The sequence below is a fragment of the Oryx dammah genome, unplaced genomic scaffold (genome assembly GCF_014754425.2).
Source record: "Oryx dammah isolate SB20612 unplaced genomic scaffold, SCBI_Odam_1.1 HiC_scaffold_9, whole genome shotgun sequence".
NCBI lineage: Eukaryota > Metazoa > Chordata > Mammalia > Artiodactyla > Bovidae > Oryx > Oryx dammah.
Window position 1 is genome coordinate 10,314,799 of NW_024070193.1, and position 67,174 is coordinate 10,381,972.

General features: G+C 58.4%; 3 protein-coding genes and 1 non-coding gene across 8 annotated transcripts; 3 read left to right on the forward strand and 1 right to left on the reverse strand.

Moving 5' to 3' along the window:
• Window positions 1-1,751: 1,751 nt before the first annotated feature.
• Window positions 1,752-30,398, forward strand: SEMA3F (semaphorin 3F). 4 transcript variants are annotated; one of them, XM_040247037.1, is made up of 19 exons: window positions 1,752-2,224; window positions 6,218-6,375; window positions 19,745-19,905; window positions 20,007-20,069; window positions 20,191-20,310; window positions 21,034-21,126; window positions 22,756-22,849; window positions 24,170-24,289; window positions 24,512-24,651; window positions 24,772-24,886; window positions 25,030-25,099; window positions 25,265-25,409; window positions 26,256-26,478; window positions 27,113-27,201; window positions 27,335-27,376; window positions 27,563-27,720; window positions 27,916-27,983; window positions 28,243-28,376; window positions 29,032-30,398. In XM_040247037.1, the coding sequence occupies exons 2-19, from the start codon at window positions 6,264-6,266 to the stop codon at window positions 29,461-29,463; spliced, it is 2,379 nt and encodes a 792-aa protein (XP_040102971.1). In that variant the 5' UTR covers window positions 1,752-2,224; window positions 6,218-6,263; the 3' UTR covers window positions 29,464-30,398. The 4 variants fall into 4 exon arrangements, with proteins under 4 accessions (XP_040102971.1, XP_040102972.1, XP_040102973.1 ...); XM_040247038.1 differs by lacking the exon at window positions 1,752-2,224 and adding an exon at window positions 3,764-3,850; XM_040247039.1 differs by lacking the exon at window positions 1,752-2,224 and adding an exon at window positions 3,870-5,879.
• A 3,864-nt stretch (window positions 30,399-34,262) lies between these two features.
• On the forward strand, window positions 34,263-39,116 carry GNAT1 (G protein subunit alpha transducin 1). Its single transcript, XM_040247282.1, has 8 exons — window positions 34,263-34,368; window positions 35,555-35,597; window positions 35,735-35,876; window positions 35,967-36,124; window positions 36,219-36,347; window positions 36,610-36,739; window positions 37,051-37,204; window positions 37,327-39,116. Exons 1-8 carry the CDS (start codon window positions 34,263-34,265, stop codon window positions 37,515-37,517), a joined length of 1,053 nt encoding a protein of 350 aa, XP_040103216.1. The 3' UTR covers window positions 37,518-39,116.
• Window positions 39,117-44,997: 5,881 nt separating this feature from the next.
• On the forward strand, window positions 44,998-59,821 carry SLC38A3 (solute carrier family 38 member 3). 2 transcript variants are annotated; one of them, XM_040247042.1, is made up of 16 exons: window positions 44,998-45,057; window positions 52,698-52,854; window positions 52,966-53,047; window positions 53,199-53,314; window positions 53,896-53,969; window positions 54,052-54,144; window positions 54,228-54,309; window positions 55,367-55,449; window positions 55,536-55,594; window positions 55,770-55,934; window positions 56,031-56,110; window positions 56,373-56,473; window positions 56,709-56,833; window positions 56,929-57,073; window positions 58,160-58,263; window positions 58,353-59,821. In XM_040247042.1, exons 2-16 carry the CDS (start codon window positions 52,754-52,756, stop codon window positions 58,455-58,457), a joined length of 1,515 nt encoding a protein of 504 aa, XP_040102976.1. In that variant the 5' UTR covers window positions 44,998-45,057; window positions 52,698-52,753; the 3' UTR covers window positions 58,458-59,821. The 2 variants fall into 2 exon arrangements, with proteins under 2 accessions (XP_040102976.1, XP_040102977.1); XM_040247043.1 differs by lacking the exons at window positions 44,998-45,057; window positions 52,966-53,047 and having other exon boundaries at window positions 52,720-52,854; window positions 58,353-59,311.
• Window positions 59,822-65,840: 6,019 nt separating this feature from the next.
• TRNAE-UUC lies at window positions 65,841-65,912 on the reverse strand. The gene has a single exon. It is a non-coding gene; the product is annotated as a tRNA-Glu (tRNA).
• Window positions 65,913-67,174: the final 1,262 nt, after the last annotated feature.

Sequence of the window (67,174 nt, forward strand, 5' to 3'; positions counted from 1 at the left end):
ACAGGTCTGCTTCATTGACCAGGATGATGATCTGGTACTGGTGACAGGGGTGGCCAGGGAGCTCCGGGATGGTGCTGGAAGTGATGGCTTTGGAAACCCTCAGCAGTCACGGTGGCGTGGGCTGCACTGGTAATGGTGGTGCAGTGGCAGTGACCTCAAGAGTGACCCTCGTACAGAGAAGGGGGAAATGAGGAATGATTGACACAGTGTTTTTAAATGAGGCATGACGGCGAGAGATGCACAGGCGCTGACACTGCAGCCACTGTATGTGCAGGCTGGGGTTTGCTCACATCCAGTGGCCAGCCTCCACTTGGAGCATGCGAGCCAGCAGTCCAAGTCTAAGTCCGAGTCAGGAGACCCTCGGCAGGATCGCTAACATACCTAACAACCTACATTTGCAGTCAACCAGCCAGCACGTCAGAGTGAGAGATGTCTTGGGTGGGGGTTAGCCAGGAAGAGAAGGGAGAGGAGGAAGAGAGAAAGGCGAAGAGAGTGAGGAGGAAGCAGACAAGGAAAACTAGGGGGAGAGGAAGGAGGGGAAAACGGACTTCAGATGGTGAAGAATCTGTCTGCCTGCAATGCGGGAGACCTGGGTTCTGGCCCTGGTTCAAGAAGATCCCCTGGAGAAGGGAAAGGCAACCTACTCCAGTATTCTTGCCTGGAGAATCTCATGGACAGAGGAATGTGGTGGGCTATGGGCTACAGTCCATGGGGTCACAAAGAGTGGGACAGGACTAAAACACACACAAGGAGGGGGAAAAGGAGGGGAAAAGAAAGAATAGAAAAGAGAGAAGAGGAGAAAGGGGAGGGAATAGGAGAAGAGGGACAAGGGAGAGGACAAAGAGGCCCATGCCCATTGGGACCTTGGCAAAGTGCATGGGGCAGGGCTGAGACTGTGGTCCTGGCTGGTGAGGCCATGGCCTTGACCATTGCGTTAGGTTGGGTGGAAGGTCCCTTCCTGGGATCAAGGTGGGCCTGAAGCTCAGTTGCAGAACCCTAAAGTCTGCAGCTCTCAGGAATCCACTTGAAAGCAAATGTTGCTTTCAGGAACCCCTATCTGGCTTCTCTGGGATGTGGAAATATAACGGATGGGTCCGTGGAGCTACTGGCTTGAAATAGGGCTGGCTGCTGGGGAGATCGCAGGGAGCCCTAAAGCTGTTTTATGGAGCTGTAAGGCTGACCTGGCCTGGGGTGGAGGTGGAGGACAGGTCCAGCAGTGTCAGCCGTCCCAGGGGCTGCACTGCCACCTGCTGAGCGGCCCTGGCAGTCCTGTGTCCTGAGCTGCGGGGCTCACGCGAGGCCAGGCGTGGCGGGAAGCGAGTGGGAAGGACGGACACGGCAGGGGGTGCGCAGGTGAGCGCAGCCTCTTGCTCTCTGGCGCGCCTGCCCTTCCCGCCAGGGAGTTGAGTGCCCGGGTAAACACCAGGCGCGGAGTGCGCGGTGTATCCACGGAGAGACAAAGCCGGGGCGGGGCGGGGGCGCCGCCCGCGAAGCCAGGGCGGGGGTGCGGGGTGCAGGTTAGGCTTACCGGGCGCGGGCTGCCCCACCGCCTGGGAGCACGGAGCCCACCCCGCGGACAGGTGGAGCGGGGGCGGGACGGCGGCCGGGCGGGTCCCGCCCTGGGGGTGGGGCCGGGCGGGGCGGGCGGGGCGGGGCCGCGCTATGCAAATGTCGCCCACGGGCGGCCAATTGCCGGCGCTCCCCGCGCGGCTCCGAGCGCCCCGTCCCGCCGGCGGCCGCGAGACCAGAGCGAGCGAGCCAGCGAGCGAACGGCCGCGGCCCGGTGAGCCCCGGGCGCAACCCAGCGCGGCCGCCCAGCCCCACTCCAGAGACCAGGCGAGCACAGTGCCTGTGGGCCAAACCGAGCGCAGCGCCCCGAAGCCGAGCGCGCGCTGTCGCCCGCGCCCCGCGCCGGGGAATGCGCCCTCGGCGCGCCGGCCAGGGGGCGCCCGCAGCCCACCCGGGGGGAGGCGGCCCCGAGCGCCCCTGAGCCTTCCCATGGCCCGGGATGGGGTCCGGGGCCTCGACTGCTGACGCGCCCGAAGCCAGTAGACCCCGTTAAGCCGGGGCCGCGGCGCCGACCCCGGCTCAGGCACAGCGGCGAGAGGGCGCGGGCAGGGCCATGGCCCCGGGGGGCCGCTAGCGCGGACCGGCCCAACCGGCAGCCGCTCTGCTGCCGCCGCCGCCGCCACTCGGGAGCCCAGGCCCCGCCGCCGTGGAAGAGGTGAGTGCGGCGGGAACCGGGAGGGAGCGGGCAGGCGGCCGGGCCACCCCGCGATCCCTCTGGGACCCCGCGGCACTGCAACTCTGCGGAAGTGTCTGGGGCGCGGGGCTCGGAGAGGCAGGGGGCTTCCCGCGGACACGAGGACGACAGGACTAGAGTGGGCGCTGTACCTGTCCGGGCTGCCCGGACCCTCAACATCGAAGCGACGTGGAGATGTGTGAAGGATGTGGCCGGCGGGGTCACCAGTGTGCAAAGCAACTTTTTCTCCGAGAGGTTCTGGGTGGGTGGGTGCTCCCATACGCCTCCTTGCTGCTGTAGCTGGAGGCCTGATGCCCCTTCCCCTGGCTGAGCTCTCCCACTAACGCCTCAGGCAGCTCTCTTCCCTACTAGGTATCCCTGCCCTGTCTCACTGTTGGAATCTGGGGATCTTCCGCTGGAAGGGAAGCGCTACCCTGGCAGCCCCCTCGTGGAGGGTCTCCAAGATCAGCCCGGGCAGGACGGCCAGCCCCAAGGCTTTTCTCCCAGCCCTGTGCCAGCCCCCTGACCCAGCCGCTAGTCCGTGTCTGCCTTCCAGCAGGGCGTTTTGCTTGGATTAGGGTCTCTGCTGTATGTGGGTAGTAAGTGATCTGGGAGAGCCTGCAGTCAAGCCCCCACCCCCTCACCCCAATCTGGTCAGGCTGGGGCCTGAGTGGTGGAGTGGGTAGGGGACAGGAGCTTGGTGGACTTGCCTAGAGCAGGTGGGACCAGAGAGTGTCAAGGTGGCCCAGGAGAGCTCAGCTGGAGCTAGGGCTGCAGGCCTGCCTGGATAAATAACTTCTGATTCTTGAGATAACTGTGTTGTGAACACCAGCCCATGAACACCTGGGGGAGGTGGGGTGTGAACCTAAAGCGCTAATGTGTCCGCTCTGGAGCTTGGGGGTTCTTGTCCTCATCAATTCATCCAGAATGTCTCCCAGAAGCCCCTGTTCTAATTGCAGAGACAGAGAAACTGCACCAAGAGGTTGGTAGGCTCACGCCAGTCCCGGGGGGTTGGATAGAGATGGAGCCTTTTTCCAGGCTGCCCAGGGAGTGTGCCCGGACCCTTGGGGTAAGGTGTCCTGGAGGGTGAGGACACTGGGCATGCTTCCCCCCGCTGCTGCCCCTCAGTTCTGAAGGAGCCAGGCCCGGAAGTGCGGGGGTTGGGGAGAGGAGGGAACCCAGCCTCAGCCCCCTGCTGCTCTAGGCATACCTTGAGGGGAAGATGGAGCCAAGCCCAGGTGACCTTGACTAGGAAACTCTGACCACGAAATAGGGGTTTTCAACATCAGCTGTGCTGGGGTGTCTCTGCTTCCTGGTCCATAGGCTGTTGGGGGAGGGGGAAGCCAAGGAGTCAGGAAGGAGCTCTGGCCTGCTGGAGGGGGGTGTCGGAGGAGCTAGATGGGGGGTGGGGTGCTGTTAATAATTTTTCCATCATGTCCGCCCCGCAGCCGTGCCACCCCGGTCCCGGCTCGCAGGGGGCGGCCGTCCTTCCCCGGGGGGGGGCGGCCCCCCCCCCTCCCGGGGCCCCCCCCCCCCCGCCCCTCCAATCCCAAGAAGTCTGGATCAGGCTGGACAATGTGACCTCCCAGCCCCCTGCTCCGCCCCCAGGTGCCTCCGGACCCCTTCGTCTGGCCGCCCCTCCCTGCACCCCTTGCCAGCCCCAGCTCCTCGGTTCTTTGTTTGAACGTCTCTCCTCCGTCCCTCCCTCTCTCCTCCCTTTCTCCTCCTCCCTCCCGCCTGCCTCCCTCCCTTGCTCCCTCCCGCCAGCCTTCTTTCCTTCCTTCTCTGCTCTCCTCCTGGTGGGCTCCCAGGTGGCGGTGGCTGTTCCTTCTCTGTCCACCCACCTGGGCTGGACCCAACTGCTCCAGGAGCTACTCTGGGACTGGGGCTGAGTGGAATGCATCCAGGGAATGGCAGGGGAGAAACAACTGTGGAAATGCCTGCCCCATCCCTATCTCTGTCCTCCTCTTCCTCCTCCTCCTTCTTTCTCCTCCTCTCCTGTATCCCCCAAGCTGCCAAAGAGGGGGCCTAGACTTAGGCCTGAGGCCCCAGCAGATTTGAACATCCCCTGTTCACCCCTTTAAAAGGCCAAAGCATTGTGGGAGGCCCCTATAGGGGCCCAGTGGAGCAGGGCCCTCCAGGTTCCTGGACTCCTTGGGGGGACTCCCAACACTGTCCTTGATGACCCTGACCTTGTCACCATGGAAATGGATGTAGGAGAAATGAGGTCACAGGGAGGAGGGGAGGCAAGTCACCCCAGCCCCCTGATACCTAGGATCAAAGCTCTCCAAGGGACTCAGCCTGCATCTAGCCCTCCCTGAGAGAGCTAGAACAGCGTCTCCCCACTTCCTCGAGCCCCACCCCACTAGCAGGGCGAGTTCTTGAACAAACATATATATATATATTATATATATGCTTGTAAGGACTAGTGCAGGCATGTAAGTTTGGATGTGTGTATATCCACAGCTGTTAGAGGGGGCCTCCCAGGTGCACCCGAGGGTGCTGGTAGCTGCACAGCCCTTTCTCCCACACCACCCCCCACAATCAGGGCCTGCCATTCAGTCAGCTCCAGCTTTGTGCCCCAGCGGACAGGGGGCGTGGCTGGTTCTGATTCTCCCCTCCCTCAGCCAGCCTCCCTAGCACCTGTGATGGGAGGTTCTGATGGAACCTGAGAGGTACCCCGGAGAGGGTGTGCCCACAGAGAGCACCACATGGGGAATGGGTCAGGCCGCTTGAAGCTACACCTCCTGTCCGAGGAATCACCAGTGGTTTGCTTGGCAGGAGAGGCAAGGGCTCGGGGAGGTGGGTCTCCAGGAGGGCATTACGGTCTTGGCGAGTGGGACTGGACAGTCCTGGCGTGGAGCCTTGCCTCAGTGGATGCCAGCCAGGGCAGGGGATTAACAGATCACAATACCCCCCAGCCTCCCCTCCCCACCCCAGAGTCCTAGATATGGGCCTAGGGTCCCTGTCTCCCATGGGAGAAGGAAATAGACCTGGCAGTTCTGGGGGGTGGGGCTCACATTGTCATTGTTGCCCCCACCCACAGTGCATCTGGGTGGGGGGGTGTTGGGAAGTTGGCGCTGATTTTCGCCGGGAGGGAGCAATATGTTCTGACAACTGGTACTGGGCTGCGTTTACCCAACAGCCAGCCTGCCTGGGGAGACAATATTTGAAAAACATTGTGTGGAAACTTGGGCCTGCTGGAGGTTTGTATCAGAGCTCTGCACTGAGGGGACACTGAGGCTGGCTCAGACCCTGCCCCTGGCCTGGTGGCCACCCTAGCTCCCCTTCTTTGGTCTCTGTAGGCAGAGCTGGAAATTTCGCGGGCAGGAAGTCCTTCTGTATGTCTGACCCGGATCCCTCCTGCTGTGATTTCAGTAGAAGTAGGCCCTGCTGTTCTTTGCCTTTCCTGTTCTGGCTGCTGTCTCTCTCTAGGCCATCTATGTGTTTCTCACTTATCCTCCGCTCTCTTCTGCTCCCAGCTCTAATCATCAGGCTCAGGTTTCCCTTTACTGAGAGGAGAGATTTGGCTGGAGCCTGCAGGACTGGACCCATCTCTTCCCCCATTCCCTGAAGTGGGAGAGGAAGGAACAGCCCATTTGGTTGGGAGGTGGATGCATGGAAACTGGAGAAGGGTGTAAGATCACCTCCTTGAGCTGAGCCCTGTGAACAGAAGTCTGGAAGCTGTGGTTGAGGAAGGGTTTGAGTGTCCATTGGCCCCTGTTAGCCCTGTTGACCCTAGGCTGCACCCAGTTGCTTGGTCTTCAGACCCATTGTTAGGGACAGGAAAGTATATGAGATTTTCACGTTATGCTATTCTTGGCCCCAGGCTGAGGATGTGAGCACAGAGGTACCTATCACCCTAGTTGTTCAGATAGGGAAACAGGTACCTTTGGCAGAATTACACAAGAAAATGTTGGTCGGACAGGATACCTTGCTCTGCCTCACATATTTCAATCTTGTTCCTCCTCCCAGGTGTATAGACAGCTGCCTGACTCCTGGGCCCTAGGCCCCTTCCACAATGCCTGTCGCTGGTCTCCTCCTCTGGGCTTCCCTGCTCACTGGGGCCTGGCCAGCCACCCCCACCCAGGACTACCTCCCAGCCATGCCCCGGATCCGGCTCTCATATAAAGGTAAGAGGCTCCGTTGCAGTTCCCTCGCATCCCCCTGTCCAGAGCATTTTGTCCTGTTTCAAAGGAGAGAGAGGAGAGGTCAGAGCAAGAAAGAACAAATTGTACAGCCACGTGGGTCACACTGGGTGGTTTGTAGGGGTTGGGGGAGGTGGTGACTTTCTGGGAAAAGCTAGAGACTGGACTGCTTAGACATTTAGAGAAGGGTCCTGAGCCTGCTTCTGGAGCCAGAATGTATGGTCTCTGGGCTTGAGTCTGCAGGATGTCTGTCCATGTGATAACTGGAGGAGAGAGAGGTGTCACATCTTTCAGACTTGTGCTTGCAGAAGCCCTTCCCTGCCACTGGTCCTGCCCTGCCTGATCGATCAGACAGTCGGACAGACGCTGAGGCCTCCAAAAGCTAGAGGAGCAGGATCTGCTCCTCTGGGGTGTGGGTGTTTGAGGAACCATCCTAGGGGTCTCTAGGTAGGAGGGGCTTCTAAGAATTGGGGAGGGGGCTCTTGTGTTGTGACTGGAGGAGTCTAGGGCCCCTGGTGAGTTCAGGGAGAACACATGCTGTTGTGACAGGCCCGAGATCCCCAGTGAGCACTTTGCCTGAAATCACCGGAAGGTTTTTGGGCTTCCCTGGTGGCTCAGTCGTAAAGAATCCACCTGCAATGCAGGAACCGCAGGAGATGCGAGTTTGATCCCTGGGTTGGGAAGATCCCCTGGGGGAGGACATGGCAACCCACTCCAGTATTCTTGCCTGGAGAATCCCGTGGACCAAGGAGCATGGCGGGCTACAGTCTATAGCGTCTTAGAGAGTCGGACACAACTGAAGCAACTTAGCACGTGTGCACACAGTGGAAGGTTTTAATGATGAGTTGGGGTGTGCAGAGTGAGACGCTGGTCCAGCTCCATCACCTTTGCAGCTAACCAGCTAGACTGGTGAATACATGTGGCCCACATCCTCAGACATACCAGTGGCTCACTCACTAGCCACTAACTCAAAGACATGATCTAAAGAGTCTACCCTTGGCCTGAGAAAAGAGACAGCGACTATGCCTGGGGGACCTGGGGTCACTGCTGAGTTTTCAGCCTTGGCCCTCCTCTGACCCAGAGTAACTTTATTCAGCTGCCTGTCCCGGGTGGGGCCAACTCAGCCCTGGCTGACCAGATTTCCAGGTACACTTACTAGGGTGAGAGGCTGGGTCAGCCTTTCCTTCCTCAGGCTTGATGATGCCCAGCCCCTCCTCACCGTGTTTCCATGTCCCCTAGAAGAACCCCTCTCTTGGCCTCCATATCATTCCTGCAACTTGATGGGGGGAGTAGGGAGTGAATTTCTGAGAGTGCACCTAGGGAGGGAGGAGTCCTACGCAGGGCCTGAAAAATGGGTAAAAAACAACCCCTCTCCTAGGCCTGGGAAGGTGAGATATTCATTCCACTGATACTGCTACCATTCCCTGGTGGAAGTTCTCAGAGCATATTAATAAATATTGAAGGGGTCCCATCCACCTCTTATTCCCTTTCCAACCCAGGGTGCTGGCAGGGAGAATAGAGCACCCCCTCCCCTACCCCTGACAACAGGGGCTTGGAGGATGACTTGGTTTCCAGACCCTTGAATCCTGGAGCCCAGACATCCACTCTGGGTATTTGTCATCATCTTGGAGATCCATGAGAGGAAGTAGAAGGAATGAGACAGAGGGAGGGTCTCTGGATGCTCCTTTTAAACCTTCTTGGACCTGCAGGGGCAAAGGGACAAAAGATTTTGTTCTTGTTTTCCAGAGAGAGAAACTGAGGCTCAGATGAGGGCAGGGCCAAGGTCAGGCAGGAGGCAGAGGCGAGGCCAGAAATAGAACCCTGGTGTCCTGGTGTCCTGGTCTTGCCGACGCCTGACGCTCACATCAGTCAGGTCGATTCCCTCTCAATTAGCTCTGAAGCCGACACCCGCACTGACTAAAAGCCCAGCTCGCTGGCAGCCAGCCTGTGGCGCTGACTGTTGTGGCAGCCTGGGGCGGGGCTGGAGGCTGCCTGGGGCCACCCCATCCCTGGGCCTCTGTGCCTTTGCACACGCAGGTTTCTCTGTCCTGAATGACCTTTCCGTCTCCCACTTGATCTCCTGTCCTGCTTTTATGCATGGATGCCACTTACAGTAGATACTTGAGTCCCTGCCATGTGCCAGGCCCTGTGCTGAGTACTTGGGCTGTGCAGTGAACAGGGTGGGGCGCTCCCAGACAGAGTGTCTGAAAAGACAGTGGACACCCAGTTGGCCCATGCCTCCTGGGAGCCCAGCACTTACTGTGCACCAGGCCCCAGGCACCTTTCTCCCCTGTCATGTTGGATGGTCTCAGCCAGGACATACCTATGGCGCGGCCCTTGGTGGTGGGTAGGCCTTCAGTGAGCATTTGTGGAGTGAGAATGGAGACCGACATCTACGGAACCTGGGGGTCCTGGCCTGGCTGTTTCTAAGGCTGGAGGGACTGCCTCCTGTTGCATATACCCAAGGGGCACAGGGAGGGCTGCCGTTAGGAGCCCTGATGGTCACGGCGGCTCCATGCCTCAGCTTCTCCATCTGTGGATAGATGAAAGCAGCTGGCCTACCAGGCCTCGGGAGTTTGGCCTAGGCATATCCCCTCCCCTCCTTGGGCAGTTGGGAGATGCTAGTTCCAGCCCAGTCAGCCGAGACCCTCTAATAAGCCAGAGGTGCTGGTGTGAGGGGGGCCACGCTGCCCAGGGCAGATAAAAGGAACAAAGGCAGGAACTGGGCCAGGCTTGGGCTTGCTGCCTGCCCATCAGCCTGGGCGCCCCAGCCAGGCCGAAAGCCTGGAGAGGGTGTAAGGAGAAGGGGCCCAGGCGGAGCGGGAGGAATCCTATGGCCCATCTCCTATCCTGTCCCACCAGAAGCACAGCCAGGGTCATGCGGAAATGAGGGTCAAGTGGGGAAGATTTTCTAGAGCAGGAGGGGCATTCTTTGAGTGCTCATGGATGCTTAGAACTAGTGACCTGGCCAGCAGGACCTTCTTTTTTCTATCCATCCTTGCCTGGGCCTGGAGTCCTCTTAACCCCAGAGTCACTGGCCAAGTCTGAGAGGAAAAAATACCCTCCTCCCCCCACCCTGAGACTGTCCAAGCCCTGGGGTACCACCTCCCACTGCAGAGGGAGGTGTGAAGGCCTGGCCAGCTCCTTTGTTCAGCGTAGGGAATGTTTACTTTTTCCCAGGAAGCCACCCCCCACAAGACACAGCTCCTGCCTGGGCTGGCTTTGGCCAGGACTTGAGGTCAAGAGGTGTTTGGAGAGAGGATGGTGTTTGTGATGACATGAGGTGGCTGGGCTACTGAGAAACTGAGGCAGGGGTCGGGAGATGGAGTGGAAGGTCACCTTGCCAGGGGAGGTCAGGAAAGATGAAAATAATAGAAATAACAGTAGGTACCCGTGATGATAACCAAGTGGTAATCCCACCAAGGCCTGGGGAGGAGGGCTGCCTGGGTTTCCTGTGAAGAATCAGACCCAGAGGCTTTCCCGGGTCACTCAGGAGCCAGACTCAGATGGAACGTGACTCCGCCTGATGCCCGAGCCTATCCCAAGACTAGGCTGGAGGGCAGGCTGGGGAGGCAGGCCCAGCCGTCTCCCACGAGCTCAGGCTAAGCCTCGAGGACCCTGCAGTGCTGCCCATAGCCTGTCCAGGCTTACTTCCCAGGGAAAGTGTTGAGTTTGCACTGGGCAGGCTTCTTGTACTCTCTCCCACTGGAGAAACAGCATCTGGGTTTGCTCCTTTCCTATGAATCCAGCTGTCCGTCACCCCAGCCCCTCCACTGTCAGAGTCCCCTGGGAAGCTGTCTCCCTTCAGAGAAGGAAAAACAGAGTCCAGGAAAGGAAAGAGCTCCGACGTCCAGAGCAGCCCTGGGGCTCAGCCTTCTCAGACTGGGCATATCTGGCTTGCCCGGTGGGAAGGACATTCTGTAGGTGGCAGGTGAACAGGTGGGTGCTGGTCACCGCCCCCCAGCCCACATCAGCCCAGCCTCTGAGTCTTTGGGGTAAATGGCCCAGAACAGGGCCACCACTTACATCATTTGTGTGTGGCTGAACGAGAGTCGCCAGGCCTCCTTATTAGGAAATGAGGAGATCGGAGGTTAGGAAGGGTCACAGTCCGTTTACTTCACCCAAGGGAGAGTGAGTATGGGGTGAATACGGACTGAAGTGGAAGAGTCTCTAGCAAACCTCATCTTAGCTGCCCTGACTGAGCATGGGTTGGGGCAGGCCTAGGGAGCTTAAGGACCCTCCCTTGCCCCCTCGGGGCTCCCTGGCCAGCCAAGCAGGCTTAGAGCTTGAGATTGAAAGGGAAGGGTAAGAAGGAGCTTGGAGGCCAGGGGTGGCACTAGAAAGCTGGGTAGATGGCTTTGACAATTACAGTGAAACTTGGCGATCACAAACTGGGGAGGGCTAAGTATTCCAGGATGAGCCAGACAAGGGAGGAAGGAAACCCAAAGCATGAACTTGAGCCCAGATCCCTGCATCTGGGACCTCAGTTTTCCTGGAAATGGGAGCTACCCCCTCTCCTGAGATGGACCTTCAAAGTGGCCGCTTAGGGAGTTGGGAGGTCCTGGGGGGGCTGGTTGGCTGCCCCTCAGCTGGCCACAGATCGCCGTCAGAGAGAGCAGGGCAGGTCCTTGTGCTTGCCGAGAACCTGCCCGAGGCCCCGCCGGGGTCAGCCAGGCCAGGGCCGAGGGCCTCAGCTGTGGTCCTTCCAGGTCCTGCCAAGCTTCAGATGGGACCGCCGCTGGCTGGGCCTCCGCAGCACAGGCCTTGTCTCTGGGTGCCTGGCACGACGCCTGCCCCTCCCTCCCTGGCTCCAGCTTCTCTTGGCACGGAGTGAGGAGCTGGTGCATGCTCAAGGAGTAAATCATGTTCCTTGGCAGCCCCCGCTGCTTCGTAATCGTAAAGAATTTAAAGAGAAACCACCAAGATAAAAATCTCATCCTGGCCCATAAAGGCATCTTTCACCCTGTGGCTTGAGAGGCAGCGGCCTCAGAGTGGGCTCCTGGCTGTCTGCACCTGTGTAAGCGCACCTCCAACCCCGTGGCCCCTCCAGAGGTGGTGGGTACTTGACTCCTGACAACTAGGAGACCTCCAGCTCCTCCCCCAGGTCAGGCAGAGCAGGACACTTACATTTGATTGAATGCAGAGGTGATGCTGTGCTGGTTGAGAGGGCTGGCCTGGAAGGCAGACAGACCCCATCCTACCTTCTCAGCTGTGTGATCTCAGACGGGTAGCCTAAGCTTTTCCACCCCTGGTTTCTCCATGTAAGGTGAGGATGGCAGTGGTCCCGTGGAAGCAGCATCCGGAAGTCTCAAGCTGCCCAGCTTGCATCCTGGCCGAGGGTAGACCTTACGTAGTGAAGTCCCTCTGTGTCCTGCTGCCTCATCTGTAAAATGGGGATAAAAAATGATGCTGACCTCATTGTGTTTTGAGTATTAACTTTGTGTACACCGTTGTGGCTCTGGTGAAAGGAAGTCTCAGAAACCAGGAGCTACTCTGAGGTTGGCAGACAGGTGAGGGCTAGTCCTGGGGATGCCCAAGGAGTCTGCACCGCCTCACCTCTCCCTGTAGATTTCTACCCTGTGGTGAAGCAGACGGTGTCTGGAAAAGGCTGCAAAAGACGCCCTGAGCCCTGTGGGTGGAGTGGGGTCAGGAGGAGGAGGACTTCTGCCGTGAGCATCTGGACAGGCATTTTGGAGGAAGCTGCGTCTCCATCAGGGGAAGGGAGATTTCTGGAAGAGCAGAAGCAGAGGCGGTGTGTGTGGTGCAGCACTTGGGGAAAGGGCAAGATGCTGGACGGGGCTCGCTCTCGGTGGTAAGATAGAGAGTTCGCATTTTCTCTCTTTTGGGTTTGGTTTTTAAGCCCTTTATTTCATGGTAGAGGTACCACATACATACTGGGGGAAAGACAGTGCATTTGGGGAGGGGATGCCCTGAGGGGGGTCTCTCCGGAGATAGGCGCCACAGTCTGGTTTGTGCCCATGATCGTGGTGCTCATGATCAGCTGCAGTGACCCCCCCCACCATCCCCACCCTGAGCACTGTTCTGGCTCCTACAGCTTGTGCTTGGGGTGACCAGACCTGGACTGCTTACTTGGGCATCTACACAACTGGGCCGAGAGCATGTTTGCTTGGCCTGACCTGGCGCTGTCCTGGGAATCTGAGCCCCGCCCCAAGAGAGCCCTTGGAGCTTTGGAGAAGCAGAGAAGATTCCTGCTGCATTTTTCTTAGAAATAGCAAGAGGGCCTTTGCCAGAGGCCTGGATGCCAGAAGGCTCCGATCTGAATCCAAAGCCCAGCTCACGTGGGTGCCTGAGCTTGGCAGGCCTGCAGGCCCTCACCGCCCCCAGCTTGCCGAGCAGCCCCAGGGAGAGGGTGGAGGCCTCCTGGGCTCCAGACCCTGATCACTGATCCTGACCCGGCAAAGAATGAGGTCTGGGCGGTGGCTGCTGGCCTAGGTTCCAGGAGGCCAGCCTGTGGCCGGTGGGAGGCCCAGCTAGGCTGACTTGTGGTGTTCCCACTGGGGCTGCCAGCAAGTATTGCCCGTTTGCCGCATCTCTGCAGGGCAGGGACAGTCCCAAAGTAACAGCCCACTCCACGGACCAAGAGGCCTTTGGGGCAAAAGGCCTTGGTTCCACCCCCCTCCCCCTAGTCTTCTTCCTTCCTTCCTGCCTCCCGGTCCCCTCTTGCCTCCATCTCCTCCGTCACCACCATGACCCCTGCTTGGCTTCCTACCCGGACATGCTCTTTCCTCTCAGGTCTCTGCACCCAGCCAAGAGCCTTGTTTCTTCCCATTTAGGGCTCCGTGCTGATGCCCTCATTTCCTTCCAGGAGCAGAGTCCACCGTGTGGACCTGCTGGTCAGCCCACGTGGGTGCCTCCTGTCGGTCTTACACTATAAGTGCAAAGCAGCTGCTAGAGTGTGGGGGCCCCGTGGGCTCCTGCAGCATCCGGGATAGAATGGGAGGCACTCCCGGCTCCTCTATGCTGTCATTTTGCTCAGCACTCTCCAAGTCCCAGCACCAGGCCTGTGTAGAGTACTCGCTGCCTTTCTGGACGGGTGACCAGCTGACTCCTGCTGGACTCCTGACACAGCCTCACCATATGCCCCAGAGCTGACCCTGAGCACACAGCTGCCTGTGTGATGATGCCTCAGTTTCCCCACCTGAATACTAGGGAGGGAGCTAAGATGGTCTGGGACACCCTGGGAATCTCTCGGTGGGTGACGTGAATGGGGCTGCAGGGACGGACTTCAGGAGTCTGAAGAGGGCAGAGATGGGGGCGGGGCCCAGGGCAGGGGGAAGGTCTTGACACCCACCAGCCTGTTGGTCCCATCCTGGCCTGTCCGTCTGGTTGATTTATCAGAGTAAATGAGCCATGGAGAGTTTGTTGTCTTTTGCAGTCACAGAAGGGAGGAGGAGGTGGAGTAAGGAGTGAGGGGCTTCCGGGCCAGGTCTGGAATGTGGGAGGAGGGGTGGGTCCCCAGGCCCGCAGAACTGGAGGCTCTGATCCACTCTCTCCACCTGAGAAAGGGGTGGGTGCCACCCTCCCCTCAGGACCCACCCCCTCTTCCCACCCCCTTCCCACTTCTTGGGGGCACATTCCAGTATGAGCTGCTTGCCTGGCTCAGGCCCTCTCTTCCCACCCCAGGCCTGGGGGCTGCCCTGCTCCTTCAAGCCTGCCTCCTTGACCACACTGTGTCTTTTCCAAGCTGGGCTAGAGCTCTGAACTTTGCCTGGCCCACAAATGCCAAAGGTGTCCTCCTAGGCACACCATTCCGGTCCAGGCAGGATGTCCTGGCCGCTGGAGCCACCAGCCCAGACCTAGAACAATCAGACACCATGTGGCCCTGGGGCTGGGCAGGGTTCAATGGAGGCACCTAGATGGAGGGCCCCCTACCAGCTAGGACACAATGGTTGAAAGTCATTGGACATCCTTCTCGGGGAGATGTGTAGAACCAACCTCTGCTCTCCTGTGTGTGCCAGGGGGTGACCTTGCTGCCGCTTCCCACCTGGTTTTTCCTGGGTTGGGATGAGCTGTGCCCCCAGCCTGTCTTCTCTTGGGCGGGGCAAGTGGGCGCTGGGGCGGAACGGGCGTGGGAACAGCTTGCCTGGGCCTGCCGGGCCCCAGCCCCCAGCCCTTTGCCCCCAGAATGGGAGGGGAGCCCGCAGCAGAGTTTAGCCCAGCTGGACTGCTCCAGCTTGGTGTTTACTGCACAGCTGCAATGTTTACAGTAGCTCTTGAGAAGGGGCCCCTTGTTCCAGAGGATTTCCTATCCTGAGGGTCCCATCAAGGTCTGATCTTACCACCTCCCCATATCCCTGGGATAGGCATGTCAGGGAGCCAGGGACTGCAACCATCTCCACCCTCTCCAGGGCTCGGCCACTGCCTGTCTCTCCACCGTCCACTCTGGCCTTGGGTCCTTCTACCCTGGAGAAGCTGACATTCCCAGGAAGTAGCAGCTCTAAGTGGTGAAATACGGTAACAGGGTCCCCAGTTCAGACTTTTAAATTAAATTCAATCAGAGCCGTTATTGAATATAAACACGCGGAGTCATTTACATGTTAATTATGTTGAATGGACTATGAGGCCATAATTAGTTGCTAATTGGGTGAGAGCTGCTGTAATTGGTTTTGTTGGCACCGACCTGGCTCACCTGCCTAGGGGGAAGAGGGGCGAGTATGGATGGCTCCTAGGGAGGCCTGTGGGTCTGCGCTCTAGACAGCCTGATTCAGAGATGGGATTGGAGAGGAGAGAGTTTGATGGGCTTGGGGCCAGAGGAACCTGCCCCTCATCCCCCAGGGAGCAGACAGCTTAAGCCCCAGGCAAACCCCTGGGTCTGGCTTCTAGGGGTTCCCATCTAAAACATCCCGAGGGGTGGCAGAGGGAAGGGACTGGGGGAGTCAGCCCCTGAATCAAAGGTGACGGCCTCCCCTGCTCAGCCCCATGTGGGACCTGGACCTGAATAAATGGTACGTGCCTAGGAGACAATTAGCACGAGGCACATGTCACCCTGCTGTAACCCTGCAGATGTCGGGACCCTGGCATTGAGGCATGTGGGAGGTGGGCTGCTGAGCAGGGAGAAAGGTGCCTGCAAAGGCTTTAGGGCTGCCCTGCCCCCCGCTCGGCCTGGCTGGAGCTCCGGGGTTGCAAGGCTGTGGCCAGGGGCTGAGGCCTTCCGGCTGGCCGCTCATTAAAAGAGGATTAGGCAGGGAGCCAGGGGGCCAGCCCAGCCCCTGGGCCTTCCTCTGGGGCCCCTCACAGCCTGGGGGAGTGATGAAGGGGCTGGGGGCCACCCCCGCCCAGCGCCCACCAGGGTGTCCAGGAGGGACCCTGCCCCTCCTGCTCCTGCTCCCATCTCCTTGTCCACCTCGGCTTCCTTTCTCAGAAGGACCAGAGGATAGCGTCCTAACAGAGACCCTGGCGCACCCCTGCCCCTCACCCTCTGCCTCATTTCTCTTCATCTTAGGAATTAGGGCTGCCCCAGCCCCATGAAGTCAGAGGTCAGGGCTGGGCTGCCAGGACCTGTCCATCAGCTCGCAGTACCCATGCACAGCCCCAGAGGTGACACTGTCAGTCAAGGCCTGCTGCTTTGTAGGGCTGTAACCAAGGGGGCGGGGTACCCATCTCTGCTCCAAGACCCCCCTCTTGCAGCAGCCCCTGCCTCACTGGTGAGAGACCTGGTGTCCTAGAGACGGGCAGCAGGGGTCAGGGGCCGCCCACTCGGGGTCTGTGGGTGAGGGCTGCAGACACGCCCCCTCAGCACTGTCCTCGCCCACCTCCTCCTTTCAAGTGAGGCACCAAGTGCTTCCCAGAGAGGAGGAAACGGAGACCCCACAGGATTAGGCTCCTGTACGCTGAGAAAGTTCCTGCCCCTGGACCTTTGCCAGGCCATTCTGGGCCAGGACCCCAAGTGTCTAATGGCCATGGGAGACTGTCAAGGCTGGGAGCGGCTGCGGAAATGAGGTGGCCGATGCCAGAAAAGGCTCTTCCTTCCTGATGACGGGAAAAGCCTTCCCGGATGTTGCCCCACCCGACCTGTGCCCAGCCTGCAATAGGGTCTGGGGGTGGGGAGCTCGTCCCTGGAGCATCACCCAGGCACACCACCCTCTCCCCAAAATGAGAGCTCATCCAGATTTGAATCCCTGGCACCTGCAGAGCCTTGGATTGGGCTGGTTGTGCCCTGGCCCCTCCGTCTGTATCTTCCTGGGGTTGCGGCAGTGGGGCGACCCTCCCGCTATCAGAACTGGGCCTGGAACAAGTGGAGCAGAGGTGGGGACTGGCCTGAGGACGTGAGCAGCCTGGGTCCATGTCAGCTCCCCCTTGCACACCCATGCGTGCTCAGGCCCCTAGGTACCCTGGGCCCAAGTCCCTGCCCCTCACTGAAGCTGGCAGCCCTAGGCTCTAGGCCTGCTGACACTGCAGGTGTCAGAGCAGGACACCCAGGACTACTCAGCCACCACCTGCGTTCAGCTGGGCTTCTCGGAGGAGTGAAGAAGACCCCCTGTTCTTTCACCCTGTGGCAGAGGGGAGGTGGGGACAGGATACCAGTTTCAGTCCTTGCCTGGTGACCTAAGGTGAGCACCACTCTCCCCTGGGCCTCAGTCTTCCTGTGTGGAGCTGGGGCTACAGGGCTGTCACAGGGACCCTTGTAATTCTTTACTACAATCTGGCATGCAGGAAATGAGCACTCTGTGACCCCAGCTGGGCTCCTGAAGCCCATGCCAGGAGCGCATGGCAGGGCCAGATTCCTGGCCCCTGGCCCATCCCTTCCCTACTCTATACAGCCTTATGGGGGATCCCCACACCCGCCTGTTTCCACAGTGACCAAAACATCACATCCTGTGACAACAGAGCCATTGACGCCATATCCCGTGGCCACTGGGAGGGGTCCTGAGGGTCCTGAGTCATGTGCCCTGTCAGTGGAGGACGAGTCACCTTCCGGCCCTGGCCCTCCCGGCAGGCAGTCCCCACCACCACCAGGATGGGCTCTGCCAGGGCTGGCCCCTCCTTCAGTCCAAAAGGCTGTGGACCTGGGCGGGAATCCCACGCTCTGCGCACTCCGATGTGTCACTTTCCTGCTCTGCCTGTCATCTGTAAACTGGGTGCTGTGAGCACAGGGCTTTGCTCGTGATAGATACAGGATGACTAAGTGAGAGGCCCCCTCCATTCCCACCTCTACCCCCAGGGCAGGGACCTGGAGGGTTGTGAGGGAGGGTGTCAGGTCAAGGTGAGCCTCCTGCTCCTCCTGTAGGCCTGTTTCCTCATCTGCTGAATGGTCCTCTCCTCTGTCCTCACAGCACTTTGAACTTGAGAGGGGGATTTGGAAACCTTGGGGGCTCCTGGCACTGCAGAGTGGGAGGGCTGGGATTATAGGGGCCTACAGGGCTGGGCAGAGATGTAGGGATTACAGCCGGTTGCACCCCTGGGGCTAGATATTTGAAACTGCCCCCTACCCTAGATCCCTGTGTCTGAAGGTGCCCACTTGAGCCTCTCCTCCCTTCCCCCTGTTGCCCCCCAAATGCCCCCTAGCCCAGCAGGATAGGTAAGGGCACCGTCAAGGCCATGCCCCCAGCCAGGGTATAAATAACCCCTGGCGGGCTGTCCCAGCCTGGGGGGCCTCTGCTGGCAGCCCCACTTCCTCTCTGGCCACTTCCTGGCCCTGGGGGTGGGGGAGTGTTTACTTTCCTGTTGTCACGATGGCTGGGTGGCCAGGCGGGGGACTCCGAGTGGCCCAACAACAGGTGCAGGACAGGTGCCCAGGCTGCCCTGCCCAGGACTTCAGAGGCACTGCCGATGAGGCCGAAGCCAGGCAGGGATCGGCCCTTTGATCCCTTGGCGTCCCTGCGTCCCCGCGGTGGGCCAAGGTCATCACCTGTATTCTCTTGCCATAGTCAGGGCTGGGCAGGGCACGGCCTCAGACGTGGCCTCCGGGTCTGCTGTGGGAGTCCCCTGGCTCCCGGCCCACCTCACACGCCCATCTCAGCACATCCTGAAGCTCCCGTTCAGAGCTGCTCTCAGGCTCAGCCTCTCCAGCTCCCTTCCCAGCTCCCCAGTGCACTGTGGGGGGTCAGGGTCAGCCAGGCCAGTCAGAGACAGCTGTCCCCCAGTAGAAGGTGGCCTGGGCTAATAGGAGGGAGCCCCCTGCTGGTTCCACCTTGAGGAGGACCTCAGATCCCAGCTCTTCCCCCCTCTCCAGGTCTCTCCCTCAATTGCCCCACCTGTGAAATGGGTCACCAGCTGTGGGGCAGGGAGATTGCACGTTTGATCTCCCTTGGTGGGTGCCTCATGTGGTGTAGGACCAATATGTACATGTGTGTGTACCTGGGCTGGGTGTATACATGCGTACTGTTGGTTCTGCGTGCTGCCATCTCCAGTCTCCTGTGCTGGTGAACCATCACGCTGGTTATAATCACTCCTCTCTGGTGAAGCTGAAAATTGCTGGGGGTGGATGGAGGAGGGGCCTGCTACAGGGACCCCTCGGAACTCCCTCTCCCAGAGGAGGAAGGTTCCCAAGTTTCCTGGAGTCCTCTGTCGTTGGCCTATCACTAGCCAAGTTCCCTCCTAACTTTCATCCTCAGAAAGGAGGGCTTTCCCCCAGCAGCCTGTGGGTCAGAGGGCCACATGGAAGGGAAACTGAGGACTCAGATGGACGCTGCTCCCAGCCTCCAGGGATGCTGCAGCCCTAGAGGGCGGGCCTCTTTCCTGGGAAGGACTTCCTGGCTGGTTCCAGGAAGTGGCCTGAGGGTTCCACCATCAGCAACCCCGTGGGGTCTGGGGGAAGCCCAAGGTCTCTTGGGCAGTTTGCTTCCAGCAAGGCTTTCCGATGTCCTGGCTAACCTGCTTCCGACAAGGTGGGGACCTTGTGTGTGCCCGCTTTGCCCCCTGCCTTGTTGGCAGCTGGGGTGAGGACAGGGTGCCCCGGCTCTGTGCCAGCGTCTCCGGGCTTCCCTTGATGCACCTGCCCCCACCCCCACACCCCTGCTCATTAACCCTTTTAGGCCCCTGTGGGAAGCTGGCCCCACCCTGAGCGTGGGAACATTAACCCTCACCTGAGCAGAGTCTTTGATGCCATCACGTGCCCTGACCCGCGCCCACTGCGCTTTCATTGGGACCTGGAGACTGGCTGGGCTGCCAATGAATCAGGGCCCCAGCTTTGGCTGTGGCCCCTTCCCTGGCTTGCCCACCTGTCATCCCACTTTCTCCTTCTGGAATGTCAGGGACTCAAGAGGTTACCAAGTAGGCTCTGCAGGGAAAGCGGAGGCTGAGATGACTGTGGGGCGGGGCTGCTGCCTCTGTCCAGGGGGATGGCTGGCTGGCCTCTGGGTGCCCTGACTGCTGCCCTGCCCTCCCCCCACAGAGCTTAAGGCCACAGGCACCGCCCACCTCTTCAACTTCCTTCTCAACACAAGCGACTACCGAATCCTGTTCAAGGACGAGGACCACGACCGCATGTATGTGGGCAGCAAGGACTACGTGCTGTCCCTGGACCTGCATGACATCAACCGCGAGCCCCTCATTGTAAGGGCCAGGCCGAATGTGGGGCAGGGGAGCGTGGGGGGATGTGGGCCCCCAGGGTGGGGGCCCCCGCTGGCAGGCCCTCTGATCCCCCTCTCTGGCAGATCCACTGGGCAGCCACCCCACAGCGCATTGAAGAGTGCGTGCTCTCAGGCAAGGATGGCAATGTGAGTGCGGTGGGGTCCACAGGTGGGCTGGGGTGGGGAGGGCAGGGGGCACGGGGACCCCAGGAAGGCATGGGGACCGGCAGGCATCTGGGCATCTCCTTGGCTTTCCCTCCGGCCCCAGGGTGAGTGCGGGAACTTCGTCAGGCTCATCCAGCCCTGGAACCGAACACACCTGTACGTGTGTGGCACTGGAGCCTACAACCCCGTGTGCGCCTATGTAAACCGTGGCCGCCGCGCCGAGGTAAGCCCCGCCCTGCCCTAGGCCCAAGGCCGCCCCCACTGGGAGCTGCCTTCCAGGGTTCTGACGGGAGCACGGGCCTGAGCCCCAGCCCTGCCACCTCCTGGCCCTGTGACCGTGGGTGAGTGATCTCTTCCACCTCTCAGAGCCTCCGTTTCCACACCTGAAAACGGGGCTCATAGCTGCCTTTCTCACAGGTCGGTGTGAGGAGCCGGCAGTGAGCTGATGCTCTCAGAGCGCTTAGCACTGTGCCTGGCGTGTAGTAAGCGCTCACTCCATACCTGGCAGCAGTTCTCTTGGCTTTGCCTGTGGATGGTGCCCCCTGCAGCCAACCCAGAGGGCCCGGTGGGGGCCTCAGCGTTAGGAGGCTGGACGCCGGGGCCAGCTTCTGCCCCACGGCCTGGAGGAGAGCTGCCCCTTCCTCAGCTCTGCCCGCCCGCCCGCCTGCCTGCTTCTACCCCACTCCATTTCCATACGGGCGTGCGTGTGAGCTGGTGTGACCTTGTAGAGTGTGTGTGAGAGCGACTGGACCAAAGGGGCATGAGTGTGTGCAGGTGTGCCCCAGCTGTGTGGACGTGTCCTCACAGCAGTGCATGTGTGAGCCCAGGGGGCCCAGGTGTGCCTGTGTGTGTCCCTGGCGTGTGTGGTGTGAGAGGCTGGCAGCCCAAGCCCGCTCCCCCAGCCCCTGCCACCCCTGGCTCTAACCCGTGTTCCTCGTCTTCTCAGGCCACGCCCTGGACCCAGATGCAGGTGGTCAGAGGCCGAGGCAGCAGAGCCACCGATGGCACCCTCTACCCGACGCCCACAGCCCCACGCCAGGTGGGCCTCATCCCTCCAGGCCCTTGCCAGGCAGTACTGCCTCAGAACCGAACTCACCCCGGGCCTGGCCTTCCAGCCAGGAACCCGCACCCCAGGCCAGCCTCCCCAGGGTCTTCTGTCTACCTGTGTGCCCCCTCCCACCCCTTTCCCTGCAGTGCCCTCAGGCTCTGAAGGCATTCCCAGTTGGACTCGTGTCAGCCTCAGTGTGACAAGAAATCATGAAGTCACCAGTTGGGGAAGACAGGAGCCCTGGGGACAGCCAGAACACCCTCAGAACACGTGTGTAGACATGCGTGAGCACACACCAACATATGCGTGGGCACGCGTAGGGCATTCTCCAGCCCACACCTTACTCAGCACCCAGTGCGGGAATATGGCGCGTGTGTTCAGCCTGACGTAGCTCTCAGGGGTCGGTGCCCCAGGCCTGCCCTGGGTCATGCGTTAATGCAGGTATCCTGCACAGCCCCATGCCCGGGGTGGGAGGGGCAGAACTGTGTTTCTACTAGACTTGACCTGGGACAAGGCTGGGCTGGGGGGCGCTGGGGGGAGGGGGCACTGGGGGCCGGGGCGGGGGGGGCCGGGGCGGGGCAGGGGCGGGCAGGGGGGCAGGGGCTGCCTGTGAGTGACAGAGCAAGTGGTGCGTTCACTTGAGCTGGTGCGTCTGTGGCAGGGAGTGCTGCAAGGTGGGATCGCTCAGACTGTGCGTGTGCGTGCCCAGGGTGTGAACAGTGGGTTCCGTGTGTTGGCTGTGGCGCGTGCCAAGCTTTGTGTGCAGCCCCGTGTGTGTGCAGAGTGGAACTGGAAGCAGGCCTGTGTGCACCTTCCCATCACCATCCCTGCCCGCTGCTGCGCCTTCTTCCTGCCTCTTGCCTGTCTCTTCTCCCTCCCTTAACCTTGTGAGCTTGTCCTGGTCCCAGGGCCTCTACCAGCCTGCCTCCTAGCATCTGCAGGGATGGGTGGGAGGTCTGGGGGGCTTTGTGAATTCCACGTGGTCCGGGCTAGACCCCTCAACTCCCAGCTCCCCACAGAGATGTGTGGGGCTGGGGGCTCTGCTGAGGGGCAGGGAAAAAGCCCTGCTCTATTAGTCTGTCCCAAGGACCACAGGTAGAGTGCAAAACCCGGCAGCACAATAACCTCAGAGCCCTCGGGCCTGGTGGGACCTGATGGCAAAGGGCAGGACCCCAGGCCCTTGGCCAGTCCCCCTGCCCTGGTCAGGTCAGCAGCCCTTCTGTGGCCTGAGACTGGCAGCCACAGCTCAGAGAGGTGTGCCTCTGTTGGCCCACTGGGGGCCCCTGGGCAGAGTCTCCTTGAACCAGTTGGCATGGAGGGGCTGAAGCCCCCATAAGCCCACCCCATGCCCCTCTCATGGTCCCCAAAGCAGAGTCCTCTGAGACCTGTGATGCCCAGGTCTTATGTGAGACCTGGACCAGGAAACAACTTCTTGGGAACCCACAGCACGACCGTGCCCTGGGAGACCTGGCCAGATGGAGTTAAAACCCAGTGAGATCTGGGGAGGGAAGCAGGGTGGCTTCAGGGTTCCCCTGGGGGCTCACTGTCACCCTGGGAGCCTGGTGACCCTCACCTGGCTGTGGGACAGCCTGGACGACGCTGCGCCCCTCTGCCCTACAGGATTACGTCTTCTACCTGGAGCCTGAGAAGCTCGAGTCAGGAAAGGGCAAGTGTCCCTACGACCCCAAGCTGGACACAGCCTCTGCCCTCATCAGTGAGTGCCCTCACCCACCCCGGTTCTGTGGCCTAAAGGTGTGACCTCTGCCTCTGGCGCAGGGAGCATGGCACCAACACTTATCCCAGGGAAGAGACTGTGAGATCGCTGTGTCTGAAACCCGCCCCCATCTTGTGGCCTCTCTTGGCAAGGGGAAGGGTACAGACCAGACCCCAGTAGCTGAGGGGCAGAGACGAGGTGGCATGAGCCTCCATCCAGCCCCTTGGATAGGGGGGTGGAGATAGGCTCGGGGGGCCAGATTCTACCTTGAAATCCACATTGGGGTCCATGTGAAGGTTAAAGCCCTCCAGACTGCAGCCTTCCTAGGAAAAGACAAGCGGGGTCTACACTGAGGCCTGTAGGAGGGCTGGTCCCAGAGTGTGCCTTAGATCGTCTGGGAGACCAGGGGAGGCCCACAAGGCAGCGCCAATGGAGGGTGTTGGCCCAGAGACTGACTGGGAGAGTTGGTTTCTGGTCTGGCCAGGTGTCTGAGGGAGTTGGGAGAAGGTTCTCTGAGAAGGAGTCCTGTCTGGGGCCTCAGGAGCAGCTGCAGCCCCCTGCCCCCAGGTCAGGCAAGCCCTGTGCTGACCCAGGTCCCTGCTCTCGGCCTGTTTTCTGGCTGCCCAGCAAGTCTGCCTCTCAGCAACTGCTGGGCAGTGTGCCACCTCCAAGCCTGGGAAAGGCGGTGGGTGGGCTTTATCTTTCCCCATCTTGGTAAGAAGGTCTCCTAGCTGGATGGCAGGATCCAGACCAAGGAGTCTGATGGGGGAAGGCCAGACCTGCTGGGAAAACCTTAGAGGAGCAGCTTGGAGTGGTGGGCTGGAGCCAGTGCACTTGTCAGATTTGCTGTTAAATGTTCAGGTATTTTGTGGGCCAGCTATTAAACACAGATATTATTAAAAAGTCAATTACATAAGCTTACAATTAAATTACTGTAAAGACAAAGGTAAAGATACTCCAAACTCATTACTTCCTAATTATTTTACTACGTTTTATTATTATGTATACTGTTGAGATTATTTACATCTTCTGTGAATATCCGTGAGAAATACTGTCCACTGGTTTGAGCAGCTCTTCCCCACTCTGCTTAGTGACTCAGGGTAATAGCTTGAAGTCAGCCATGGTGGGAGCATTTACTCCACAAATATTGGCTCTGGCTGCAACCAATCCCAGTCCTCCCAGAACCAGTCGTCAAAACAGTCCCCAGCACCCCACTGGTGGTACAACCACCCAGGAGAACCTGAATGGGGGAGACGGGCCCCTGTCCCGGAGGTCACCTGAGCTGTGCACTGTCCCCCTGACTCACTGGCCCACCTGCAGACGAGGAGCTCTATGCAGGCGTGTACATCGACTTCATGGGCACGGACGCAGCCATCTTCCGCACCCTTGGCAAGCAGACGGCCATGCGCACAGATCAGTACAACTCTCGGTGGCTCAATGGTGAGAACAGCCCACGACAGCTCAAGTGGGCAGCATGTCTGGGGTGCTGCACGGAGACCCTAAGGCAACACTCATGGAAAATCTGGGGGCCCTTGACTGGCTAGGGCAAGGGTGATTTCTTATCCTGGGTTAAGGGAAGGGTTGGGGGTGTTCCCACACCTGACCTGGGCAAGAAGCCTTGTCTGAGGAGGGCCCTGCCTGCTGACTCCTGCCCACCTGCAGACCCTTCTTTCATCCATGCCGAGCTCATCCCTGACAGCGCCGAGCGCAACGATGACAAGCTCTACTTCTTCTTCCGCGAGCGGTCCATAGAGGCGCCGCAGAGCCCTGCCGTGTACGCCCGCATTGGGCGGATCTGCCTGGTACGAAGTTCCTTTGCTGCCCCCTGCCCAGGCCTGGTCCTGGCTCTTGTCAGCCTGGCTTTGGTGGGGTCTTGGGGGTGAGCGAGCTGATCTGACTCAGCGCCTGCCCCCCCCCCCCAGAATGATGACGGAGGCCACTGCTGCCTAGTCAACAAGTGGAGCACATTCCTGAAGGCAAGGCTGGTCTGCTCTGTGCCAGGCGAGGATGGCATTGAGACCCACTTCGACGAGCTCCGTAAGCACCGGGGGGTGGGGGGGGCAGTGGCCACTGCAGGGGAGGAAGGCCAGATGGGTGGTCAGGAAAGCTTGGTGTGCCCCCTCCCTGGAGTGGGCAGGGCTCTGGGATATGCTCCCAGCCCCCTCTCTTTCTATCCCCAGAGGATGTTTTTGTCCAGCAGACCCAGGATGTGAGGAACCCAGTCATCTATGCTGTCTTCACCTCCTCGGGGTGAGGCTGGGGCCAGGGCCAGCAGTAGCAGGGGGTGGCAATTTGAGGGGCTATGACTTGTGGAGGACTCCATCCTGGTGGGGAGCTGTGGGCGAAGGCAGGCTGGGGAGGGGCCCTGGGCCAAGGGTCTGCCCCACCCGCAGCAGCAGCCTGCCCTGCCTGCAGCTCTGTGTTCCGAGGCTCTGCCGTGTGTGTCTACTCCATGGCTGACATCCGCATGGTCTTCAATGGGCCCTTTGCCCACAAGGAGGGCCCCAACTACCAGTGGATGCCCTTCTCAGGGAAGATGCCCTACCCACGGCCCGGCACGGTGAGGACCCCACTCAGCCCGCCTTTCCCTTTCCTCTCTTTCTCCGAGACCTCTGCTGGGTCAGGCCCTTTGCAGACGTGGGCCCCACCATTGTGACACTCAGAGCCAAGGGGTGGGCGGGGGGGGAGGGTGGACCACACACACGTATAAACTCCCCATTCACCCGCTATAAAGTTGAAGTTAAAAAGAAAACTCCGCCGTTTACAAACAGTGTCAGGCTGTGAAAGAAGCCAGCTAGGATCCTGAAACAGAGACGGTGGCTGGGTGTGGCAGGGTGCACCCTCTGGGGGCAGGGGTAGGGGTTGTTTGGGAGCTAAAAATTGTGGGGGAAGTCTTCAAGGCAGGCTGGAGGTGGGGGGGGGTGGGCAGGAGCCCCTGCAGGGAGGAGACCCACCTGATCTTGGTGTGACGGGGTCACCGCAGGAGTGGAAGCAGGAACACATCATGATCCGATCACATGGCTGGGCTGGGGCAGGAGCTCCCGCTGAGCAGGGGGTGGAGCGGGGGCGAGGGGTCTGGAAGAGCAGTCAGAGGAAGCAGACAAGTGGGTGGGGATGAGGACCTGGAAAGGCCACGGTCAGCTCTGCCCGATGGCTGCCACAAGATCACGGCACGTGAGCTGGGGAGATGGCCGTGGGACCTGGCCGGGTGAGACCTTGGGACCTCAGCTGGAGCAGGACCTGCAGAGAGGTTGGGTGAAGGGCAGAAGCCCAGATAGGGGGCGACTCTGAGAAGCAGAACAGGGGGAGAGAGCAGGTGGGCACAGACAGGGGAGACCTCTTCTGGAGCCAGTGGGCCCGGTGGGCCCTGGGCGGGCTGGGCCTGACGCTCATCACCTGTCTGCAGTGCCCTGGCGGAACCTTCACGCCGTCCATGAAGTCCACCAAGGACTACCCTGATGAAGTCATCAACTTCATGCGCAGCCACCCGCTCATGTACCAGGCCATCTACCCTCTGCAGCGGCGGCCCCTGGTGGTCCGCACGGGCGCTCCCTATCGTCTCACCACTGTGGCTGTGGACCAGGTGGACGCAGCCGACGGGCGCTATGAGGTGCTTTTCCTGGGCACAGGTACCCACTGCTGCTCCCGGCCCCTCCCACGCTGGGCCCGCCGGGTGGAGGGTGCTGACCCGCAGGGCTGGGCCCTAACCTCCTGGGGGGTTGCTACAAGGTTGACCGTGTCACCCCTGCCTCCTCCTTCAGCCCACGGAGCCCTCTATCACCAGGATGACTGAGAATGGGGGTGGGGAAACCCCATTCCCATCCTCATCCCTGGTGGCCGGGAGAGTGGGGACCCAGGGTGCCTGCGGACCCACGTTGGGGCAGGAAGAGGGACGACAGAGGCAGGCACTTCTAGGACACCCGGGTCCAAGTACACACGTGCTGTCGTGTACACGTGCAGACCGCGTTCACCGCTGTCCCAGTAGTTCTCAACCCAGGGGAACGCATCCTGCGTCCTGTTCTCAGCTTCCCAAACTAGGGTCTGGGTGCAGAGGGGCAGACTCTAGCTGTGGCGCCCTCCTTATGCAGGGGCAGCCCCCTTAGGCCTCTTGCCCTCATCTGGGGGCTGCTCTTCCACCTTGGCGCAGGGCACACCCACTCCACTGCCCCTGGGGGTCTGGGCCCTGGTGGGGGAAGGGGCTGAGGCTGGTGCCCCTTTCCCAGCACCCTCAGCCCCGCTGAGGCCCTGCCCGGCCCGTTCCAGACCGCGGGACAGTGCAGAAGGTCATCGTGCTGCCTAAGGACGACCAGGAGATGGAGGAGCTCATGCTAGAGGAGGTGGAGGTCTTCAAGGTGGGTGTGACAGCACCCGGGCCTGTTGCGCTCACCACAGCCGCCCTCGGTGCCACCTCCTGACCTCAGACCTCCAGGTCAGGCCAGGAAGGGGGGTCCCCAGGGTCGCACGCTAACGCCTGTTTTCTTCTAGGACCCAGCGCCTGTTAAGACCATGACCATCTCTTCCAAGAGGGTGAGTTTAGGCAAGGTGGGCTGGGAGTGGGCGTGGAGCCCGCCTCCCCTTGGGGTCAAGCCTATGGTAAAGAGAGATGGGGGATACTGAGGCACCTGACGGGAAGGGGGGGAGCCCAGCTCAGCCGGTTCCTAAGGAAGGCTGGCTGCCAGGAGGGAGCTGACAAGCCCCTACCCCTACCCACAGCAACAACTGTATGTGGCCTCAGCCGTGGGCGTCACACAGCTGAGCCTGCACCGCTGCCAGGCATACGGGGCTGCCTGTGCCGACTGCTGCCTCGCCCGGGACCCCTACTGCGCCTGGGACGGCCAAGCCTGTTCCCGCTACACAGCATCCTCTAAGAGGTGCGGACCCTGAGACCTTGGGAGTTCTGACCAGAAGGCTCTGTCCTGGGGGTCTAGAGATGGATGTGATATTGCCCTGGGGGTCTCTGTGGGTAAGGCATTCTAGCCGGAGTTTTGGGGTTCTAGAGACCTGGTGGTGGGAAGGGGGGGACAAGCTTTCTTGAGAATACTTCTTTAGGAGCTATCTTCATCCAGGCGGAGCCGCCGGCAGGATGTCCGGCACGGGAACCCCATCAGGCAATGCCGTGGGTTCAATTCCAACGGTGAGTGTGCTGTGTCTTATTACCACCATGTGGCCCACAGAGCCGCTCATGGGGCCCGCTCTGCACAGATCCGCCCGTGGTCCGCGGAGGTGAGGGGTTTTGAAGAAGGGATGTCCCTGGCCACCTGCTCCAGGAGTGGGTGCCTGCGGGCACAGCCCTGCCTGTGTGTGTGGGTGTGTGTGGCTGTGTGTGCCCCCTGCCAGCCTGCAGCCTGCCCAGAGGCGCAGCTGCTCTCACGTGGCGCCCTCTTGCTCTGCAGCCAATAAGAACGCCGTGGAGTCTGTGCAGTATGGTGTGGCTGGGAGCACAGCCTTCCTTGAGTGCCAGCCCCGCTCGCCCCAGGCTACCGTGAAGTGGCTGTTCCAGCGAGATCCCAGTGACCGGCGCCGCGAGGTGACTTCCTGTGCCCCACGGTCCTTGCCGAGGATGAGGGTGTCCCTCATACAGTAGAAATTCCACATGGGTGAAGCGTGGTATAGGAACCAAGAATGGGGCAGCCCTCATTCTAAGAAAGTCCTTCCAAGCACCCTTCCCTGTGTGAAAATCATTTGGGTGAATCATTATATGGAAACTCTGTGGGGTTTCCATGTTACATGGAAACTGTTGGTAGGCATACCTTTTTATGTGAGAGTTTCATGTATGTACTTGATTGGCAGTGTACCTCATTGTATGGAACTGTCACGTGGATGAGTTCCAGCATCTGGAAATTCTATCGGGTAGCCCTCCTATTATGGAAATAGCTTCTAGGCAATTCCTTCTTAAACGGAAATTCTAGGAAGGTGCCCCAACATGTGTTTATTCTCATTAAACAGAAATTGTATGTATGCTCCAGAATTCTCTCATTGTACAGACTCCCCTTATAGTCATTCCTCCGGAAATGACAGTGTGTCTTATTCAGATGTCATATGGACACTTCCTGTGGGTTTTTCTTGCTCCATGGAAATTCCAGATGGATGTCCCTCCATGGGGTGGCCACAAAGATGGTCTGATCTGGTGGGGACAGCAGGGTGGTCCTGCAGTCCCTGAGTTCCACCCCCTGCCCCCGCAGATCCACGCGGATGACCGCTTCCTGCGCACTGAACAGGGCTTGCTGCTTCGCGCCCTGCAGTCTGGCGATAGCGGCCTCTACTCCTGTACAGCCACAGAGAACAACTTCAAGCACATCATCACACGGGTGCAGCTGCATGTCCTGGGCCGGGAAGACATCCGTACGGCCCTCTTCCCACTGCCAGCTGCGAGCATTCCACCGCCAGCTGCGAGCATTCCACCGCCCCCGGGCACCGGCCCCCCCAGGCCCCGTTACCAAGAGCTGGCCCAGCTGCTGGCCCAGCCAGAAGTGGGCCTCATCCACCAGTACTGCCAGGGCTACTGGCGCCACGTGCCCCCCAGTCCCAGGGAGGCCTCAGGGGCACCCAGGCCTCCTAAACCCCAGGACCAGAAAAAACCCCGGAACCGCCGCCACCACCCGCCGGACACATGAGGCCTGCTGTCTGAGCCCTGCAATGGGCCAGCCTCTAGCCCTTGTTCCTTTTAATATAAAAGATATATATATATATATATATATAAAAAATATCTATATTCTATATACACCCTGCCCCTGCAAAGACAGTATTTATTGGTGGGTTGTAAATAACCTGCCTCAACGGCAGCATCATCCAGAACTTAGACCCAAGCTGGTCAGAGACAGCAGAAAACGGAGCCCACCTAACCAGGCGCAGCCAGTTGGCCAGGTCAGGCCAGGACCACACAGTCCCCAGGCTCACCCGGGGGTCTGCCTGCTCGACAGCCACCGGCGGGATCGACAGGACACAGGGAGCGAGCAGGCTCTACCTGGATAGAGCACGGACTGTACACACGCCTTTGCCAGTGTGTTTTGGCCTGTGCTGCTGGTGTGCGCGTGGAGGCGAGGACTGCTTTAGAGACTGGGGGTGGGGGGCGGGGGCTCAGATGCACTCAGAGAAGGGAAGAAGAGGGTGGCACAGGATGCCAGCGCCTGCCTGGGAGAGGGGCACTCAGTCAAGGCCAGCCCTTTCCTGGGTATTTATTCTCTATTTATTGGGGATAGGAGAAGAGGAGCCCTGCCTGGGTGGGGCAGCCCCTCCGGCCCCTCCTTCCCACCCTGCCTGGCCTCTCTACCTCCTCTTCGCTTTTTCTGTGCCACTGTGACTCGGGGGCTGGGAGAACAGCAGAGGGGCCAGGCTCAGGTAGCACTGAGGTGGGAGAGGGCCATGGCAGAGGCCTGGGGCCTGCAGGGGCTCCCCAGGGCTCCCTTCTGCCCACCACTTCAGATGATGGGTGTAAATAGCTCTGGGGGGCAGTTGGTAGGGGGGTGGGGGCTCCTGGCAGCCCTCTGCTGCCCGGCCACACCTGCCCTTGGGTTCCATCTTGCTAATAAACACTGGCTCTGGGACTGGACTTCGGTGTTCTCCTTGGCGCAGGAGGGAGGGTGGGAGTTCAGCCCACACCCAGATTCTGTTTTCCACTAATGTGGCTTGACCGCCAGTTCCCCCACGGTCTCCTTTGCAAGATCAGCTTTCATTCATTCATTCAGCCATTGATCGTTTGCTCACGCTGCTTTCTCACCTGGCTTTGTGTCTTGCCAGGAACTCAGGACTCAGAATTGGCAAGACAAAGCCACAGCCTTCACAGTACAGCTGCCCCTGGCCCGAGAATCAACAAAATTCCCATTCTTCCTGTCTCCTTCCAGCCAGCTCTTAGCAGAGGGCCCGGCACAAGCGAATGTCCAGAGGCAGGGAAGACCGGGATAAGTGGGGATCGGCTGGAAAGGAGGCAGTGGGGCTGGGGGCCCCGGGCCAAAGTGAATGAGGCAAGCCTTGGTGTGCACGCATGGTCAGTCAGGTCCGACTCTCTGCGACCCCGTGGGCTGTAGCCCGCCAGGCTCCTCTGTCTATGGGATTTTTCAGGCAAGAATTCTGGAGTGGGTTGCCATTTCCTTCTCCAGGGGATCTTCCTGAGCCAGGGGTTGAACCTGTATCTCCTGCATTGGCAGGTGGATTCTTTACCACTGAGCCGCCTGAGAAGCCCTGAGTGTTGGCAGGGGAAGCCAATAGCTAGGGACGCTCAGGGATCCAGCAGGGTTCAGGGCCATACCTGGCAGGCAAGGGGAGCCAGGTGGGGACGAGGAGGCAGTGAAATAGTCCCACTTTAAGCAAAGCCAATATGTAGAAAGCAGGTTTTTGTTGGTTTCACACACCTGGGCCCCTGTACCACCCCAACCCCCTGGGCAGTGTGTACAGGCTGCAGAGACTCCCAGGGCCCACTTGCAGCATGGTGCTGGGGTAGAAGACAAATGGAACCTAAAAGTTGAAGGTGGTGCAAATAATCTATTGCTCCTGAGCGGATCTCCCCTCACCCAGCAGGGCGGATGTTGAAGCCACCAGCTCCCAGCTCCCAGAACCAGTGTCTACTTCCTACATGTTAGGGTCAGTGTGTGTTGTGTGTGTGTGTGTGAAATTTTTAATTCAAGTATAGTTGATTTATAATGTGTTAATTTCTGCTGTGCAGCGAAGTGCTTCAGTTATACATATATTTATACATTCTTTTAAAATATTCTTTTCTGTTATGGCTTATCAAAAAGTATTGAACTTAATTCCCTGTGGTATACAGTAGGACCTTACTGTTTATGCACCCTATATATAATAGTTTGCATCTGCTAATACCAAACTGCCACTCCATGCCGCTCCCACACCACTCCCCCTTAGCAACCACAGTCTGTTCTCTGTGTCTGTGAGTCTGCTTCTGTTTTGTGAAAGCTCACTTGTGTCATATTTTAGATTCCACATGTAAGTGGTATCATACGGTATTTGCCTTTCTCTTTCTGACTTGCTTCATTTGGTGTTAAAATCTCTAGTTCCATCTGTGCTGCTGCAAATGGCATTGTTTCATTGATTTTTGTGGCTATGCCACGTCCTCTGTATCCCTTCATCTGTTGCTGGACGTCTAGGTTGTTTCTTGGCCATTGTGAATAGTGCTGCTATGAATTGATGGGTGCATGTATCTTTTTGAATTACAGTTTTCTACAGATATACGCCTAGGAGTAGGATTGAGGAACCTCCATACTGTTCTCCATAGTGGCTGTACCAACTTACATGCCCCCCAACAGTGTAGGAGGGTTCCCTCTTCTCCACACTCTGTCCAGCATTCATTATTTATAAACATCTTAATAATGATGGCCATTCTGACGAGTGTGAAGTGGTACTTCATTGTAGTTTTAATTTGCATTTCTGTAATAATTAACAATGTTGAGCATTTTTTCATATGCACGTTGGCCATCTGTATGTCTTCTTTGGAGAAATGTCTAGTTCTTCTGCCCATGTTTTGATTGGATTGTTTGTTTTTTTGTTGTTGAGTTGCATCAGCTTTTTGCATATTTTGGAAATTAAGACGTCATTGTCAGTCATCGTTTGCAAATATTTTCTCCCACTCCTTAGGTTGTCTTTTCATTTTGTTTATGGTTTCCTTTGAGGTGCAAAAGTTTGATTAGGTCCCATTTGTTCATCTTTGCTTTTATTTCTATTGCCTCGGGAGACTGACCTGAGAAAATACTGGCACGATTTATGTCAGACTGTTTTGCATACATTCCCTTCTAGGTGTTTGATGGTGTCCTGTCTTACACTTAAGTGTTTAAGTGATTTTGAGTTTATTTTTGTGTGTGGTGTGAGGGTGTTCTAACTTCATTGATTTACATGTGCCTGTTCAGCTTGCCCAACACTAGGGACAGTCTTCAGTGCTCAGAATATGGGGCCCTGGCAGCCTTGCATCTGCAAGAGCTGAGTGCTAAGGCAGCAAGTTTTCTGGGGAGTCCAGCCAGGAGGGGGCTGACAGCCCAGGATCTGAGTCTTCTCATGGGAGGTGGCAAAACTCCAGAGGCTGCAACTCAACACCACATGCTCAGCTGAACCACTCCCACTTAGGAGCACACCCTGTCCCATCCGAACCCCACAGACATCTAACCCCTAAGCTGAGGCAGGCATGCCCTGTAGATACCCCTGACAGGTCCCAGAGCACCCACAGGGGACAGAAGAGGAATGGGGCGCATCCCCTCCTCCCCTGGGAATGCCAGACCTGCTCTGGGACTCAGTGTTCCCGTCTGATAACAGGCCTGCAAGATATTCCCTGGAAGAGCCTGGCCACCTCTGCAGGTCAGACTGCTGACCTCAAGTTTATGGGTACACACACGTGCAAGTGTGCACACATACAGGCAGACACGTGCATAAAGGTAGGTGCACACAGGCAAATCCACACACACGCATTTCACATGTGCATGTGCTTATACATTCACACACATGCAACATTAACCCACACAAGCATAGCAAAGTACACATATAAACATGCGCATGAGAAGTGCACAAAAGCATCCATGCACACACACACGTGGTACACAAACAAGCAAGCATAGACATACACTTGTACTCATGAAAGCACAGGCACATGTTTACACGCAGGTATCACAGACAAACATATGGCATTGCCTTGCTTGACACCAGTACAGGATACACACACACACACCCAAGTCTGTTGGAATCATGGAGGCAGGGCGAGGCCTCACCCAGGTTGGATCCAGCCCTTGATACAGGGCAAATGCAATGTCCACATTTCCTTCTTGACTCCCTGTTGAGCATGGAACCCTGGCCTGGAGTCACCGGCCCTTCTCAACCACCTCCTGCCGTGTGATCCTCTGAGCCTCCACTTCCTCATCAGTGTGGTGCATCTGCCAGGCTGCTGTGAGCTCGGCAAGGAGCAGTGCTGAGCCCAGTACTAGGCAGCGGGCAGGTGCTCCTTGCAGGCTTCTCCTCCTCCCTGCTCCCAGGCCCACCCCTCATTACCCCCACCCCCAGAACTGAGGCCCTCTCTTCCCCCTTCTGAGCCTGAACCCCCCAGAACTTGTCCCCTTGCTTTGGAGCAAGGGCTGGACTACCTCCAGGGTCTCTCCCAGAGGGTTTGGGGAGCGGCAGAGAGGGGGGTGCAGAGTCAGCAGTTGAGGGATTGGGGCTATGCCAGCCTGATTAGGAGGGCTGGGGGCTGAGCTGGATTCACCTGTCCTTGTCTCTGATTGGCTCTTAGATACCAACAACGCCAAATCCTACTAAGCAGCCCCACCAGGCCCTGCACAGATCTGTAGACAGCCATTGGATTCCCAGTTCTGGGGTCAGAAGGGTGTCCGGGGAGGCCAGAGGCTAGCCTGAGCCTGGCTCTGGGGAACCCCTCCATCCAGAAGAACCAACTCACGGCCCTCCTCCTTCACCTCCTGCCAGGACCATGGGGGCTGGGGCCAGCGCTGAGGAGAAGCACTCAAGGGAGCTGGAAAAGAAGCTGAAAGAAGATGCTGAGAAAGATGCTCGAACCGTGAAACTGCTGCTTCTGGGTAAGGGGGTGGGCTGAGGAGGGGCCACATCTGCCAGTCAGAGGCCTGGGGGCAGGCAGGTGGCCCTTCTGTGAAGCAGGTGTGATTTGGGAAACAGAATGAGCCTACAGCCTAGCAACAGAGTGGAGCCCAGGCCAAGCAAGACCAGGCCTGATGGGCGATACTTTTGGCTCCCTAAGGCTAGGTATCCCACAGAAACCCTCTCTGGAGAGCTCAAACCTCAGGCAACCTCCCCTCCCAAGATGTGTGTGCCAATCACACTTTTTTGAGAGACATGTGTTCAAGGCCCACTTTTGCCCAGGCTATGTTCCCTCAAACCGCAGCCTTTAGCTTGACAGGCCTGCTGGGCAGGGCTCAGAATCCAGGGGCCTTTTTGGGAACACCACAACAAGGCTGCTGCCTTGGGAAGGAGAAGGTCACAGTCCTCCTGAGAGTAGGAAGCTTCCAGGACCTCCCAGGTCCACACACAGTGGCCCTCAGTTTCCAGAGCTTCATTGCTGGCAGACCTGCAGGACAACTAAAAGGTGTAGAGGGCTACTAAGGCCCAGCGGAGAATAGATACTTGGTGCCATGGGTAGTGAGGGGAGATAGGACTGATCTAGTACTTCCTCCTGCCACTACCACCGAGGGAAGGAACTGCTTTGAGAAGGCACCTCAGGCTTCACCAAGGCTGTCCAGGGTTCAGCCAGACAGGTGAATGTGTGTAGAGACCAAACCAGAGTACCCCAGGAGACAGGCTAAGCCAGAAATCCCATTAACTGTGCCCGACACCCACACGAGAGCAGGCTCAGAAGGACTGTCAGCTCTGTCTTCTCCCCCAGCAAAACGTGCTAATTCCCTCTGAGCCTCCTGGGGACACTCCCTTCCACCCCAGGTGGAAAAGCAGGGGTTGACCTGGCTCAAATAATCCCATGCGTGTAGTACCAGAATAGTCCACACGGTGGAGCTCCAGGTTTCTTTATTTTTGGCCTCCGAAAAATAAGATCGCCTACAAGGTGTTGGAGGTTCCAGGACAGAGTTGAGGTTGTCCATTAGCCTCGTCAGCCCCCTTTGGTCACTCCTGACATTTAGGTTTTGCTGCCGGAGCATTAGGACGTTATTTTGAGAGTGTGGTAGGGAAACAGGTGGGATAGAGGGGACAGTGCGGTCTGCGGATCTCCGAGGCTGGGTTTCCATTCCAATCCAGGTGCCGGTGAATCCGGGAAGAGTACCATTGTCAAGCAGATGAAGTGAGTGCCCCTACCCTACCCGAGGCCCTGGGGGTGGGTGGTGCCCCTGCCCTACTGAGGCCCTGGGGGTGGGCGCGCTCTGGAGGTCTGATCCCCGACCCACCTAAGAGGTGCTGACCCGGCTCCCGTGGCTGTAGGATTATCCACCAGGACGGGTACTCACTGGAAGAGTGTCTCGAGTTCATTGCCATCATCTATGGCAACACGCTACAGTCCATCCTGGCCATCGTGCGTGCCATGACCACGCTCAACATCCAGTATGGAGACTCTGCGCGCCAGGTGTGCCAAGAGACTAGCTGAACAGGGCTTCTGGGGATCCGAGGCTGGGCCCCAGCCCCTGGTTACCACCAACCACTCCCCTGCCCTCAGGACGACGCCCGGAAGCTGATGCACATGGCAGACACCATCGAGGAGGGTACGATGCCCAAGGAGATGTCAGATATCATCCAGCGGCTGTGGAAGGACTCTGGCATCCAGGCCTGTTTCGAGCGAGCCTCGGAGTACCAGCTCAACGACTCTGCTGGCTAGTGAGAGCACAGGCCAGGTGCAGGGGTGGGGGGCCAGGCAGGGCCCTGGCACATCCCTCCACCCAACCCTACCCACACCCCGTATCTCCCACAGCTATCTCTCAGACCTGGAGCGCCTGGTAACCCCGGGCTACGTGCCCACGGAACAGGATGTGCTGCGCTCCCGTGTCAAGACCACGGGTATCATTGAGACGCAGTTCTCCTTCAAGGACCTCAACTTTCGGTAGGACACTGAGCCCTGACTCCTGCTCTGGAGTGGGGAGGCCTTCCCCCAAGTTCACTGCCCGAGGCCTGTTGGTTGCAGAGGTCCCAGCCCTTCTAGAGACCCTGCCAATTCTCCAACACCCCACCGGCAGAGAAGTCCGGCCCCTCCGGATGCCAGGCCCATCTGGGTGCTTCCCAGCCAGCATTAGGAAGCCAGGGGATGCCCGTGGGCGCCTCCGGGGGACTTGATGCCCGGGTTTCCGGCGCTTACGGCCCCGCAGGATGTTCGATGTGGGCGGGCAGCGCTCAGAGCGCAAGAAGTGGATCCATTGCTTCGAGGGGGTGACCTGCATCATCTTCATCGCGGCGCTGAGCGCCTACGACATGGTGCTGGTGGAGGATGACGAAGTGGTGAGCGTCCGGCCGGGCCTGGGCGGCTGAGCGGGGAGGGGGAGAGGAGGAAGGGGAGCCGGCGCTGCGGGCGGGCGCGGGGAGCCTCTGGGAGGGTGTTCGTCCCAGAGCCCTCTGCAGGAGGAGACGAGGCAGCCTCCTCATCAGGAGATGAGGGAGGGTGGGTGAGTGGGAGGAGGAGAGTCTTGGAGCTGTCTGAGTGGGGACCCGGAGCCCAGAGAGCAGGCTGGGGTCGGCCAGTCAGTCGCAGCCAGGTAGAGGGGGGTGGCGACCCGTGTCCCCCGGTGCCCGACAGCCTCTGCCTTCCTCAGAACCGCATGCACGAGAGCCTGCACCTGTTCAACAGTATCTGCAACCACCGCTACTTCGCCACCACGTCCATCGTGCTCTTCCTCAACAAGAAGGACGTCTTCTCGGAGAAGATCAAAAAGGCGCACCTTAGTATCTGCTTTCCGGACTACAACGGTGAGACCCTCGGCCTGCCACCGGGCGGCGCTCCAAAGCCACTCTCTCGGTCTGAGCTCCTCCCACCGCCGCGGGGAGGCTTCGTAGCAGGGACTGAGAGCCCCCCACCCCTCCCCTGCCAGGGCCCAACACGTATGAGGACGCCGGCAATTACATCAAGGTGCAATTCCTCGAGCTCAACATGCGACGCGACGTGAAAGAGATCTATTCCCACATGACATGCGCCACCGACACGCAGAACGTCAAGTTTGTCTTCGACGCTGTCACCGACATCATCATCAAGGAGAACCTCAAAGACTGCGGGCTCTTCTGAGGTGGCTCCCCCGCGGCCCGGGATGCTCCTCTGTCTTGCCTCTTGATCTCAGTACCCGCCGGGGGGGCCCCATCCCCAGCTCCTCATCCCATCTGCAGGCCCCTCCCTAGCTTTCCAGATCCACTCCACTCCCTGGCGTCTGGTCCCCGGACTTTCTGACCCTTCTGCTTCCGGGTCCCACTCTGGCTCCTCAGGCTCCACCCCTATGGCCATAGGCTCCGCCCCTGGCTCACAAGCCCCACCCACTAACTCTCTTTTGACTCCGCCCCAGTCACTCAGCTAGGGCATTGCTTCCAGGCCCATCTCCATCTGTTGGTGCTTAGGGATGCTGACTCTGTTCCTGCTTCTCTTCACAGGTGCCTGAGCTCATGCGTCCCTGAGACCCTGCAGCCCTTGACACCTTGTAGCCCCAACGCACATGACCCTATCAGTCCCCAGGACTCCTGGGCCCCAGCCTGTGGCCCCACCAGCCACACACTCAAAGCCCTAAACCCTGCTAAACTTGAGGCCCTATAACCCTCCCTCGTGGCTCCCAGGATTCCCAGGTCTCTGAGAGTCCAATGCCCCCAGCCACCTGCCCTTCACGGCCTGGCTGCACTGGCCTCCCAGACCTACCACAGCCAGCCCCAGCTAGGAGCAAGCAGGACTTGGGGCAGCTACAGCTCACGGTGACTCAGCAGTACCCCCACTGACCAATCTCCTGCCTCTCTTCTGCCCCAGGAGGCCCATGACTCACCTGGTGAGTCTGGGTTCAGCAAACAGCCCTCCCTCCCAGAGCTTTATGAAGGGCAGGGGGCAGGCATGGAGCCCTCCTCTGAGCAAGCCTGCTGCTTACCATCAGCCCATTCTAGCCTTACCATCTCCATGTGACAGGGTCTGATGCCCATCTGCCCAGTGGCCAGTGACTGCCCCGCCCAGCAGATTCAGGAGTCCAAAGTCCAAGCCAGCCCTGGCCTCTGCAGCCTGTACGGAGATGACTTAGGGAGTCAGGGCAGGCCGGGGGCTCCTGGTACCAGGAAGAGACTCAAGCTGGAAACTTCCTGGGCCCTAACCACCCCCCCCCCCAGAGGCTCTGCCCACGCTGTCCTTGGGCACCAGAGGCATGTCCTACTCCCTCCACCCCACAGCACTCCAGGCCAGCCACTCTGTCGAGGGAGGGTACTGTTGACACCAGTTGTGGCCAATGGTCAAACTGTCCTGAGGGGTGGTTGGGAGCAGAGTCCGACTCCCATCGATCACCCCCAAGCAGAGGATTTGAGACCGGAAGGAGGCCCAGATTGTGCCCAGAGGGGTCTGCCTCAGGTAGGGTCAAAAGCAAACCCATGTGGCCCCCTTGTCCCTGCCAGCAGCTTCTCTCACCCTTCCCTTTCAGGGCCCTGATAGGGAAAAAAAAAAAAAGCCATGCCTGAACCATCAGGGACAAAAGCCCATGTCCCCTTACCCCTGCTCCCCACTTCCTCATCAAGTACCTAGTCCTTGCTGATGCCCATGGGCTGTAGCCCGTGCTGTAGTCAAGGGCAAGGAACATCCATCTAACAAGGCCAGGGCATAATTTGCACTCCCTTCAGCTAGATACACAACCTTAGCAATAAACCTTTGCGTCAGGCCCTGGTTGTCCTTTCTTGGGGGGAAGGGGAGAGTTAATGATCATGAATCATTCACGTTTATTCAATGCCCACTGCTGGACTGGACGTGAGTGGGGAGGTGGTTCTTTCCAGAAAGAAGCGGCTGACCTGGTGTGGCAGGGGCACTCTTGGGGGCATGGGATCAATTTGGGTGTCCTGAGAGGGATTGAGGGGGTAAAGGGGCCAGGGGAAATGTTCACAAGGACAATCTTGGATCAAGAAGGGGTTGTGAGGTGGAAGCTCATTCTGGCATGGACAGTAGGGTGTAAATGGCCCAGGAATGTGGGCTTTTGGGTCACAGGAGTTGCGTGGAGCAGGAGCAGGAAAGGGAAGGGAAGATGGAAGAAGAAGCAGCAGGAAGGCGGGACAGGTGCCACCCACCAGCCCAAGGGCCTGTGCTTCCTCCAGAAGAAGATGGGTCCAGGAAGCCCTCGAAGCTAGGATATAGTCACAGGGCTGAGATTAGGGTGAGGCAAATGAGGCACTCACCTCAGATGTAAAACTTAAGGTGGTGCCAAAAAACCTCAGTAATCAAGATAAATATTAATGCAGTACTTTCAAAAGTCAAAAATCAAAATTACCTGCAAAAATCCATAATGAATAGAATATCAAAATTTTTCATCAAGACAAGATCCAAGAGAGCCTGGCGGAACAACATTGGACCCTGAAGCAAAAGGAAAAATGTCCACTCCTATCATATATGCTTTCATGTAGTTTTAAAGGTTAATTTTTTTTTTACAGAACATTAAAGTAGTTGAAGAAACGTCAAATAAGTCTAAAGTAAGCATATTAAAATTCTCAACATTACTTTAAGCTTGTTGCTTCAGTCGTGTCTGACTCTTTGCAACCCTATGGGCTGTAGCCCACCAGGCTCCTCTGTCCATGGGATTTTCCTGGCAAGAATGCTGGAGTGGGTTGCCATGTCCTCCTCCAGGGAATCTTGCCAACCCAGGGATCGAACCTGCATCTATGGTTCCACATCGGCAGGTGGGTTCTTTACCACTAGGACCACCTGGGAAGTCCTACTTTAAGCTTAAGTATTTTATTTATACCTAAAACAGTATTTATAGTGTTATATTATAGAGGAGACTCGGGTTCGACCCCTGGGTTGCCATGATCCCCTGGAGAAGGACATGGCAACCCACCAGTATTCTTGCTTGCAGAATCCCATGGACAGAGCCGCCTGGCAGGCTACAGTCTGTGGGATCGCAAAGAGCCGGACATGACTGGACACGACTGAGCAACTATCCCTTTCACACTTTCACATTCTCGGCTTTAATGGGAGTAAAATCATCAATGCTATTTTCCAAATCTGTTTCTGGAAAAAATAATCATAAAAATTTTCATAAAAGCATGTATATAGGGACACACATTTTTCCTGGAGGCGAGGCATGGGGGGATGAGAGGAGTGGGGCTGGGAGGCTCCATGAGGAAGAGATCTATGTCATTACTCCAGAGGACCAACATCTGCAAGGCGGGGGCCTCAGTGACAAGGGTCTGAATTTGTACGGTGATCAAGTGCATGGGATGCCCCCACCAAGCTGGGGTTGCAAAGGAGTGTTGAGAGGACTGAGTTTTCTGGACCTGTGGCCACCTGGGGGAGAGATCCAGGAGTCTGACAGATCCTTGGGACTGGGCAGAAGGCAGCATGCGGGCAGCGTCCTCAATGTCCACGTGGAAGTGGCACAGTGAGCCTGCGTGGGGCTAGAAGGGGAGAGTGAGCGTGCGCAGGCCTGAGCGTGGGGTGGAGGTGGGGGGACACTGGATAGGTTAGGGAACCCAGGACACATGTGGGCAGCTGTTCTGGTGCTGCTCAGAGGCCTGAGGGGGAGGATGGGGCTCGGGCCAGTGTTTCAGGATCCCACTGGGTGGTTTGGGGCCTGGCTGAGCTGGGCTGCTCATCCCTGCTAAGGACCCTCTGCCCAAACAATTTACTGGAGTGAGGTGGGGCAGGGGAGGGTGATGGTGGGATTTCATGGGGAGGGGCAAGGCGGAAGACAGAAAGCTTTGAAAGGGTAGAGGAGGCCGACTTGAGACAGAGGAAGCTGTCCGGAGAGCTGGGCTCATGGGGAAGTCTGCCTAGCCACCTTGTCTCAGAAGGAAGGTGATGAGCTAACCAGGCTTCCTTGGCAAGAGACAGAGAAGACGCCAAATACCATGGAGGCGCTGGACCCCACACTCCAGGTTCTGACCCTAGGGCTGGGATTCTGAGCTGATATTCTTGGATCCCACAGACTGGGGACTCTGCCTGGCCTCCAGCTGCCCTGTTCATGGCCATCAGGTGGAGGGAGAGGGGCAAGTCTCCTGGACGGAAGCCTCCTCAGCCCCACTTAACCACACCAGTGTAAATTATACCCTAGCGAGCAGGATCAATGGATGCCCAGTGCCTGATTCACAGTCCAGGGCAGAGGATCAGAGAGCTGATCCAGAGTCAACATGTGGCCACACCCTCGTCTTATAGGAAGGGGGCGTTTATTATGGGCACCTCCAGCCACCGCCATCCCTGCTGACCTCAACACCAAGGTGCCCCTGGGGGCCTTCACGGCCTTCGACTCTGACTCTGGCAGAGCAAACCTGGCCCAGCCATGGAACAGAGATTAAACAGGCCTGGTGAACGGTTAATGCTGCTGACGTCAGGGCCTGGTCCGGTGGCCACTGGGGGCTTGGGCCCTCCCCACAGGCATGGGGGCCCACGTGATCTGGGCTCATTAAGCCGCTTCAGTGGCCAAAGAAGCTGGGGGCCAGGTCTCAGGGGAGAGAGGGGGGCCCTCCAGGGCTGTGGGGACAGGCTCTAGCCAGAATGTCACGAGCTCTGTGGATGCAGGCCAGGGGAGAACCAGACAGGAGGGTTTGCCTATGGGTCCGCTCTAGACTTCCACAGCCCTAATCGCCGGCTTGGGCCCAAAGAGGAGCCTCCCAGACATCCAGCTGGGCAGAGTGTAGTCAGGAGCTGTAAGTGTGGGTCCTCAACGCCGGGGTGTGGAGGTGAAAACCACCCTCTCCTCTAAGGCCTTGAAAGCTCCCAACGTGACTCCAGGCCAAGGATCTCGCCCTGCACACAGGCCTCCGCCTATCAGTGCTAATCTCATACTCATTCACGGTTCTCTGTGGCTAAGCTATTCCTTCTCTCCACCTGTGCCCTCTCTTCCTCACCCTGGCAGGTGCCTTTCTTCCCCTTGGCAGAGCCAAGCCCACAGATTGCTTCTCCATCAGGCTTCTCCTGATCTGCACGCTCTAACCTGGCAGGAGCTTTCCTGCCTCAAGGACCCACACAGAGTGCTTGGAGACACTGGGGCTGCGGCTGTGTGGCAGGGTGGCAAGAGCTGCTGCAGCCGGTGGAGGAAGAAAGAGCTGGCTCTTCCTGGGGGCTCAGAGGTGATCCTTCATTTGGCTACTGAGGGACAAGCGAGAGTTTGCCAAGGACGTGGGACAGGATTGGGGACCAGGACTGCAGAGGTACAGGGAAGTGAAGGCTGGCATGTTCTTGGAACAGCAGGAAAGAGCGTGGCCAGCTGGGCAGTGGGGGAAGTGAAGAGGCCAGCTGGGAAGAGGAGTAGGTCGGGAGGGTGTCAGGGAGGCTGTCTGGGTGTGAGGCAGGTGCCTGCAGTGTGTCGGAGGAATCAGTGGATACAGATGCTAGGCTCTGAAGAGGACTGGGTTGAAGATGAAGATGGGGCCTCATGGTAAAAGAGAGTCTTGGGATGCTGTGTAGCCAATGTGCCATGGGACGTGCTGGTAAGCTGAGAGGAGGCTGCCTAGCTGATGGCTGAGAAGACATGACTAAAGAGGGAAGAGCAGAGCAAAGGGCTGCCAGGACCCTGGAAGAAGGGTCTAAGTGATCCTGGGACCCTACATTCTGCCTCATGTGTCTGGCAGTTTCTTGGGGCTTTGTGTCAGTTTCTGGAGATGGGGGCTTGGAGGTAGGAGGCTGGGCCGCAGGTTGAAATAAAGCTCCCCACCATCTTCCACTTCAGGTGGCTGCCCCCAGCAATGCAGCTGCGTGAACAGACATTCCCTCCAGCCTCTGGGAGAAGGTGCCTGGTACCTCTCAGAGCCCCGTACAGACTGCCAGCTGTCCAGCCACCTCAAGCTGGGCTGGGAGATTCGGCAGGTGGCAGGAAAGGCCTCTGAGCTGTGTTTGCCCTGGCTGGGGCCCAGGCCTAGCATCAACAAACAGGCAGCTCCTCCCCCAGCCGGGCCACAACTGGCCTGGCCCAGGGACCCCACACCACGCCGCCCTGGGGCCTCTCACAGCAGCCCAGCCCAGCCGGCCCCTGCTCCCTCCAGACTGGATTGGGGACCCCAACACCCACATGCTGGTGACCTTGAAGCCAGACCTGGCTCCTCAGGAACTGTCAATAGGAGCACCCAGTCCTTGGCAGATGGCTTCTGTGAGCATCCTGGATGTGTGGGGGTGGGGGTGGGGGTGGGGGTGCAGAACTGAGACCCTGGTCAGCACCTCTCCTATTTGACTCTGTACCACAGGCAATCCTAAAGACCCTCAGAGGGTGAGTTTTAGGGTCTCTCAGGACCAGAGTAAGCTGTGATCTGGGGATTACATCAGCCCTAGATTAAGACGGACAGCCAGTCCCTTCCTGTTTTTCAGCCCTCAGCAGGGAGGCAGTTTAGATGGTTTGAGGTTTTCAAGGATTGCCACCATCCCAATGCCTTTCTCTTTAGTCCACCCAGTCCCCTGGCCTTCCCAGCCAAAGCTGAGTCCCCTGTCCTTGATTCACAGCTTCCTTCAGGCCAGGGGAAAAGATAGCTATTTCCTCGTGACACAGAGGGAAACTGAGGTACGCTAGGGCTTGGCTGTGGTGGTGCCGTGAGTCAGTAGGAAGAGAGTCCGGGAGTCCTGACTCCCAACCCAGGGCAGGGAAGGGGTGAGGCCTGTCTTCTGAGAGCATTCTCCCCACTACCAGGGAGGGAGACGGACTTGACACAGAGACATCCAGCTTGGCTAGGAACAGCACAAGCCGTGGATTAATCGGATCAGAGCCAGTGGCTGAGAGGCGAGGGACAGCTGTTCCGCAAACAGTACCCCCTCCAGCTCACTCCCCAGCTTACTGCTGGTTATGCCTGGCGGGGGTGGGCCTTAACACCCACCATGTACCTCTGAGCATTAAGGCCTTGGGCAAGAAGCAGGCAAGGATGGGATTAGGAGCCCTCAGCTAGGAACACCAGGACCACCCTGAAACCCTTTCCGCCAAGGCACCAAGTCCCAGACCCCACTTCCCATGGGCAGACACAGCTGTCTCCTACTCTAGAAATAAGGAAGCGGGGGTGGGGGTATGGCCAGGGAGATAGAGGCAAGGATCGACAGGCGCCAAGCCTTGCTCCGCCCCCGGCCTCACTCTACCCCTCAGTCTCTCGATTATCTGCAGTGAGGACAGCACTGATGCAGAGTCCCTGTCCTCACCCTATCCCGCCTTTGCTTGGGAAGGCTGAGGCCAGCAGAAAAGATAGCTTGTGCCTAAGTGATGTCCGAAAGTCCCCCGTTCGAAGCACCTTTCGCTGAGGTTAAGCATGGCTCTATTGCCATTCCTCTTGGCTGAAAAGACCCTTCTGGCTCGAGGGAAGTGAGGGCAGAGCACTTCAGGGGTTAAGGGGGCACTCCGAGACCTCAGAGAGAATCTGTCCTGGACGAAAGCATTCTCCCAACAAGACTCCCCTGAGCCCCTTCCGGAGCAGCTGCTGTCCTACCTAAAGGCTTCCCCTTTGCTCCGGGCCTGCCGAAGGCCCCCGCCTTTCCCCGACCGGCCCCTCCTCCCGCGGGCCGCCCAGGATTGGAGGGCCGGGGGCGGGCCGGGGGCGGGGCTGGGCGCCCTTCATCCCGCGCCGCCGAGCTCCGCCGTGGGCAGAGCGGACAGCATAGACTCGAGCGGAGCACCGTGCGTCCCCTCCCGCGAGGCCAGGTACCGCTGGGGGCGCCGACCCCCTCCTAGGGGCACCGGGCGGGCGGAGCCCTACTGTCCACTTTCGCGTCCGGATCTGGACTCCGGGCAGGTCCCCTCACCGGCCCTGGGTCCGGGCAGGCGCCCCAGCCTCCGGGAAACCAAAGCCCGGAGAGCTGCAGGCTCTGGGGACCCGCCAGCTCCCAGCTTGAGCTGGTGTCCCGGGAGGGGCACCTCGTCGTCCCGGGGCCTCTCGCAGGGCCGGCGGGGTCGGCGGTACCCGGAGCCCGGGTCACGGACGCCTTGTTAGGGGCTGGGGTGGCGCGCCGTGGGCTTGCCGAGGCACGGCCCACGGGGATGGGCTCGAGAGGGTCCCAGAGGGGGGCCTAAGAGGGCCCGGGAGCAGGCCCTGGAGCGCTGCCCCGTCGGGCGCCCTGACAAGCAAATCGGCCCGGCCTGCCAGTCGGGCGTCAGGGTATATTTATCCTGCTGCCTTAGGCAGGGGCTTGAGGGCAGATCCGGCCAGGCTTCCTGAGGGGCTACGGGACACACGTTGGTCCCAGAGCCCATGCCATTTGCAGCCACGCCAGCAGGCACGGCACTGGGCGAGTGTGACTCCCCGGACCGAAGGCGGGGCTTGGTCTGCGCTCCTCCCCGCCACGCGCACTGGGACCGAGGTGTGAGAGCTGGCAGCGGCGCAGGGGCGGAGGGGAAGGACTGGGACTAGGTTCGCAGGAGCCCGCCCCCGCCCGACTGGCCCCTTCGATTGGCCGCAGCAAGTGCGTGCGTTTGTTTACACCCGGTAGAGAGGCCAGGGGAGGGGCTTATGGGAAGTCACCCTCTCCACCCGCCTCCCCACCCCCACCGCAGTCACCTGAGCCTTGCGTCCAGGTATATGCACCAGGACAGGTCTGAGGGGGACTACGTGAAAGGTCTTCGCACCGTGGGGGACACCTCGACCCAGGCCCATCCTTCCTTCAGCCTGCCAGTCCTGTCCTTCCTTCCACGACTGCCTTGGGCCTCTGTGCTGGCCCTGAAAGAAGCCTTTCGTCTTTAATGCACAGTCTGGCATGAGGGCTCACTTCCTTCTGGAAAGGAAGCAAATCCCTCAGAGGTTCTCAGTCTGGAGCATAGAAAGCTGGTGGGATCCAAGGACAGGTCCATTCTGAGAGGGGGAGGTTCTGCACAATCATGGAAGGCTTCCTGTAGGAAGAGCCAAAGGTGGGAAAAATCAAGGATAGATGAGGCCAGACCTGGCACATCTCCAAGAGGCCTGGAATTCTTGTAATCAGGAACAAGAATCTCTGGCTCCTTGAGGTTGAGCTGTATGTCTTGGAACTTTATTCTGCCTGGGCTCATAGAGCCCTATCTTCACTGGCTTCTCAATCCACCTTTGGTTCAGCACTGGTTCTGTGGGACCATATCACAAACACCCCCCATGAGGCTCCAAGTGGTAAGATCTTGAGAGTTGGTTGCTCCTGTCCCAGTGCCTGCTCCCTAGCAAGTAGCCTTGGTTGTTGTTGTTTAGTTGCTAAGTTGTGTCTGACTCTTTTGCAACCCCATGGACTGGAGCCTGCTTGGCTCCTCCGTCCATGGGATTTCCCAGGCAAGAATACTGGAGTGGGTTGCCATACCCTTCTCCAGGGGATCTTCCTGACCCTGGGATTTAACCCACATCTCCTGTGTTGGCAGGCAGATTCTTTAGCACTGAGCCACCAGGGAAACCCAAATAGCCTTGGAGCCCTGGAGAGATGGAGAAATTGAAGTGCAATAGGACAGACTAGGTGGTTTATGGTGCTTGGGTGGGGGAGGGAAAGTTTTTTGAGCTGAACTGAGCGCACCCTGAAAATCTGGGCTGGGTAGGGGGCAGGCACTCAGTTTGGGGCGGGAACTGTTTTAGGGGAATGGTTGGCTGCAAGAGAGGTACAGTTGTGGCATCTGTGCACACAGAAAGCTGAGGTGGGTTTGCAGCCTGTGCCCTACTAAGGGAGGGGCGCTGCAGGGGGATGTTCTCAGGCAGACATGGCTGGGGAACCAGACGCCACCTGGAGCAGGTAAGATGGACTGGAGGCTTGCCAAAGACTTTGAACCCATTTCGTTCATTTCATATTTACTGAGTGCCTACTGTGTGCCCCCTGCGCACTGTCAGGTGGGTGGAGGGCTGAACTTTGACTCTGGATAAGAAGATTGATGCAGGGTGGGGGCTCTTTAGAGGGCCAGGCGGGGTTACTGGGGGCCAAAGGGAAGGACCAGCTGCAGGGCAGGAGGGGCTTTCCGGCCTGCGGCCTGGGGTGGCTTGGATTTGAATTTCCGCTCTGCGGGCCACGTCCTGTACACAGCCTCTCAGCCGGCACGTCTACACACGTGCGTGGCCGCTGAGGATGGGGTCATTCCAACTGACGGTTCTCTCTTGTAGCTTTCCTGTTGTGCGGGTACACAAGCCGTGGGTGCTGGACTCGGGGGCTCTGAGTTTTCTAGCTCGTCCTGGCCTGTGGCCCCATCCTCTGAATGTCTCCACCTGGCTAATGAGGGCATAACGTGCCCTCATAAGAATCCAGAGATGCTGTGGTGTCCCACTGGACCTGCTGCCCCTCCTCTGGGCCTCTGGCACCGTCCGCTTCTTGCTCCTTCTGGGGCACTCTGTCTGGTAATTCTGGCTCTCTGTCTGCTTCTACCCCTAGCTGTCTCTAACTGACTGGCCACCTCTGTCAATCCGTCTCTCACTTGTCTGGTTGCCTGTCTGTCTTCCTGTCTGAATGTCTACACATCTATCTCTCTGTGTATTTTTTTCTTTTTGTGTCCCTCTGTGTGTGTGTGTGTTTGTGTGTTAGTCGCTCAGTTGTGTCTGACTCTTTTGTGACCCCATGGACAGTAGCCCACCAGGCACTTCGGTCTATGGAATTCTCCAGGTAAGAATACTGGGTGGGTAGCCATTCCCTTCTCCAGGGGATCTTCCTGACCCAGGGGTCAAACTCAGGTCTCCTGCATTGCAGGCAGGTTCTCTGCCATCTGAGCCACCAGGGACGCCCTGTGTCCCTCTGGGTCCATCTGTGTTTCTTATCTCCCCGCGCCTCTGTCTATCTCTTGGTCTGGATCTGTTTGCATGAGCACAGATATCACGTGTGTGTGTTTTCTCCCTCTCTCTTCCCTTCCTCCAACTCTCCCTGCTTCTTCCTGACATTGGATGGTGCCTCTCCTCCAGGCTGATCTTGTCTTTTGCCGCCCACCCCCACCCATCGGGGTCTCCAGTGAGTCCTGAGCTGCCCCAGGCCCCAGCTCCAGCTTTCTTTGGGGCCAGAAATCCGGCTGTCCAAATATTTGGCCGCCTCCAGGGGATTCCGGGTCAGCAGGGAGGAGGATGGGCTGGCTGGCTCGGGGTCTCCCCTGCCTCTGGGGGGGCCACAGGCACGTGATGTCCTGTCCTTTGCCTCAGCTGAGCCTCGGGCTGCACGTCCTTCTCAGCAGGCTGGCAGTGGGGGGAAAGGGGCTGCTGCTGGCCATGGCCAAGTCTTGAGCCAAGAGATTCTGACCCCAGCTTCCACCGGGTTGGGGGGCAACCTGAGCAAGGAGGGTTCAGGGTTAGGCAAGAGAGGAGGCCTAGGTGTCTGGGGATAGGCCCAAGGCTAAGCATCTGTTAGGTGTTTAGAAAGTGTACCCTGTTACAGGAAAGTCCACCTTCCGGCCCCAGCGGGGGCCCTCAGATCCTCCTAGATGGTTCCGGATACCCAGAACACGGAAGCATGGAGCCAGGGAGCTAGGGGGTGAGGGTTGGTATGGCCGGCACATGGCTGTTCTGCACCACTTGCCTTCCCCTGGATGTGGCCCCTCCTGTCTGCCACCCCCTCAGTTCCAGCCGGGGGTTATCCACACACTGGTCACTTACTCAGTGTTGTTGACAATGAGGGAGTAGTAGATGGAGGACTGGATCCGCTGAGGTCAAAATCTGGAGTTGTGGGTCTCGAGGAGGGGCAAAGTACTTTTTTTTTTAAGCATCCTCTCCTGTTCTAAACATCCTCCCACATGCCCTGACCCTAGACCCCTGACCTCAGCAGTCGGCTTCGCACCAATCGCCGTGGCTGTGCCTTGAGAGCATACAGACCACACGTGTCCAGCAAACCCAGTTTCCCTGTTGACTAATGTCTGGTCCGAGGAGGTTGTTTTCCTTCTGAAGCCTGGAGAAGCAGGTAGACGCTAGGCTGGGAGGGGCATCTTCTCTCAGCCAATGAGAGAAGTTGTAAGGACCCATGAGCTAGAACCGGGGGCAGCCGTCACCCCTGAGCCCCCAGGGATGAACACAGTGGAGCCTTAAGCCAGGCCTGCTGCCTCTGCCCTGAGATCTGAGCTGAGGTGGGGGCTGTCCAGGCACAAGGAACCGGGGGGCCATGGCAGCCAGCTCCGTGGGTTCAGTGCCTCCACCAGTGCATGCGGCCACAAGACCAAGGGAAGAAGGACAGTGTGGATTCTCCCTGTAGCTAAGCCGCAGACCCACTCGTGTCCCTGAGCATGGGGAGGAAAACTGGGCTCAGAGCCCTGGTGACTCCCAGGACCTGGATGAAGGCAGAGAGACATGCTTCCCACAGCAGCTGACGCAAGCAGTGGCCCCACGGTGGCCTGGATTCCTGGATCTTGAGATCTTTAATTAGCCAAACTCAACGCCTGCCAAGGAGGTGTGCCTGACGAATTCTCACCCTGTGATGTCTGCGTGGGCGGACATTACCTGCTGTGCGATCCCGGTGGCTTCTGGCCCCCGGCTCCCCTCTCCACCTCGGCCCTTATCTCCCAACAGAGCAAACAGGCCCCAGGGCAGTGGCCTGGACCATCGATTTACTGCTTGAACTTACGCTACACCCATGACGGCTGCTGTTCTGATGATCCGCTCAAGGCTGCTGTGATCACCCCACCCAAGAGCCTGGCCCCTCTCTGGGGGCCTGTGGTCTGCTCTAGGGGCAAAGTCCTCTGGGAGGCACCTCACTCTGTCCCCATCTTTGGTCAAGTCTCACACAACCCCCGGAGGGCAGGAGGACACGGCAGTCCTGAGTGGAGAATGGTTTGTCCATGATCCCACCATGAGGCAGGGCCAGGTCAGGCCACAGACCTAGAGTGTCTGGGCTTTCCCTGTAGTGGGTCAGAATCTCCTGGCTGCTTTCCTCAGGCAGGGCTAACCCCTGAGTCTACCCAGATGTCTGGTGCAAAGAGGCCTGGGGACGGGGCAGGCCTGAGAGATGGGAAGAGTCAAAAATGGGCTGCCAGCCTCAGGGAATAGTTGGGGGTCCACATGTCAGGCCAGTGCTAATCTCTACCCTGCCTCCACCTCCAGCCCTTAATCCTGCCTTAACTGAAATCCAGTCTCCTTGACCTCAACTTCAAGGCCCTGTTAGGCTTGTCTGTGGCCACAGAACCTTCATACTATCCTCAAAGCCTGCCTCGGGGCCTTTGCCCATCTGTGCTGTGCACATTGCTTGAGCGGCTCTTTCCTGTTTCCACACCTTGGGGGCTCCTGCTGGAATTTCAGAACTGGCTCCCTCACCTCCTCCTCCAGGAAGCCTTCCTTGATGCCTCTCTCTCTCTTCCTTTTTTGAGTCCCAGCACTATGTTGCTCCATTACAGCAGAAGCCATCGGGTAGGGGAGGGGGTGGGGAGTTTGTCCCTTCCAGACTGGAAGCCACTTGAGGAAGGGTATTCTGTGTCCTCTCTGGGATCTCAGGCCAGCCTGTGACTCAGCACTGACTGATCATGAGTACTAGGCAGGACCTGAAAGTCTAGGCCTCAGGTCCTGCCAAGGGGATGGGGAACCTGAATCGAGGGCTTAGGCACCTTGACCATGACAGTGCCAGGCGCTGTGGTCTCCCTGGAGGCAGTGCCTGGCTGCTAGGGAAGAATATTAAGGCAGAGAAGAGTGCTTTGTCCAATCTGCCGACTCAGCACACCCTGAGGGCCTGTCCCAGCCTGCCCAAGGTAGGAGGCCTGGCAAGGGTAACCCCAGCTGAGAGCTGGGGGGCACTCTGGAGTGACTCTGGAGATCAGGTGTGGGTATCCTTGGAGGGGTGCTCTCAGTGAGGCTCAGGGCAGGGGCATGAAGAAGACAGGCCGACCTGGGGGACTCTGGTCAAAGGGAAGAGGGCATGAGAAGAGATACACAAATTGTCATGGTCCTATGTGGTCAGACTGGAAGAGAGAAAGATATAGCTGCCAGCATCAGAGGAAGAAGAGGCAGGGTAAGTGGTCCAAGGGTGCCAGGTATGGGGTCTTCAGGAGCGAGGTATGTAGGATCGGAACTCTGCCTTGGGGCTGCATGAGGCAATCACAAAGAGGTCCTTGGGTCAATTCCATGTGGTTGCTGCCCCAAGGACACCAGGGCCTGCGGCCTGAGGCTTGAGTCCTGAGCTTAGCCTCCCCACCCTAGCCCTGAATGCTGGGTCTGAGACCCCTGGTGCTCTAGCTTTAAGAGAGCACTTGACACCCTCAGGGTCTGGGGGATTTGGGGCGGGCGGGATGCCGGGTTCCCAAGCAGAGGACTAGTCAAGACTAGGCTCTGGCTGACCTGCCTGGCAGTGCTGCAGCCTCCCTGGTCTCTGCCCTGGCCTTCTGTCTGGCCTTCAGGATGTCCTTAGAGATGCTTAGGGGCACTATGCCCAGGTACCTTCTAGACATGGGGTAGGTGGCTCCCAGCCCCAGTGATGGGAGAGGAGCCAGCAAGTTGTCTGGGCAACGGGCAGAGTTGGCAGGGGGAGGAGGGGATCCCTTTGAGGTCCAGCAGAGCACAGCTGGCCAAGGCCCTGAGTTCCTGACCTGGGGATCCAGGAGGTGGGGAGTCTGCTCAAAGGGTGGGCATCTAAGGGTGGGGGCTTCCCCAGCAGAGGAGGAGAGGCTTGAAAGAGAGCATGGCCCTGAGGCCAGGGCTGTGTGGAGGGTGAGGTCTGTGTGGCCCAGAAAGCTGAGCTCTGGGGGCTCCCATTTCCTGGAAGGCCATGAGGGCACTTTGCAGCCGAGCGGGCAGGGCCCAGGTGTCCAGCCACCCAGCACCGCCTCAGGCCTCCTGACTCCGGGGGGGTAGTCTCTGCGCCTGCCGTTCCCAGCGCCAGCTCTCAGCCCACAGAGGGCCTTTTGTTCTGGCTGCCAGCAAAGCCCGCCGGGCGGCTGGGAACAGGGCCCACAGCCCTCGCCCTGTCCCGAGGCCTCCAGCCGTCGGGCAGTGCCATTCTAGGTTGGCTAGGAGGCCCCTGGCACATAGGGCACAGGAAACCATCTCCCAGTATTAATGTCATGGTGGGGGAGTCAGTCCAGGGCCCACCCCCAGAGAGGGGTCTGGAGGCCTGGGACTCAGCACCCTCGGGTTGTGGCAAGTCAGGTCATGCAACTGACCCTTACTTCACAGGTGGTAAAAGCAAGGCCCCCAAAAGACGTGCCTGGGCAGCTACGTCTATGTGGCGGTGGAGGGAGGGGGAAGTGCTAGGTACTGGCCGAGGTGTCCTCTCAGGGTGGCCTGGAGGGCTCAGGGGTGCGAGCTCTGCCCCTCAATGGCAGCTCCCAGGGACGCAGCAGGCAGACGCGAACGAGTCTGTCCTCTGTGAACTGGGAGGTGTGATAGACAGCAGCCTTCCCGTGGGAGTCTGGGCCACGAGCCCAAGGAGCGGGGATAACCAGGACTGTCTGCTCTGTAGACGTCTGACCACGTCAGAGTGAGAGCCAGTGTTCCTGTGGCAGTGGTCCCGGAGCCATGGAGGCACCTCTGCAGACAGAGATGGTGGAGTTGGTGCCCAACGGCAAGCACTTGGAGGGGCTCCTCCCAGTCGCCACCCCCACAGCTGGTGGCCAGAGGTGAGCGCCGGACCCCATTGTGGCACATGGCAGGGCAGAGTGGGGCGGGGAGGGGGGGAGTTGCGGGCAAGAGGCTAGAGCTGAGCTGTGTGCCCTGGCCTGTGCCTACAGGGTCGAGGGGCCTGGACAGAGCTGTGTTGAGGGCGAAGGCTTCCTACCCAAAAGCCCCAGCAAGGAGCCACACTTCACCGACGTGAGCAGGGGCTGCAGTCGGGGGCTCAGGGGCGTGGGAGCAGTGATGAGGCGTGCCGGGAGGCCGAGGGACAGTGCGGGAGGGATCGTTGGCTTGCCCTCTGCACCTCGCTGACTCACCCCACCCTCCCGTCTCACTCTGGTGCCCGCAGTTCGAGGGGAAGACATCCTTCGGGATGTCGGTGTTCAACCTCAGCAATGCCATCATGGGCAGCGGCATCCTGGGGCTCGCCTATGCCATGGCCAACACGGGCATCATCCTTTTCCTGTGAGTGTCCTCAGCAAACCTTCTAAAGACAGGAGCCCCAAACAGGCCACCAATCCTGACCTCCCAGGACCTGCCAGTTTCCTATCCCAAGACCCAGGCTGCAGTGGGTGGGCACTTACACTCGCCCCAAACCACAGCTGGAAAAAAAAAAAAAGTCCCCGGCCAGACAAATATACCTCATTTCCTGGTAAACCTGCTGAGATGATGACATGGGGCCAGCCAAACAGGCCTGAGTCTGTCCTACCACATTTAACACGTGATGGATGAACCCAGTGGCCAGGCCGTATGTGGGTACACGTGTCCTTACCTGGGAGCTCTGCCCTGCAGCCTAAATGGAAAACGTGTTTGATCCGAGATCTCAATGGGAGGTGGTGCTCAGAGGGTCTCTTCTGAGTCCTGACCACCCTGGGTCAACCTGGGTAGTGTTCGCCACCCCTGGGGACTGTCAAGTTTGCATCCACATATGTTGGGGGTCCAGACACCTGGGTTGCAGACCCCACACACCCAGCCCTTCCCCAGAGCTCATCGTCCCCTGCTTGCCAGGGGAGCCCCAGTAGCTTCTTTTCATCCACCTTCCCCAGGTTCCTGTTGACAGCCGTCGCCTTGCTCTCCAGCTACTCCATTCATCTGCTACTCAAGTCCTCAGGGATCGTGGGTGAGCCCCAAATTTGGCCTGTAGCAGGGAGGAGTGGGCTGGGGAGAGCTCTTCTGACTGTCCTGGTTCCCTGCCCCCACAGGCATCCGTGCCTATGAGCAGCTGGGCTACCGTGCCTTTGGGACCCCAGGAAAGCTGGTGGCTGCCCTGGCCATCACGCTGCAGAACATTGGAGGTGAAGCTGATGGACGGGCTGGCAGTGGGCGGTGGGCAGGCTGAAGGCTGGCAGGTTTGGCTGACCTGCCCTTCTCTCCGCAGCCATGTCCAGCTACCTGTACATCATCAAGTCTGAGCTGCCCCTTGTCATACAGACCTTCCTGAACCTGGAGGATCGGACCTCGTGAGCCCCAGGGTGGGGCGGGGCTGGGTGAGGGTGGGAGGCTCTGGGCTACCCCTCCCTGCCCCCCACTAGCAGAGCTCAGACTGGACTAGTGGGAGAGACAAGCCAGGGTGGAGTGGGGGGCAGAGAGCTGCTAGAAAAGCTAACATTCACCTCGGGGAACTTCCCAGGAGAGCCGTGTGGGGCTGGGAGGTGCGGTGAGGCTGAGCAAGCTGGCCCCGGCTAGCCCTGGACCCAGCCATGAGCACGGAGGACCTGAGAACCTCGGGCTTAGCTCTAAGCCCCTGCTATTCCTGACCAGGGCTTGGGTGTTAGCTTCCCCCCACCTCGCCCCAACCAAGAAATTAAGCCCACAGTGTCCCAGTTGCCTATCATCAGTTTAGCCAGTACTGATGGCATAGCCAGCCATGTTTTGTGGGTAAGAACAGAAAAGAAAGCCAGGCCCTGTCCTTGGAAACACAGCCCCAGCAGGCAGAGGGGCCGTATGGCTGTGAGCAGCTCCGGGTGGAAACAAACAGCCAGGATTTGGTGCCCAGGCCCTGGGGGCCTCTCCTGCGGAGTTGGCCTTTGGACTTGCCCTGGAAGGAGGGTCTCTTTCCTCATCCCTGTGCCCACTGTCTATTGAGGGTGTGGGCCGGATGATGTAGGATGAAAGTCCTGGGGGCACCACAAGGAGCTCAGGTGGTTGGCAAGCCCCTGAGACCCCCATGGAAAATGCCTCACCACCTCCCCAGACCCAGGTTTTTTCATCCCAGCCCCTTAGGGCTACTTCCTGGGCAGGCTGGACCCAGATCTGTGCATCCTGGGAAAAACAGCCACAGTGACTGTAATTGTGATGGTTACCAAGTGGGAGCTGCATGTGCCAGTCCTCACCCTGCCCTGGAGAAGGCTGGGAGTGGGCCCATTTTGCAGACAGGGAAAGGGAGCCTCGGAGGTGGGGATGAGTCCTCTTCAGAGGTCGCTGCATGGCGTCCCTCAGTGGTACCACGGGTGACCCCGACTGAGGGCGAGGCAGCTTCGCCACTGTAACCTCGGCTCCCCACCTCTGCCCCTGCAGGGACTGGTACACGAATGGAAACTACCTGGTGATCCTGGTCTCCGTCGTCGTCATTCTGCCCCTAGCCCTGATGCGGCAGCTCGGTGAGTGTGGCGGCGCCGGGGCCTGGGGCCTGGGGCCAGCATGGGAGGGCCCCTCCGACTCACATGCCCCCTCCCCCACCTCGCAGGCTACCTGGGCTACTCCAGCGGCTTCTCGCTCAGCTGCATGATGTTCTTCCTAATTGCAGTGAGTCACCCTCCACCCGGGTTCAGGGAGGGGGCGGGTCTTTCTGAGCAGCCTGGGTCAGGAGGGCAGCTCCACGCGTCCTGATCTGCATGTGACTTCACAGTGACTTCCCAGGACCCCTGCCTGGCCCTGATGCCCTCATCCTCTCCCCCACCCCACTCCACCACCCACCTAGGTCATCTACAAAAAGTTCCACGTGCCCTGCCCGCTGTCCCCCAATGTGGCCAACATGACAGGCAACGTCAGCCTCGTGGAGATCGACAAAGATGAGGCAGGGCTGCAGGCCAAGACGGAGGCCGGGGCGTTCTGCACCCCGAGTTACTTCACGCTCAACACTCAGGTTGCAGCAGGCCAGGGGAGGGGCAGCAGGCCTGGGGAGAGTGTGGGACCGGTGAGGGGGGCGTCCTGTCCTGACACAGAATCCGTGTTTCCTCAGACGGCATACACCATCCCCATCATGGCTTTTGCCTTTGTCTGCCACCCTGAGGTGCTCCCCATCTACACGGAGCTCAAGGAGTACGTATCCATGTATGGGAGACAGGGAGGTGCTTCTTCTCCTTGGAGTGGATGAAGGTGGTCCTAAGCGGGGAGGAATGTCAGGAGCCAAGTCATTTTATCCAAGGTCTCTGTGGCTGTCAGAGGGGCGACCGGGGGCGAGAAGGAGGCTCCCTGAACTACCAGATGGTGAGGGTGTGTTGTAGAGAGAGCCCCCAGGACACCCGGGGGTTTCCCAGTGTTGCTCAGCTTGGCACCAATCCCCTCCCCTGCTGCCCCGTAGCCCCTCCAAGAGGAAGATGCAGCGGATCTCCAACCTCTCCATCGCCGTCATGTACGTCATGTACTTCCTGGCTGCCCTCTTCGGCTACCTCACCTTCTACGGTATGGCTGGACCGTGGGGGGCAGAGGCAGAGGCCAGGCTGGGGGGCAAGGGGCTGGCCAGCGGCCACGGCACCCTGCGTACTATAGGCGCTCATTAGGTCTGTGATGCCTGTCTGTGCCCTGCGGCTGTGGAGGTGAGTCGGTTGCCACTCCCCGCAGTGTCAGGGTCAACCCAGGCTCAGAGCCCAGCCCCCTCCCCGGACCTCCTGCTGACCACCCTCCCTGCCTGCCGCAGACGGAGTAGAGTCGGAGCTGCTGCACACCTACAGCAAGGTGGACCCCTTTGATGTGCTAATCCTGTGCGTGCGCGTGGCTGTGCTGACGGCAGTCACACTCACAGTGCCCATCGTTCTGTTTCCGGTGAGCCAACGTGCACGTGGCCAGGCCCACGGCGGGTGGTGGGGGAGGACCGAGGCGGTTGACAGATTGATGACTCTCCCCGCCCTGCTTCCCAGGTACGCCGTGCCCTCCAGCAGATGCTGTTTCCCGACCGCGAGTTCAGCTGGCTGCGGCACGTGCTCATTGCCATTGGCCTGCTCACGTGTATCAACCTGCTGGTCATCTTTGCCCCCAATATACTGGGCATCTTCGGGGTCATCGGTAAGGGGTCTGGCCCTCCTGTGAATGGAGGCAGGGTGCTGCCCCAGGAAACTTCTTCTCTGTAAACCCTGGCAGATTCCTGAGCTCATACCCTACATTTAAGAGATGGCTGCCTGCCATGTGCACAGCTTGGCCTCCCATCTGAGATTTGTTCTTAAGGGTCTCTTAATCCGTTTTGAGGGCTCAGAACCACCGGGTCAGTTACCCTTGTTGGTGGTGTTGGGGGGTGGGGTGGAGCCCAGGGGTCAAGGGGCCTCCACAAAGGATCTCATCAGGCCTTTTCCCCACCCCACATATGAGGAAGTGTACAATGATTAAAGGAGAGCCATATAGCTATTAAGCGGAGAGCCTTGATTCAGCCCCAGGATCATGGAACTATAGATTTGGGCTTCTGTCCAACTGTCCCAGTTGGAGCTCTGAGCGGGAAGATCAAACAATTCTGACATCTTTGGGGTGACTCAACTCAGGAGACTGACTCTTCAACTCTGCAAGGACAAACACACTGACCTGGGGACTGAGTAGCATTTATATCATAGACAAGACTCTTGGTTCTATATGTCTGAAATCGGACTCAAAATGAATTAAACATAAAGTAATGCATGGGCTCAGCTGATTGAAATGCCTTCAGGAATAGCTGTATCCAGCAGCCCAATATCCTCAAAGCTTTGTCTCTATCTCTTGGCCTGTCTTTTTGCTATCTTTCACTGACAGATTCTTCAGATACCAAAAGCCCTAGCCTTCTATCCTGGTGGATGGAGAAAAAGGGGAGGGGCTGACGGACTTGCCAGAATCAGGCAGAGTTCTCAAGCAGAGTTTCAAGATGAGACTCCCTCATCAAGGAATGTTTGATCTCATTAAAGCATCCCACGCTGAACTTTAGCCAGTAGGTGGAAGTGAACCAACAGTCGTGATCTTTGGTCACTCAATTGTGTCTGACTCTTTGCGAACCCATGGACTGCAGCACGCCAGGCTTCCCCATCCTTCACTGTCTCCCAGAGTTTGCTCAAGGTCGTATCCACTGAGTCAGTGATGCCATCCAACTCTCTCATCCTCTGTGAGGACCCAACAGTGGCCATGTCTTTGCAGGTGCCACGTCTGCCCCGTGCCTCATCTTCATCTTCCCGGCCATTTTCTACTTTCGCATCATACCCACTGAGAAGGAACCTGCAAGGTCTACCCCCAAAATCCTGGTGCGAAGGGCCTGGAGGTCGGTGGGCTGGTGTGAGGCTGAGGGGGCCTGCCCTGACCTCAGGCCTGACCCTGACTTCTGACCCCACAGGCCCTTTGTTTTGCTGCACTTGGCATCTTGCTGATGATCATGAGCCTGAGCTTCATCATCATGGACTGGGTCTCGGGCACCAGTCGGCATGGAGGAAGCCACTAGGATGACCCCTGCATCTCCTTCTGTCTCCTCGTCCTCGTCCTCCTGCCCAGACTCCTCAGTCCCTGCTCCCATCTAGTGGCCAGTTGGTGGGGCGGGGGGAGGAGAAAGGCGTGCTGAGCACTGGCATCTGGCCCTGCCCAGTTTGTTAGCGCCAGGACCAAGGCCCTCGGGCCACTACCCCACTGAGCTCCTGGGCTGCAGGGGCTTCCTGAGCTGGGAGCAGGGTGGGGCTGGACCCCTGCTCCCTTCCTGTTGCCTCAGATCCCACCCAAGCCCCTTATCCTCTCTGCGCAGGGGCATAGACTGAAGCCCAGCGGCTGCCCCTCAGGTCCCACAGCCTGTAGAGGGCGCGCAGAGCTGAATCAGCCTGCAGTCACCCCCACCTTGCTGCCGGGCCATGGTCTGCACCCTGGGGTCTCATCTCCCTCAACCCGCTTGCCTTTCCTCCTTCTGTCCCTGAGGCCCCTTTCAGGCACTGGGGCTCAGGCCCTTGGATAATCTAGTTCTCTTTGCCCATCCCTGCCACCAGGAGCAGACACCCCCCTGGCCCCCGCAACCCCCGTGCCGGCCTCACCCTATCCCTGAGGCCAGAACTTGGTTTTCAATTGAGGTGGGCGTGGGCACCCCCAAGGGACCTCTTTTCTGGCCCTTTGCCAGTCCTGGGGAGGCTGGGACTCCCCCCACCCCAAGCCCAGGCCACAGTTCACATTCCACTGCTGGTTGAAGAAAGAGGCTGGGGCCCAGAGTGTCTCTGCCCCTGGGAGCCAAAGACCCTAGGGGCCAGTCTGGGGCAGGGGTGGAGAAGCTGGCAGCCCCCTTTTATAAATACTATACATAAGACCAGCTGTGCTTTATATTCTTGATCGCCAAGGTGCCTGGGTTCCTGGAAGGTGGGGTGGGAGCCAGGACACGGATGCTGATGGAAGCCCACCCTGCCTGTTTCCCTGGGATGAGTGAGGGACAGGGTGAGTCCCCTACCCCACCCCGTCCTCTGCCTCCCAAACCAAGCAGCGGCATGCTGAGACCCAGTGCTGGGCCTGGGCCAGGCTTAGCACAGACCTGCTTTCTCACGGGGTGAGGTGGGGAGGAATTAATGAGGCCCCAGGAAATGGGACAGAGAGAGGCCTCCGGAAGGAGGCAACGTGAGGCGCATCCTCAGCAGCTTCAGGGAGGGTCTGAGCTGGGGGCAGCTGAGCCCTGCAGAAGCCCCTCAGAAGGGCCCCCTACCCTCCCTGGCTGCCATGTCAACCCTCTGTCAATGGCTTGCGTCTGGGGACAAAAGTCCTGGGATCCTGAGCCCTGTCTGGATCTTTTATTACTAGTAAATCCTGCTGTAAATAAAGGTGGGTTAGCAAGTGCCTGTACGTGGGGCCTGAATTCTGAGAGGGGGAGTCCAAGGCAGGGCAAGAGTTCCAGGGGTGCAGAGTGGCCCCAGGTGCCCCAGCCTGGAACAGGGGGCCAGCTGGGAAGCTGCCCACTGCCCGGGGCAGGCCTGAATCAGCTGGGACCCAGCAGGATGGAGCTGCCCAGGCCTTGGCATCAAACCCTCATTAGGAAAGACCCCGTACCCGGTTAGGCAGCCGGGGAAAGGGGCAGCAGGAAAAATCCAGTTTGAACTGGCAAGGCAGCTGCCAGCCTGAGAAACCCCTGAAGAAAGAACTTCCTCAAGTCGGTAGCTGCTAGCCTACGGCAGTGCCAGCTGATCAGAGGGGGGCTTCCTGAGTCTGGTTCTCATCAGTCCCGGGCGCCTGACTCCAGCCTGGGGACTTACCCAGGAGCCCCGTGGCCCCAGGAAAGAGCTGGACACTGGCCTAGAGGTGGCTGCAGCCCAGAGTGCCCCCAGTGAGCAGGGCTACCCTCTGCATGGGAACGTCTGGCTTCTTCCTCGTCTGCTGGGGCCATGGCCCTGCCCAAGACCCGGGGCTCCTGCTCCTGGGGACTGGGAGGCAATAAAGGCCAGGGTCCATCCTGCTGACAGACCCTGGGAGGCTTGTGTCATACCCCTTCCATCCAAAGAAGGTTGCAGGCCAGAGCAGCCATAGGACCACCTGGAATCCCTTAAGACCCCCAGGTCTGGCTCCAGGCCTCTCAGATCAGTAGCTCCACCCAGGCCTCCCACCCACCACCCTTACACACCCACCTACATATACACATATGGGGTGGGCCAAGGACTCTGGCCCATTGGAGGCCATCTCTGCCCACCCAGCAAGGTCTCCAGACTGATGGGTGGGCAGTGGCTCCAGGGGAAAGGGGGCAGGCAATATGGCCGCTACACTATGCCCAAAAGTCGGGTGCCCACAAGATGGTTTGCAAATGAGGACTTCTTTAGCCCTGGCTGTCAAGTTCTAAGCCATTCAGCCTCTGTGAGGATGGGTCTGCTGGCCCTTGGTGATCACTAAGCATTTTTATGTGTTTGGAAGAATTTCTTAGGACATTTTTCTTCTTTCTTGCTTTTTAGAATTGCTCTGAAAAAAAAATTTTTTTAATCTGAAATGTTAACAAATTAGCAGGAATTCCCTGGCGGCCCAGTGGTTAGGACTCCATGCTCTCACTGCTGAGGACTTGGGTTCAATTCGTGGTCCTTGGTCAGGGAACTAAGATTCCACAAGCCATGAAGCACAGCCAAAAAAAATTAGAGCAGCACAAAGGTCGTCTATATTTCTTTCCATTGCTTTCCTTATGACTGCTTGCAACAGGAAAACAAGATGATATAGACCAGGAAAAAGGGCCAAAGCATGGGCCTTGGTCTCCCTGACCAGCAGCTGCCTCTGCCTGCACCCTTCTTGCCTGTGCACATGCACAGATGTGCCTAACACCTGAAAAAGAATCCACTGTTCATTCACTGAACAAGTATTAAGATTTCCTATGTGCCAGGCACTCTTCTAGCACCTGTACATACAGCAATGAACAAAGTGAAGACCCCTGCCTTCCTTGAACTTATATTCTAGGTGAGGGATTAGATTCAGACCAGAAACTTGAAACATAATCAGTTAAGTTATATCATTTGTTAAAAGATGATCAGTAGCATAGGGAGTAAAGATGGCGTGGTAAGGGCAATGAAGAACAAGGGTTGGGGAACTTCCCTGGGAGTCCAGTGGTTAAGATTCCACACTCCCAACACAGGGGACACAGGTTCAGTCCCTGGTTGGGGAAATAAGATCATGCATAAAAAAAAATGGGGTTAGGAGATGGATCAGGCGGGCCTCACTGAGAAAGGCACCTTTGATCAGAGCTTGGAGAGGGAGGAAACCATGCAGATGTCTGCAGGGAACATTCCAGCTAGGAGGATCAGCCAGTGCAAAGCCCTGAGGCAGAATGTGCCTCCCATGGGAGAGGGGCAGCCAGGAAGCCACGGAGACTAACGCTGAGCGAGGTGAAGGGGGGCAGAAGAGACGAGTGGTGGCTATGGAGGGGATGTTGTGGGACCTTGTCAGCCACCTTCGGATTTTTCTCTAGAAAAGGTGAAAACCAAGGCCAGGTCCTGAACAGAGGAGAGGGCAGCTCTCAGTAGCAGCTCTAAGTTTTAAATGGATTATTCTGGCTGCTGCATTGAGACTAGACTCTGGGGTGAGGGACAGGGAGCCAAAAGGGTGACAATGATGCAAGGGCTGTTACGAGTGTTCCAGACATGCATGCAGGTGTCTCAGCCCAGGCAGGGACACAGTTAGGGTGAGAGGTCCTGAACGGAGACGCGGCAGGGTTCCCTGATGACTTGGGTACATGTGTATGAGGGGAAGGGCAGAGACAAGTCCAGGGCGACTCCAAGTTTCTACTGTTATGTGCTGAGGGAGGCTAGAAGAACAGGAGTCTTGGGAGGGAGATCAGTTTTGCCCATGAAAAGTTTAAAACACTGAATGGACATCAAAGTGGAAATGACATTTTTATGCTAAGGTGTGTGACTCGGGTTCAGTAGAGTGACAAGTACTGGAGCCTTGGCTCTGAAAGGCAGAGAATGGATTGGTGCTTGAAGCCAGGGTTCTAGATGTGATGGGGACAGTTTGGGTTTGGAAGGAGGAGGGGAGCGGTAGGGACTGAGCCCTGGAACATTTCTCTGTTGGGAGGTAGGAGAGATGAGGTGAAACCTGCAAAGAAGCTGGTGGGAGCAGCCAGGAGATGGGAGGAAACCCAGGAGAGTGCAGGCTCCCGAGAGACAGGCAAGCCTCAGCTGCTCGTGGAGGTGAGGGTGGAGCACAGACCAGTAGGTCCAGCAATGTGCAGGTCACTAAGGACCTTGACCAGGGATTTTTTTGTGGAGGGAAAGGCAAGCCTGTCTGGAAAGCGTAGAGGAAGGAGAGGTAGGACCTGGAAATAACAATCGTAGACAATTTGTGTGAACTTAGAGGAGCAGGGCTGACAGAGACGTTTAAGGAAGATGGGGAAGAAGCAGCAGTTATTGAGGGTATGAGATAGGAAGAAGCTGGCAGGGTGGTGGGCTGGAGGCAACGGAAGGACTTCTGGGCCAGAGCTCTGGAAGACAGCACATAGAGATCGGACAGTGGCTTCAGGGGGCACACAGCGTGGCCAAGCTAAGCACTGCTAACAAGGAGCATCCTAGGTCCAAGATGGAGCCAGGGACCTGGAGGAACAAATACCTGTGCTTAGTCGCTCAGCTGTGTCTGACTTTTGCGACCACCAGGCTCTTGTAGCCCACCAGGCTCCTCTGTCTATGGAATTTTCCAGGCAAGAATATTGGAGCAGGTTTGCCAGTTCCTACTCCAGGGGATCCTACTCCCGACCTGTGTATGAAACCCGTGTCTCTTGCATCTCCTGCTTTGGCAGGTGGATTCTTTACCACTGGGCCACCTGGGAAGCCCCCACAAGGAGCATATGGAGGGACCCAGAAGACTCACTCAGGTCTCAGTCTTGACTTCCTTTAAAGTCATCCAGCAGCCGAGTAACTTTCAAACATCGTTGCTGCTGCTCAGTCGCGTCTGACTCTTTGCGACCCCATGGACTGCAGCCCGCCAGGCTCTCCTGTCCATGGGATTCTCCAGGCAAGAACATTGGAATGGGTTGCCTTTTTTGTTTAATCGTGGAACAGTAGTAATAGACTGCATGCTACTTAGAAAGAAAACGTAGCCCTGGGAAATATCGGAAAGAACAGACCTGCTTTCAAAACCATACTAGCCTGCAAACCTGCCCTGCCACGCGCAGCCGGACCTGGGACTGGACTAAGTTTAACCCCCAACACCCATCCACTCCCGACCCAGCATGTCCGTTCAAGGCGGCCTCTGCTGCCCCCTGGCGGTCAACGGCCAGAGTCTGGGCTGTGCGGTGACTCAGCCCATACATTACAGAACCTGGTGGTGGGGACGCTCAGCCGAAGCTGCGCGGGGAGCCCTGAGGTTCCAAGGCTGTCCAAAAAAAAAAATCCTGGCTGACGCATGGGAAGGGCGTAAGCAAGAAGGCTTCGGGCCGGCCAAGGGAGGGGTGGGGGCTTCATCCATTCAACACTGGGCATCTTGGGCAAATGAGTAGCTGCCACTCTCACGCTTGGCCAGGTCCTTAGGGAACCAGGCCTTGGTCCCTTCCCCCATGAGCTGCCTGACCTTGGAGGGGTTCCTGGCGCAGAGGAAGGAGCTGGAGTCCCAGACTCACCCTTAACCGTGCGTTCTGAGAGCCCCACCAAGCATCACCCAGTTCGTCTCCTTATCCTGTCCACATCTCTCCTGGGGTTAAGCTCATCAAGGCACCCGGAGCCCCGAAATCGCACGCGCATGCGGCCCCCGGCTTAGTTTACGGTATGGGCACTGAGCCACCCCAGCTGCGGGAAGCAGGGACATGCCCACCAGGATAATCAACCAAAATCAGCGTCTAATTTTTGCTCTCAATTTGGGGGATGGAGGTTAGAGAGCATTCTAGAACGCAGGGGATGAAGAAGCCGGGACCAGAAGAAGCAAGACACACGTGTCATGGCACATTCTGTGGCTGGGCTGCTAAGGCTGGAGGCAGGCGGGGAGGGCTGGGGTCAGAGCGGCTCCACGGACAGCTCTGAGCAAGAGGATGCTGCCCTATGGAGGGAGAGCCTTGCTGACCACCGAGTGGGCAGATCGACGGAGGCAGGGGTTCGGGGCTGGAGGCAGAACGAAACTGGAAGGCAAGACTGATGCTGGCGCGAGCGGCAGTCAGAAGACTAGAAGACAGCTGGGAGGTGGGGGCCCTAGGTCAGCCTCGGCTCCCGCGTTGCGCTAGAGACCCGCTAGAGGGCGCCGCTGTCCCGCGAAGCCGTGCTCGGTCTCTGGCGCCGCCCAAACCCCGCACTCCCGCCTCGAGAAGCCCCGGAAGGGGCGGGGCGGGGCGCTCCGCGGCCGCTTCCGGCTTCAGCTAGCACTGGAGGCGGGGAAGGGTGGGGGGGGGGGGGGGGGCAGGTAGGAGTTCGCGCAGACTCAGGGGGCTTTGGGTTCCGAAACTTGGGGAACGTTGTCAATAAGAGGGAGAGGGAAGTGTGCGAGGAAGCCGTGGTGGGCCGAGGGTAGGCAGTGTTGCGGGGTTGGGCTGGGGAACAGAGCGTCAGGAGGCCAAAGCAGAGGGACGGCTCTGGTCTGCAAGGCTGCACCCTTGGTAGCTCTTGGCCCCCACACCTAAGCCTCCAGCCTTTTCCCTTGTGAAATACAATCCTGGAGCTCCTAGGAGGCTTGGCGCTGCCCAAGACTGAGGGCAGGGGAAAGAAGGCTTTCCAGCAGTGGAGTAAAAAGGTGCTCAGAGCTGGGGAAGCAGCTAGAGGCGGCTGGGGAACCCTTTCAGAAGATTTGCTTTAAATGTTGGAGCAATGTCCGTTCGGAGAAGAGGCCAAGCCTGTGGAGAGGACTAAAAGGGGACTGACTAGTCAGCCCAAACCTGCTGGAGGAAACTAGCTCAGCCCGGTTATATGTGCCCTGCCCCCCCACCCCCACCACCACGTACCCAGCTACCCTCTCTAGGTTTCACTCCATCACCCTCATCTCCTGCACCACATGGTAGCCACCCCATGCCTTCTTTCCTGCTTTCTCTCTTGTCCACAGCAGCCAGAAAGAACTTTATTTTTAACAATAATTTTAGTTGTTTTTGTCTGTGCTGGGTCTTCGTTGCTGCATGGGCTTTCTCTCATTGCAGTTTGCCAGCTTCTCAGTAAGGTGGCTTCTCTTGTTGTAGAGCACAGGCTCAGTAGTCGTGGCTCATGGGCTTAGTTGTCCCGCGGTATGTGGGATCTTCCTGGACTGAGGATCAAACCTTTGTCCCCTGTGTTGGTAGGCAGATTCTTTACCACTGAGCCACCAGGGAAGCCCCCCATGGGGAACTTTAAAATAGCGGATTATGTCACCCATTCTCAAAAATCCTCCAATTGCTTTTGGCTTTTGTTTGTTTGTGTTTTAGGCTTGCACTGCTCTGCTCGTGGGATCTTAGTTCCCTGACCAGGAATTGAACCTGGGCCCCAGCAGTGAAAGTACTACGTCCTAACCACTGGACAACCAGGGAATTCCCTAAAAACCTCCAATTGTCTTCATCACATTTGGACTGAAATTTGAACGTCTTCCTGCCCTGTGGCTCTGATAACCTGACCTGTCCTTACTTTCTGCTGGCACTGGCCCACAGCTGGCCCTGTGCTGGCCCACAGCATCGCAGAAATTTTTCTCCAGCAGCCTGTAGCCATCCCCAACCAGGCTCATTCCTCCAACTTTGTCTAGTTGGCTTCAGGGGCAGCGTTTTCTCCCTGCAATTCTGCAGAGCAGTGTCCCTTGCTCTCGGGGCCCAGTGAGCAGCATCTCTCCCAGAACAGGTCCCGTTCCTCTTCCCGCTCTACTGCTGGTCACCATCTACAAGAAGCTCCCGAGCCTCGGTGGCTCGGCCTTGGAGGCGCCTCACTGGCTGCTTGCTGTTGCATCACCTTCATTAGGGCTGTTTTCGATCCTTCATTAAATTAAATTCCAGGAAGCGGTGCTAATGAAGGCCCTAACGAGTCGCAGGAGAAGCTTGCAGCCCCAGCCTTTGGACAGCACTGACAGGGAAGGCAAGGCAACAAGGTGAGCAGAGGAGTGGCTCCTGGGGATAAGGCTGATTAACATTTCCCAGGCCCTCTTAAGGATCCTGGGTCTCCCAGGGGAGGTGACCTTTAGAGGCTGCGTAGGTGGCAGACACTGGGGCAAATTGGACAAGAGCTCTTCAAGGATATGGAGGGTGTCTTAACTCAGTCCTGGACCCAGAGCCTTGAGGGCCCCCTGGATCCCCGGACAGTTCTCCCCGAGTCATATCAGCAGCACCCTGTGCCAAGATAAGTCGGATTTTCAGGGCCAGACATGAGTCACTGGCTTGGAGATGCTGGGATCTGCTGCAGGCTGATATACAGTCCTGCATCTCTTAGGCACTTGGGAACTCCCTGCTTGCTCTTCACCTCACTGATGCCTCGTGGCTGCCTTCTCTCACACCACAGACCCTCTTGCTCTGGCCAGGCTGGCCTTTCAGTTCCAGGAACACTCAGGCCCTTCCCGCCCTGCCCCAGTGTCTTTGCTGTCGCTTCTGCCTGTCACCCTCTTTTAGCTTGTCACATGCTTGGTCCCTTCTCATCATTCAGAGTTCCCCTCCTTGGGAACAAGGCACTGTTCCTCATACACACACTTCCCAGTGGCTCTCGTGTCCCCTGCTGAGTTCCTCTGAAACCCTGGAGTTCATTTCCCTGTTAACGTGTTTGGCGTGTGCTCCTGAAGGGCAGGCTTGGCTGCCTCCCTCACCCTCAGGTTCTC

What these genes read in the sequence shown, in the direction of transcription:
- SEMA3F (XM_040247037.1), top strand. Translation starts at nt 6,264, where the DNA reads ATGCCTGTCGCTGGTCTCCTCCTCTGGGCTTCCCTGCTCACTGGGGCC. An exon ending in GACCCACTTCGACGAGCTCC is followed by an intron (nt 24,887 to 25,029) that starts GTAAGCACCGGG and finishes TTCTATCCCCAG; the next exon opens with AGGATGTTTTTGTCCAGCAG. An exon ending in AGGAGGTGGAGGTCTTCAAG is followed by an intron (nt 27,202 to 27,334) that starts GTGGGTGTGACA and finishes GTTTTCTTCTAG; the next exon opens with GACCCAGCGCCTGTTAAGAC.
- GNAT1 (XM_040247282.1), top strand. Translation starts at nt 34,263, where the DNA reads ATGGGGGCTGGGGCCAGCGCTGAGGAGAAGCACTCAAGGGAGCTGGAA. An exon ending in CTCAACGACTCTGCTGGCTA is followed by an intron (nt 36,125 to 36,218) that starts GTGAGAGCACAG and finishes TATCTCCCACAG; the next exon opens with CTATCTCTCAGACCTGGAGC. An exon ending in CTGCTTTCCGGACTACAACG is followed by an intron (nt 37,205 to 37,326) that starts GTGAGACCCTCG and finishes CTCCCCTGCCAG; the next exon opens with GGCCCAACACGTATGAGGAC.
- SLC38A3 (XM_040247042.1), top strand. Translation starts at nt 52,754, where the DNA reads ATGGAGGCACCTCTGCAGACAGAGATGGTGGAGTTGGTGCCCAACGGC. An exon ending in TGCCCATCGTTCTGTTTCCG is followed by an intron (nt 56,834 to 56,928) that starts GTGAGCCAACGT and finishes CCTGCTTCCCAG; the next exon opens with GTACGCCGTGCCCTCCAGCA. An exon ending in GGTCTACCCCCAAAATCCTG is followed by an intron (nt 58,264 to 58,352) that starts GTGCGAAGGGCC and finishes CTGACCCCACAG; the next exon opens with GCCCTTTGTTTTGCTGCACT.